The sequence below is a fragment of the Symphalangus syndactylus genome, chromosome 4 (genome assembly GCF_028878055.3).
Source record: "Symphalangus syndactylus isolate Jambi chromosome 4, NHGRI_mSymSyn1-v2.1_pri, whole genome shotgun sequence".
NCBI lineage: Eukaryota > Metazoa > Chordata > Mammalia > Primates > Hylobatidae > Symphalangus > Symphalangus syndactylus.
The window spans coordinates 78314983-78387071 of NC_072426.2; the positions used below are offsets into that span (position 1 = coordinate 78314983).

A 72089-nucleotide genomic window follows, 5' to 3' on the forward strand; every position below is an offset into this window, starting at 1 on the left:
GAAGGGCAAAGGGAGGAACAATGGCTGCAGTACTGGCCATTCAGCTGGAGCAAAGGATGGAAACCAGAGTGGGCTGATGATTGGATGCCAGGCCTGAGCCAGGTGAGTCCTGTTCTCATTATACTGTAAAGTGAGCTGCTCCAAGCCTCCCTGATTCTTAGCACTCCCAGTCCCTGCAGGGGTCCCTGAGAAGGTTAATCTTGCATTAGGCCCTCTGCTGTTTTCCCTCTGTAAGCCTCACTCCACTTTGCAGTGAGTTCTAGTATAACTTCTATTCCAGTAAGAGCAAATGGTTAAGGACTCCAGAAAAGAAATTTGGTGAACACAAAGGGTTTGTCATACTTTAACTTTTGTCCCTTTCCCAGGTGGCCCATGCTTCTAGGCCAGCCTCCCAATTCCTAGCTTGCTTCATGCTCCTGGCCTTTGCTTAAACCAATCTGTCCTCCCCACCCTGTCCTCTCTGTTCAGAGTAAATACCTCCCTCCCTCTGCTTTTGCCCTAAGTTCTTTTTTCAACTCACCTAACATCTAACTTGGCCTTGCAGCTCTGTTTCTCCAAAACCCTCTCTGCCTGTTTCCTCCCAAGCTATCTATGATCAGTGCCAGAAACCAGAAAATCTTCTTGGAAGCTGCACTCTTTGCTGCTCTTCCCTCTCCTTTATCCTTCCACGTGGAATCTCTCTCCTTCTACCTGTCTCTATCTGCTGCAATCCTATTCATCTTTCCAGGTACATTCCTCACTTTTTCATCTTTAAGAAGTCCTCTCAGAAACTGCATAGGATTTTTTCATGATATATGCCATATTCCACTGTGTAATGTAGATTACACCACAAGGTTTTTAATTTCCTGAAGGCAAGAGCTATAACCTAGTCATCTTCCTCTCCTAAGTGGGGAGTATCACCATGCCTTGACCAAGTAGCTATGATATGGGTTCTATCTCCATAAATGAATGAGCAGTGAGGAAAAGGGAGATGATTACGAATGAATGAAGAATCTTAATAAGAAAAAGTTTATTCCACAGTGAAGCAGTGTTGGTGGCTCCAAAAGCTCTCTTTAGGAAGGATTTAGGACAGCATCCTAATCAAAAGGGCCTGGAAGCACTTTGTAAGAGAGAGACAAGATCACATGTCAAACTAGAAGGATGGAGGTGAGAGGAGATAGGGCTCCAGAGTGGAGAAAGCCCCTTCTGTCCCCTTGAACTTCCTGCCAGTGCATGAGTTACCTCTCATTAAATTTAATAGTACTTGCTGCTTTGGTGTAGTGAAATGCATGCCTTGATGAAATTGCATTGCGCCATTTTTGAAAGAATACTCAAACGTGTGACTTCTGTTTCTTGCAAGCAACTGTGATCCTGAGCTGTGCACACTTCTGGTTGGGATTATTTCTGGTTTCTACTGTCTGTTTGATTGAAGATGTGGCATGGAGAGCATAAGTTGAAGAGATGAGTGCAGGGCTCATCTATCCCTGGAATTGTCTTTCTCACAACCCCTGACACAGAATATGAGCCATACAGGAATTCTGAAGAAATGGGTCTCTTGCCACTTCCCAGTAAAAGATTATTTAAAAAAAAAAAAAAGGTAAATCTAAACTTGTGCTTTATCTTGATATGAAAATATAGACAGCAATAGAAAAATTTAAAAATTAACTGGGCGTGGTGGTGCATACCTGTAGTATCAGCTACTTGGGAAACTGAAGTAAGAGGATCACTTGAAGCCGGGAGTTTGAGGCTACAGTAACCTGTCACTGCAGTCCAGCCTGGGCAAGAGAGCAAGACCCTGTATCTTAAAAAATAGAAAAAGAAAAGAAAGGATATGTTATGATAAGAAAATATATAGACAGAAAGGAGCTTTGAGAGAACCTGTGAAGTCAATAGAGATGCTACCTTATAGGCAGAGTTTCTAAGTACACACCCATTCCATCAAGTTGAGAAAGTATGACTCAAAATTTATCTCTGTTTATACCTTACACTGAGTGCTACGTGATCACAAAGATCACAAATATGGCCCAGCTTCACATCCCATGCTTAGAGAAAAACTGTGTATAGGTAAGGCATTTCAAATTAGAAGAGTGAAGTATTCTTCATTTTTGCAAACATCCCAAAATAGATATATTTACAATAAACTCTTCTAGAGAGGTAGCTCACAGGTCTGTGAGAAAATCAGTCACAAAGGTGACATTATTATGTAGGTAAAATAGAAAACACTACTCAAATTTTTCTTGTATGTTCTAAAATGTATTACTTCCAAGATATCTTGTGTACAATGTAACTGCAGGGACTGATTTCCAAGATTATGCAAATTTTAATTTTATCCATGAGAAAAAGGAGGGGCTGCTTGTGAAACATAATACTGATTGTTGTTTAGGGTGGTCCCAATTTCTTCTGCAAATAGGTGGCAACGTCCTTGAAAATTGAGACTCTGGGCTGGGTGTGGTGGCTCACGCCTATAATCCTAGCACTTTGGGATGTTGAGGTGGGTGGATCACCTGAGGTCAGGAGTTCAAGACCAGCCTGGCCAACATGGTGAAACCCCATCTCTACTAAAATACAAAAATTAGCCAGGCATGATAATGGGTACCTGTAATCCCAGCTACTTGGGAGGCTGAGATGGGAGAATCACGTGAACCTGGGAGACGGTGGTTGCAGTGAGCTGCGATCATGCCACTGCATTCCAGCCTGGGCGGCTGAGCCGGACTCCATCTTTAAAAAAAAGAAAAAAAAGCAAATTGAGATTCTGAGCTCAGCTTTACTTTAGGCAAACACAATTGCTTTGGGTTCCTGATGTTAACAATTGAGATTTTAATTCAAACCTTCTAGGAAAAGACATCAGATTTCATTTTTATCTCATCATTTCTCCCACACTCATTGAGAGATTTTCTTGCCTGACAGTCAAGGATGTCTTTTGGGACAGTCTTCTTTATGGCATTATCTTGACAACCAATGATAGCTAATGCAAAGAGGGAGGGGAGAAAGAATATTACAGCCATATTTTGTTTTTTCCCCCATTCATTAAGTTTTTTAACTTCATAAAAAAATCATTTTAATTTCTTAAATGTTTTGATTTACCACTACTTCCATTTTCTTTGGTAAAACCATGTTCTGAAAATAGCAGAGTCATAATCCTTTGTAAATAAAAAGATTATAGCCAGAAAAGCTGTTTTCTTAATCTAATGGATATACTGTATGAAAATATTAGTTCTGTTATTTGCTCTTTCAACTGATATGCCCAATTGTGACACAACATATTCCCTTACTGAATTTGTTCAGTTTTGCAAAGATAAGTTAGTTTTAGATAAATGCAGAATAGTGTTGCCCACAGGAACAAGCTGCTGCCCACCACCTGGCATCACAGCCCCAGAACTCAGCTATTTCCAGGAGGCCACAGCATCTCATCTCTGGGCTGAGCCAGAAGGACCCCTACTAAAGTCCAGAGGCACTTTTCTGAAAGGCATTTTTGTCTTGTTTTGTTGAGTGGAGAGGGAAAGATAGTATATATTGGCTGTCACCTGGAGTATTTGCCCAAAGTACATGTATGCCCAATTTGTAATATCTATTTAATATCTAAACTATACTCACCCCTCTCCTCAAAAACAAGAATTTGGTGAGTTTATTTGGGCATTTTCTCTTTGATCATGAGGCCCATGTTATGTCTCATGTTATACTCCAAACCAAAAATATTTGTTGAGGCAAGTAAATTCAGAGGCTTCTTCCAAGGAGAAAAGGCATATTGTGAGTTGCTTTCCTCTGAGAAGGCTACAGTGCTTCACTGTGATTTATCTTTCTGAATTTGCAGTTTTAGAAAACATGTTGTTTTTTTCTTCCCATACACTAAACAAAAATATTAATCCTGATTGTCCCCAACCACCCATCACTGGATATATGTTGTCAAATATTTACTGAGGCACAATATGCTACAATGCACCTTGAAGTTCCCAGAATAGGTTTACAAAAGTGAGAGGGAAATGAGGAGAAGCTGAAGGTCTTATTTTGTGATGGCAACACACAGTAATGTTAGGGAGCTTCCAAGGTGATGCTGCTATTCTTTCATATTGCCTTTGGTCAGTTTTTTTTTTTGAGACAAAGTTTCACACTTGTTTGGGCTGGAGTGCAATGGCCTGATCTCAGCTGACTGCAACCTCTGACTCCCGGGTTCATGCAGTTCTCCTGCCTCAGCCTCCTGAGTAGCTGGGATTACAGGCATACAACACCACACTTGGCTAATTTTTTGTATTTTTAGTAGAGACAGGGTTTCACTATGTTGGCCAGACTGGTCTCAAACTCCTGACCTCATGATCTGCCCACCTCAGCCTCCCAAACTACTGGGATTACAGGAGTGAGCCACTGCGACCTGCTGCCTTCAGTCAATCTTAAGGATGTTTTGTTTTGTTTTAAATTTTCATGGCCATCATTCTCTTTGGAAAGAGCTTTTAAATTCCAGTGCAAGGCAGGCCTACCTTTTCAAATATATTTCTGTGAGCACTTAAGAAACTGAGTTGCTCCATATTTCTGCACCTTCTCCTTTTTTTTTTTTTTTTTGGCCACTTTCTCACTTGAATTTCAGGACCTCGGCTGTTAAGAGTAAGTAAAGAGAATCAGAATGAGGTAATTCAGTCACTTTTTTTCTTGGAGTCTGTCAACTTTCTGGATGCAGATCCATTATTATTACACTATTTAAGTCAGATTTGGAATGCCATAAAATGCCTACACTACTGTCCTTTTAACCAAAATTTTCATGAGGAACAAAACCTATCTTTTATTAAAATAATTGATTGAGTATATGTGATACCTAGCTAATGAATATTTGTCTTAGAAGTATGAAGTTTAAATTACCCAGAACTGTTTTAGAATCCCTTAGCTTATATTCACAGAAAACGTTTGCCTATGACAGCATTCTTAAGTAAGCTGCCATGTACCAGTTCTCATTTAGGAGAAATTTGTTATTATTGCTTTATAAAAATAATATAAGCTCAAGACCACTGAATACAGAGAAACTCATTTTCATTTATCTAACTGTATGTCTTGTAATTTGCCTTTGTTCAAACAATACAGTCCCCAATTCTAGAATGACTTTATTTTCTTTTTTGTTTGTTTTTGTTTCTTTTGTTTTGTTTTTTGAGACACAGTTTCTCTCTTTCACCCAGGCTGCAGTACAGTGGCGTGATCTTGGCTCACTGCAACCTCTGCCTCCCAGATTCCAGCGATTCTCCTGCCTCAGCCTCCCAAGTAACTGAGATTACAGGCATGCACCATCATACTTGGTTGATTTTTGTATTTTTTAGTAGAGATCGGGTTTCACCATCTTGGTCAGGCTGGTCTCCAAATCCTGACTTAAAGTGATCCCCTCCCATCTCAGCCTCCCAAAGTGCTGGGATTACAGGCATGAGCCACCACACCTGGCCTTTATTTTCTTATTATAATCCCAGATAGGCAGTTAAATGGAAATAAGAGATAATGAGCTATTTCTATATACAAATAGGCCTTGATATTTTTTAACTTTCTAACTAATTTATTTTGAAGCACATTATATTTACATTTTCATCCATGTTTAGAATTAAAAATTTTGACTGGCTATACTTGCATGCAAAAAAGGTCCAGGAAAAAAATTTCCAAAACAAAAAGATGGGAAGTAAGATCCTAAATCAACCTATTTATTTTAAATGTCTCTAAGAAGCTGGAGACACCCTTAGGTAGACTGAAGAGTCACAAGTCTCATACTCATGTGTCAGTAGCCGCAACCCCGCTTTGTCCCTTCTGTGGTCATCTGTCCTCTTGATGTGGGGTTAGATGAAGCCTGGACTACTGGGGGATAAGCTATTTACAGATAATGGGGCTTACTTTGTCAAAGTTGTGATGCAGAACACACAAAATCCTGGCTGCTGATGAGACTTAAGTGACGTGCCAGTGGCTAATGCTTAACAACTCACTTTATAACCTGTAAATATTAATTTTAGGACACTCACTTGTAGATTTTAGACAGGGAATATTTCAGAATCTTTTTTTCCTAATTCAGGCCTTATGAGATAAAAAGTGCTTGAGAACACTGTTTTAAATTACCAGCACCCCTTCTATTCAAGTGCTACATGCAGAAAGAGAAGATGAATCATTCCCAGCATTGCAATGCATTGTTCTCCAATAGCAGCAAAGTTTCCAGGCTAGCTCACAGGGGCTATCCTAGTGGAAATATTAAGAAATTGCTGAGTAACTCTAGTATATGGATGCAATTTCATCCACTGAGACCATGCACAATGCCTGGGAGCATAGAGATGCTCAGACCATTGCCCTCTGAGGCCTTGTTTTGAATGAGAGGAAACAAGCAGCTTCCACAGTGGGTTGGATTCTCTTTGTTCTTGGCCTAAGCTATAGATTATAAGTGCCCAGCCTTCCAATTTCTCCTGGTACCTATGCAGGCTGATGGCTCACAGCAGGTGGGGCACACACTCAGTGGCCTTGTCAGTCTGGTCCATAAGATAAAAGGTAATGTTTGAGTTCCCAAATAATTCATAATAGGGTATATTTTAACATCCTTTTTGCATGTCTCTTTTCCAACACAAGACATTTTCTCATCTATTGTTTAAATTAAAATTCCGCAGGCTCTGCTTTGACCTGAAGTATTTTTATCTATCCTGAGTCTCAGGATACTGTTGATGGAATTAAGGTATAATGTGTCAAAGCCTGTGTGGCGTTCTCTTGTTTACTTTGGGGGAAAGGATGCCAGGAACATATACAGTGTCTCAGTGCTAATACTCCATGATGGATTAACTCAAAGCATCGGGAGATGACTCATATTATCTTAACATGCTTTCTTTTATTGAAGGTGGAGGGTGGGTGGTGGTAGAATGTGATTATACAGAAATAGCCCACATCTTCAGAATGTTCTCCTGACACTTTTTATTTTGGGGCAAATGTGCTCAGTTTTTGTTCTCATTCTATCTTTGAGTTCTGGTACCCAGCAGGATTCTCACATGTGTTTATGTTGAAATTAAACCAATGCAAAATTTTTTACCCTGAGGTGTTGCTAATTCATGAGCCTATTCTCTTTACAGTTTTTTCCTCCTATATAACCTATATCTTGTTAAATGTCTTTTCTTCTTCTAGGTTGTTTTCAATAGTAGCTCAATTTTAGCTTTGTTCAGTCTCCAAATTAGAAAAATGCTGAGATTAGTCAAATATTTGAACATTGTAAGGTATTAATCACTTTAATTGGAAAAAAAGGTATAGGAACACTTCCTACAGTTCCAGGAGAGTGAGCTGTCCTGGCTGAGGGTTATTTCATAAGAGCCTACATATGTGGACACTAATGGTGAGTCATCACCAGAGGAAGATGAAAAATCTGGACTCTGTATTTGTGTTGATGCCACATTTCAGGGCAAAGGTTTTGCATCCAGACCATGCACTCTAGTATCCTAAGTCCATGGCTGCTGTGGCAGTGGCTCTTTTTACACCAAAAATGGAGGGAGAAAACCAGCTAACTCCTGGGCTCTCTGACTGCAGTCAGGCCAAGGACCAGGGAACCTGCATCTTTTCACTAGGGTGAGGATTTAAAGCATCTTCTGGGTTTTCAGATCTTACCAAGAAAAGCTTCAGAGGCAGACCTTGAGTCTCTGTGAACCCCATCCTGTATTTAAATGACTGGGCTCCTCAGCAGATCTACAGACTTCTAGTTCTTTTTGGGGTGGTGGTGACTCTTGACATTTATTGTCCAGGTCAGGTCTGCACACTTAGGATGCCTCTAGCCTATGGAGATGGAGTACACATCATGCATGTTGACTGTACATGCTACACCACTTCTCAAGACTCAACCTCTATCAAAGGGCATTTGGGTATGGCCCAACATGGGAGTAACCTCTCTTTTCAGCTGTGTCAAATTCTTACACCATGTTCTTTTGTTTTTTCCTCATAATACAAGGCCAAGCACATCTGCAAAAAAGACATTGCTGGAGGAGGTGCAAGGAGCTGGAAACCAAGTCTCCAGTCCTGGGAAAAGCAGTGGTGTGGAAGAGCAATGGAAAGAGGTAGGGAGCTTCATTCCAATACCTACAGAACACAAATTCTCTTGGTCCCTTTCTCTGTTTTTTATTTATACATTTTTTTCTCATATTGGTTTTCTATAGAAGCACAGCATGCTCAGTTTTAAGAATTTTGGTTATTCTCAAATTTAAGTTGCACTCTTTCAGTGGCCACATGAAATCTGACTTTCTGGGTCACTGGGTCTGTCTCTAGGTAAGAATGGGGGTTTTATTGGGTTTAGAGGTGAGCAAAACTACCCATGTGCCAAAAAATCAATGCCATAGCATTATTATCTTAAGGTGAAAAGGTGTAGATTTAGTGACATTGTTGGGGAAACCAGCCCCACACCACCCGGCGGGTACCCTGAGTCCAGTGGAGACAAAGGAATTAGAAAGAGACAGAATAAGCATTTAAAAAGTGGATCCAGGGTACCAGAGCATCGGAGGCTTGCTCACGGCCCAGAGCTGTCGGGCTCCACCCAATTTATTGGTTTACACCATCTTTGTTCTTAGGGCAGATGGGAGGGGTAGGAAGGGACGAGGAAAAGGAGAGAACTCGTGAGTCATTCAATAAGATGTATAGCAGTGGCAGTTTCTGTGAATTTCCTTGAGCAAAGGTGTGTGTGTAAACTACTTAAGATCTTTAACTTATTGGGACTGAAACGGGTGGGAGCAGGTTTCAGGAAGAGCCAAGATGTTTGATTATACTCCACTGCTTCAAGGGAGTGTTATCTTCCTGAGCAACCTGTGGAATGCTGCTGAGTGTTTATGCTCTCGGGGCATAAAGACATGAAGGCAATAAGGAAACCTTTCTCCTCAGAGGCTGCCCATGGCTCCCCATGGGTGTCTTACACAGGGGAGAGCAACTCATCTGGGACCCCAGAAACTCTCTTTCCCACAAGTATTCCACAGATGAGTTAAAGCCAAGCCTTTGGATTTCAGACTCAATTATTGTATCCAAGGATGAGTATCACACATGAAGGTTTGCATGTGAAATAATTCATGTTATTATTCATTTAAATATTGTTAATCCCACTTCAGCATACCTAGGTGAGGGAGTTGTTTTTAATTAATTAATATTTCTGCTGGAGTTGAGAAGGATCATGTGAACTTTTGGAACAAATATTGCTTCTTGCATTCCTAATTGCTTATAAACATCAGCCTGCATGCCCTTCCCTGCACATAACAGCTAGGCCTGTGCATAGTTTTTGTTTCATCATGTATGTTAAGATTTTCTTAGAGTGCACTCTGTTAATATCTCTATACCACCAAGAAAAATTTTCCTGGTCATGAGAAAAATTTTCAGAGTACTGGAAAGCTATTGCTGTATTAAAGATGTGGAATGTCTAGAATATTCTGAATATCATTCTATAAATGCTTAGAAGGAAATCTGTAACTAACTTCTAATGAAACACATATGTAGAAGTCAAATATTTATAGAGATTTGCACTTTGTGTAGGGTTTTATATTTTATTTCTACCACCTTTTAACACAATAAAGATAAAGCTTTTTTTTGTTAAAGAGAATCCAAAAATTTTGAGAGGCTTTAGAAATATAATTTCAAATAAATATTTTAGGAAGGAGATTATGACATATACTTGAAGTTGTGGATTTTTGATTATGTTAAGTACATTTATTAAGCATTTATTATATAGCACCTATGCTAGTCACTAAAAAATCATCAGTCAACAACACCAAAAGCACTGTATTCAATAAAATTAAAATTGTGAATATGTGGGGATAGCAGGCTGATTTTACTGCAAGTGTATATACAACCACTACATGTGGCTGAGGCATGCACAGGACTGTTCTATCTTTCACTTGGCTTAAACACAGGGCTCAGAACCCACTAGAGTTTTAAGGACATACAACATTCTTTGGGACCTGAAAAAAAATATTTATAGGCTTCAAAAATTGGGGAGCAGGAAACCTCTGCGTAATAAAACTAAGAAACACTTAAAACATTGTAAAATGAATATCAGTTGTAATAACTGTTAAGCTTAGGAAGCACAATGAGTTTATCATATTTAGAAACAACTTACAGGCTTTCTTATATCTCAAGAGTTCTCAAGTATACACAATGATTGCTGAGCAAGCATAAGTAATTTCTAAGTAAAATGAGAATTTCAGAGCCCCGCAAGTTCTAAAACACCTTGAAAGCATTCTACAAGAAAACATTACATAAGGCTGAAATCAGGTGTTGGCCTGCTGGGCTCTTATCAGAAGACTCTGGAAATAAACTTCTTCCAAGCACATTTATGCTTTTAGCAGAATCCATTGCCTTTCTTGCATTTATAGAACTGAGGTAACCATTCCTTACTGGCTGTCAGCTGCAGGCCAGGGGACATCTTTACTTCCTAGAGGCTTTTATAAGGACTTTGCATGTGTCCCTACATCTTCAAGCCAGCAAACATGAGTTGAATCCTTCTCATACTCAGAATTTCTCTGACTTCCCCTTCTGCTGCATGTCTCTTATTTTCTGTTCTGCCACATCTTCCACTGGCTTTCTATCTTCCATTTCTGCTTTTGAAGGCTCATGTGATTACATTGGGTCTGCCCAGATAATGCAGGACAAAATCCTTATTTTAAAGTCAGCTGACCAGTAACCTTAATTCAATCTGCAAAGTCCCTTTACAGCAGAATCTGCATTAGTGTTTCATTGAATTACCTGGGGATAGGGAACTGGGGGGTTCTTGAGAATTCTGCCTACCCCTAGAAGATATTCCAGGTTTCTCTCTTTTATATAGAGTGTTGTTTCTTTCTCATATTTTTAAATTCCTCCTCTTAGGTCCTTAATCATTGAAAATACTTATCTTACAATCTTTATTTGCATTTTTATTTTGTAAGACCCTTGGAGGGCAGTCTAAATGTTTGTATCTGTTAATTTGTGATCATAGAGATTGCTTCCTTTCATGTTTCCTTATGTTTGATTATAAATTTATGTTTCAGCCTGGGTTGAGGTTTTGTGTTTACTCCACCATCTGACTCCTTATGTTAATTTAATGTTTGGGATTAATCAAACGAGGCACATAGTGTAAATTCAAACCCAAAATCTATTTGAATGCAAGCCTGTTTACATTATTATAGCACACTCTTTACCTCCTCTCCAGAGCGTACAGCAAATTGGACAAGGTTTATTATTGTCTCCCAATGCCGTGGTTTTGGGTTTTGTGATTTCTGTGCATGTGTGTTTTTTTGTTTGTTTGTTTTTGTCATTAAATGTTCTACCCTTCTGCTGAAAGTGTACTCCTTTGAAAGTCTCAGCCGTATGAACAGGGTCTCATCAGTTTCAACCTTCCATTCATTAGAAACCTGAAGTCTTTGTATTTGGAACATTCAAACCAAAGTTCATACATTATTGAGACAGTATAACTTCTCTAAGGCAGCCTCTTTGAGCTTTAAGTTTTAAGGTATCCATTTTATTTCTGACCCCTAAAGATTTTTTTAGTTTCTTAGGGACTCGGATATTCATTTTAGGTAATTTTAATTAGGATAGTTTTTAGGTTGTCTAGTTTTTCTTATTACCAGAAGCAGAAATTCTTTCAGTGATTTATTTTTTCAAACCAATTTTTAGTGACCTCTACAACTACAACTCCACTCAGGTCAGGAATGACTTTCACGTTGCCAAGTCAGTAAATATTTTGACTTCATCTTAGGCAAGATTTCATCAGAAACGTTTTCATTGAGACATTCCTATTAGAAACACTTTTTACTTTAGTATTTTAATATTTTTGCTTTTGTTACAGTGTGCTTAGCTTGGCTTTCCTATTCTTTTTTCTTTTACTTCACTTTTATATTTCAGGACTGCATGTGCAGGTCTGTTATATAGGTAAATTAGTGTCATGTTAGTTTGTTATACAGATTATTTTATCCCCCTGGTATTAAGCCTATTATTCATTCATTTTTTTTTCTGATCCTCTCTCTCATCCCACCCCACCCTCTGCCTTCTGATAGGTTCAAGTGTTTGTTGTTCCCCTCTATGGGTCTATGTATTAATGTTTAGCTCCCACTTATATGTGAGAATATGTGGTATTTGGTTTTCAGTTTCTGCATTGGTTTGTTAAGTGTAACAGTCTCCAGCTCCATCCCTGTTTCCGCAAAGGACATAATTTCATTCTTTTTATGGCTACATAGTATTCCATGGTCTTACTATTCTGACAATTTTTAGTTTTCCTGTAGCTTTGTTGTATCCTAAACTGTATAAAAATTCCTTGGGCATGTGCCTTTCTCACTCCACAATTTTTACCAGATTTTAGTACTTAAAATATTTTTTCTCCAATATGACGACAGCTACTGAAGTGACCTCCCTGACTCTACTCCTCTGTTGTCTTTCAAGGCATTGTCCACACTGCAAAGTGATTTTCTTTTTGAGGTAAAGTTTCACTCTTTTTTTTTTTTTTCTCGAGATGGAGTTTCGCTCCTGTTGCCCAGGCTGGGGTGCAATGGTGCGATCTCGGCTCACTGCAACCTCCACCTCCTGGGTTCAAGTGATATCTCATCACCAACAGTGGCTAGCAAGCAGATCTCAGTATGATTTTTATATTCCTAGGAAGAATTTGGAATTTTTAAAATCACCTTCACTATTTCTATAAATCTAGGAAAAACTTGTTCCAATAGACATTATACAGCAAAAATATGTAATCTTTATTATGGTCTTCAATGATATCACATATTTCTAATTCATATTTTATAAAAGTTGGAATAGGCTGTATTTTGCTGGTAGTTTTTCTTATTTAATGAATAATTAACAATTAATCATATGATTCTTCAATGCACACAGACAAAAAACACACCTACCCATGCATACATACACACACAAACACACAGCAACAGCCAGAATTGATAATTAACATTTTCAAAGATGAAGAAATAAAAGTTTGAGATGACTGAATTTATTTACAGTGCACCTGCTTTGTGCAAATGCAGGGGAAACTGCCTCACACATCTCATATTGACCTTACAATAGCTTGCTATTGTTTGTGGTTTAATCTACACATGACAAACATTTTGTCTTTGATACTTTCCTGGATTTTCACATGTGCTGAACTTCGACAGCTGGGCATTACTCTGTCAGATCCTATCATGCTTTGAAAAGAAACTTTCGTAGTCTGTAATGAAAGAATAAACTATTTCTCACTACATTCTATAATTTTTAATATTTTGGGAGAGACTACAACTTTGGAAAAGTCTGGAAGGGGTGATTGTTAGACCTAGAAATTGTACTTTTGCTGCTGGGAAGTAGGGGAGGCTGCATAATGTTCCTTTCAACAGGCTTCTAAGAATGCCTCTAATTGTGCTTTGGTGATGTCCTTTAGTGTTACACTGTTCCTGTCTCCACTGGCCCCAAGACTGTGTGACTCTGTTTGATAAGCATGAGATAGTAAGAATCACACCAGATTGTCCATCTGTAATTTGAGATTCCTGGAAGAAAAGTAATACACAGTAGCTTATGTTGGACTTAAATAGTTGACTTTCTCTCAGAGTGTTGGTGACAGAGGAGATGTTTCTCATGCCCTGAATGGAATGTCCAAAGAGTTAGGTTTCACAGTCAGGCAAGTATGGGTGCAAACCCCAGAACTTGTTAATAGTAAGAGTCTGGGCAAACAATTTAACCACATTGAGCCTAACCTTCCCTGTTTAAAAAATTAAAATAATGCTACATAAACCACAGGATGCATTTGAAAGTGACTGGCCCATAACAGGCTTTAAAAATAGTAGTTTGATTTTCTCAATTTATTATTCATGATACCAAATTTTCTCAATTTATTATTCATGATACCAAAACAATTATTGCAGGGAAAATGTCTTATAGAGACAAAGAAATGATTTAATTGTTAATTAAGTTGTTAATTTATATTATATAATTTAATTTAATTTTTACTCTTCAACTGTCTGCTTTAGTAAATTAGAGTCTTAGAAAAGGTTAAGAGGTTTTCAAATTAAAAACATCCTTTTATTGACTGTAATATTGTTAGTAATTAATAATAACATCTTGATCAGTTCTTGATTTTTGCCTAATAGAAAAGTAGTCAGTTATTTATTGAACAAGAAATTTAAAAAATAATGTCACCCCTTATTAATTTTTGGGCATTTTTCAGCTGTTAGTTTGGAATAAACATCACAGAATGTTTAACCCTGCCCCCTAGCAATACATCACCCAAACATAGATAATTTTGGCAACACATAGAAGCAATGTTTGTGAATTGTGTACAAGTGATAGTTTTGACTTGTTTTGGTTTCTGCTACATCTGCTTCTATGTAAGAGATAGCTCTAGTTCATTTGAGTGTCCGTGACAGTTCATCTGAAATCTGGTGGGGGTGAAAGCGCCAGCAGCTGCGACAAGCTTCAGACAGACAGTGGGACTTCTATTGACAGCATGACAACGAAGGCTTCTCACTTACCTGGAATTTAGTGGTTCCAAGTGATTGCATTTTTTCCCCCAAACTTGAGCCAATAGTATCATGAGTAGACTTAGAAAATTACAGTGTCGCATATTCATGAAAACTTTGACAAGGCTCCTCTTTCATATGTTATTCACTCCTTTGATAAGTGCCTGGTAGGTATTAGGCTTGGTTTATGCTAAAAATCAATTCCATTGTTGTAATCCAATCTATTTGATACAGATATTGACACCTGCACAATGTCATGTACCCGTTTGAGCAGATCGTTAGCTGTTTCTATATCCTACTAAATGCTCAAATAGTAAACAAATTTTGTCAAATAATCATTTTACAAGAAACTTTTATGTACAGATATAGTCCTAGTAAAACTGCAGATGCAATGTAAGGATACACATTGACTTAGTATCAGAAGTGAAAAGGGATATAAAAACCTGTGATTATTAGCTTTAGGAAGTAAAGGATCCAGTTTAAGATGTTTACCCCAGATACCATGGAAAGAAGCAAATGGTGTCAAGAAAAACCTGACTCTATCCAAGATAATCATGATTAAATAATGTGTCTGGGAATGTGCACCGTTACCCCGCAAAAATTCAAACTATTATAGACATTTCTATAACTGTATCATGAATATTTCCTTTACTTATTTTTTTCCTATTTTTGTTATTTAGATTTTGTTTCCTTTCAGGAAAAAAAGGATGAGAGAAGATTATAAATTGTATATATTTCTTTATTAATTCCATTTAAATCTTCAAAATTCAACCCATCATACATCCTAAAGCTTCAAACCCACTTATTATTTCATTCACATTTATATCATAGTTTTCACTGGTTTGCTCTCTAGCCACAAAAATGCAAATTTTCCTGAGTTACTGTGTCTTTCTAGCCTATTAGCCTGACTGAGCACAGCTTTTTTCCCCCAAATTTTCTCTCAGTAAGATTTTCAGGCCAGGCAAGATGGCACACACCTGTAATCCCCACACTTTGGGATGCCAAGGTGGGAGGATTGCTTGAGGCCAGGAGTTCAACACCAGCCAGGGCAACATAATGAGATCTTGTCTCTACAAAAAGTAATAATAATTTTAAAAATAGCCTGTAATTGAGCACTTTGAGAGGCGAGGCAGGAGGATCACTTAAGGCCAAGCATTTGAGACCAGCCTGGAAAACATAGTGAGACTCCATCTCTACAAAAATAAAAAAAGAAAAAAATCAAAGGGGCGTAGAGGTGCATGCCTGTGGTCCCAGCTATTCAGGAGGCATAGGTGGGAGGATTGCTTGAGCCCAGAAGGTTGAGGCTGCAATGAGCTGTGATCACACCACTGTACTCCACCCTGGGTGAGAGACCAAGACCCTTCTCAAAAAAAAGAATAAAAAGAGTAATATTTTCATGCACCTCATAAATTATTAGCAGATCTCCAGTGTTAATGGTAACAGACTCACCGAGGAAGGCCATGGTGTGAAACTGATACAGCTTAGAAGGAGGAGCCAGAACACGTGGGTCTGCAGCACTTGCTCCATCACATCTAGCAGTGTCTGGGTGAAAACACCCTGCCAGCAACACACTGGTCAGCAGGAGCTGCCTCTCCAAAGAGTTCATTGTCAACTACATCATTTAAAAGGAAGGCCCTATGGAGTCCCAGAGGACATGTCAGAGGTCATATACCCAGCCTACCACTTTATACAAACAGAAAGCAAGACCTGAAGAGGCATGGGACTGGACCATTGAGCAGAGCCGACCATCAAGATCCCACCCCTGACTCCTTATTCTGTTCCTAACAGGCCCCATTTTAAGCAAAATGGAAACTCTTGGAAGTGATGCTCTGACCTGAAAAGCTGAACCAGTGAACGAAATTCTCAAGACTGCCAGGATTGGAAGTGTATGCAGACAACTGTTCGTTGCCCACGAAGGAGACATTCCTCCACAGCTTCTGGCTCCCGGGCCGCAGTTCAGCTCTGTGACATGTGGCCATGTGCTTCAGGGAAGATGGGCTTTCAATTAGCCAAGGAGTGGATCTTTAAAGAGCCAAAGTTGCAGGTCTGGCTCTTGAGGTACAAGATTTCTGGTAATTCTTTGATTCATTTTCTTTTTTTTTTTTTTTGTTATCATTATTTTTTCATTTTTAGAGACAGTGTTTCATTCTGTCACCCAGGCTGGAGTGCAGTGGCATGATCGTAGCTCACTGTAGCCTCAAACTCCTGGGCTCAAGCAATCCTCCTGCCTCAGTTTCCTGAGTAGCTGGGACTAGAGGCACCTGTCACCACGCCTGGACATTTTTTTAAGATAGGGTCTTACTATGTTGCCCTGGCTGTTCTTGAATTCCTCGCCTCAAGTGATTCTCCTGCCTCAGCCTCCCAAAGTGCTAAGTTTACAGGCATGAGTCACTGCATCTGGCTCCTTTTTCTTTCTCAAAAGTGGAGCATGAATAGGGATGAGCTCCCTTTGCTCCTCTGGCCTTTGGACAATGTTGTATGAGGACAGGATGCTTTGAGCTGCCACCAGCCACATTGCAACCATGGAGGAGCAGGTCTGAGAATGAAGGGCAGTATGTTGAGGGTGGCAGAGAGAAAGGATGGGGAAAAAGCTTGAGGTAGTGCTGTCGAGCCACAGAACGAACTTCTCCAGGACCTGCTCTTCCTCCTAGCTTCCTGTGAGACACGATAACTTTTGCTTACTCTTAAGTCACTAGAGTTGAGTTTTCTGTTCTTCACATCTGAATACATGCTGGTACAAAGTATTTCAAACACTTTTCTCTTATGAGACCAATTATTGAATCGTGCCCAATTTTGACATTGAAAGAATATACATAGTCACTATACTATGACATAAAAAGAAGTACTCTGGAGTTGCTGAGATTAAAAAATGAAGGATGATTGGTGACATGGCTAAGAAAGAATTCCTCTTAGGACACTGGAACTACCATGGGATTCACAAGGTCCTACAATAATAAACCTATGTACTAAGTACCTTCACGTTCCCTCTGTGGAGAGTAAGCATATTTTCTATGATTGGGGTATCCTACCAACATGCATTCCCAAACTGAAGTATTGAGTTGTAGGTTCAGCTGGCCAACGTTAGGAAAACTTAGGAGCAGGTGCGTTTCATACATTGCCGGCTTCCCAATGACCCTGTTAGCACCCCAGTACCACCTACAGGACTCACATATCAATCGCCACTTCTCATGCTATAATTAATAGAATGCTGCCTCCTTCTCTTCTGATAAGGGCATGAGATACAATTTCAATCTATTGGGTTTTATGGAAAGATTGACAGACAAAGTCACAACACACAAACATCCTGTAAAGAGGAATTTAGGAAACTATTTGGGGCCTGGGATCCTCCCAGTGCCCCTAAGCTCCCCTCACTAGTTAAGGGCTGCATGGCATATAATGCAGCTGACCCTGGAGAGTGTGTGGGTACTGCTCCTGCCTGACCTTGGCCCAGAGGAAGAAGCCCCCAGGAACATTTGTACACCCATATAGTTCAAATGAAATCTGTACATCTGTGGTGGGCCTTCTTCTTTTGCCTAAGGTAAAGTGGAAACATGATAAAATTAACTATTGTCTTAAAAACGGATTTCTTAAAATTCTGTTATGTGAATAATCAAACCGGATCAATCCACTTTAAAATAATCAGCTCAACCATGTCATGAACTGACTCAGTTTAACGTATGCGACTAAAGAAAACAATAGAATTATAACTTATGGTTTTTATTTTTAGTAAATATGATATATTTCAACTATTGGAAAATTAAATATATTTTCCATGTAATTACCTAGATAACAGCCTCTCACATCTCTATTTCCCTCTACTCTGCCAATTTAGATAGGGCCAAAGGGGAAGATAAATATGACTTTTTTAGCAAAATAATTTTACCATGTAAAGAAAGCAAATATATAGTCAACTTTTTAAAATTCTGTACTGTAGGTATTTCTATAATATCAGCAAAATAGAACATTTCTTGGGATCTTTCATGGCTAAAGAATATTTTGCAGTCCCTGTCAAGAAGCCACATGCTGATGTGTAATAATACACTTCTGGAGTGTAGATGTGAAACATGAGATAAAATACTGGATTTAAGTTCAAGTCTTGTGGCCCCAGACAGAGCTGATAGATTTGCACTGAAGGATTCTCATCAGCCCCCAGGTTCCCCAGGGGGGATTAAGAATGTCCAGGAAAAAATTAGGTGGGAAGGATTCTTCTTTCTTTTTAAATAGGATTTCCCCAAACCTGATAACAACCCAAATATTTAATGTTAAAAACTCAAATTTTATTCAGCAACAAGGAACAAAGTAATTAAAAGGCAGCTGGTGCAATGCAGAGATCCTATCCTGAGAAGAAGGTTGTATTTCCAATTCTGTCACTCACTCACGGGGGCCCTTAGGGAAGTCATGCCCAGGCCTCTATTCCCTCAACTTGAAAGTGGGCAGGATGCCCTCTTGCTTGCCTCCTATGTCTATCACATGGTAATTCTACTCAGTGGCCTGGTGGGAATGTACAAAAATGTGTCTGTAGACCGGGCACGGTGGCTTACACCTGTAATCCCAGCACTTTCTAAGGCCAAGGTGGGCAGATCACTTGAGGTCGGGAGTTTGAGACCAGCCTCTCCAACACGGCAAAACACCGTCTCTACTAAAAAATATAAAAAAATTAACCAGGCGTGGTGGTGGGTGCTTGTAATCCCAGCTACTCAGGAGGCTGAGGCAGGAGAATCACTTGAACTCGGGAGGCAGAGGTTGCAGTGAGCCAAGATCATGTCACTGCACTCCAGCCTGGGCAACAGAGCAAGACTCTGTCTCAAAAAAAAGAAGGCCGGGCACGGTGGCTCACACCTGTAATCCCAGCACTTTGGGAGGCCGAGGCAGGTGGATCACCAGGCCAAGAGATCAAGACCAGCCTGGCCAACATGGTGAAACCCCGTCTTCTACTAAAAAAAAAAAAAAAAAAAAAACGAGCTTGGCACGATGGTGAGCACTTGTAGTCCCAGCTACTCAGGAGGCTGAGGCAGGAGAATCACTTGAACCGGGGAGGCAGAGGTTGCAGTGAGCTGAGATCATGCCACTGCATTCCAGCCTGGCTACAGAGTGAGACTCCATCTAAAAAAAAAAAAAAATATATATATATATATATATCTTTTGTTGTTTTAGTTGTATTATATTTAGGAATATAAGATATATATATATCTTTATAATATATATTATATATCATATATTATATGTATAATATATTTACATTATATTACATATAATGTAAATATATGCACAGGATTTGAAGAAAATATACCAACATGTTAAGAGTGGTGATTGGTTTCCCATGACCTATAATGGACTTTTGACATTTTCATTTTTAGTATTTTTCAAATTTAAAAGGAAATGAGAATAAATCAAAATGAAAATTGAGAACACCCTTTTTCATTTTAAGACCCTATGCAGAGGCATCCATGGGACTCCGCCCAGCTGTCCCACCAGTTTCCTCAGGGTTTGCTGTCCTGGTACCTTTTATCTTGCACTGTGCTCTTTATCCACCCCACAGAATTGCACAGGGCTGGAAATGTTCACTTTACTCTTCTCAGTATAGTTTTGCATTTTGAAAGTGGAGTTTATCAAATACATGAGTGACTAACTGGTAGAATGTGCGACAGAAGAACCTTGTTTTATTCTGGAGTCCATGCCCTTTGCTGTCCCCATATGCACAACTGAAGGAGTTCATGCCAGATACTGTCATTGATGCCCTTTGACCTTGCTCAAATTGCTTCACCCCAGGCCCGTTTCCGTATTTTGAAAAATTAAAAGGTTGAATTGTGTAAGTCTATAAAGTCATTTCCACATTGAAACATGATGTAGAAGGAAAACTTTTTGCATCATTTAAAAATTTTGTAACTATCTACAGGATAGTTTTGGGTGAATTTTTTCCCCTTTCACTTTAATATCATTCCCAAATTTTTGATGAAATGTTTTTCATGGTTAATTCTTCTCTCACTAAACAATATGTAAGTTTGTTCTTTGGTTGAAGGAAATAACACATGTTTAATTTTATTTTTCACCTTATGTACTTGTTCATTTGTCACATATTAGGGGACAAATGAGGAGGTTTGTCTTCCTTAGAAGTTTTTAGGACAGTAGTTTTTAAAGCTTTTTGGTTCAAGGGTCATACAACTGCCACTAAAGACTCAAGAGAATCAACTCATTAAGTATTTGGAAGTCAGAAAATGTCAAGCTTTTAGTGAGTTGCTAGTGAGCTGATAAGTATTTTTGCTAAGCCATTACTTTATATCAATGACACCTATAGAACCTTATCATTTAGAAAGCACTAATAACAAAATTGGTAGAAGAGAGCTTAGAGATCATCTTATCTAACTTTCTCATGTTAAAGAAGAAAGGGAAGGTGAAGAGACTGGGCAGCTGCTCCAAGATTCTAGAACTGATTAGTGGTGGAATTCCTGCAATCTCCCCTACTCGACTGGTAGAACCTCCACCACCAAATCCAAAGATCAGTTTATAACAGATGCTAGAATATAGGTAGCATGGGTCAAGGGACACATGTTATGGTCATCCCTAGATCCCTACTGCCTAGAACATTGCTTAGCATGTAGTAAGTATTTGTTGGATGATTTAACACTGACCAGTGATCCGTGGATCACTCTAAGAATGTTAAACTTTTTTCCTGGACTGAATTTTGATTAGTACAAAAGGATTAAAATGTAATATAAATACTTGTTATGAATGGTAATATTAATATTTAAATGTGAATGTTTTAATTCTTTAAGTTTAAAAATAAATATGCTGTTAAATGAGTACATTTTTAATGGAAATGCAACTTTTAACAAAATTAATAGGCTTTAAGGATAGTGTATGTCTCTGTGGATAAATGTGACTTTTTGCTAATATGAAACAAAATTAAACCTGAATTTGTCATAGTTTCAGCCTGAACAGTTTTTATAGATGGAAGTGCTGAAATATTAATTGCCCATGCAAATACATAGGTGGGAAAGGAAGTTTTGTTGTAGCAGTGTCACTCAATTATTTGACTGTCTTTGAAGTTATACATCAAAAATCAAAAACTGATCTATCATTTAAAATTATTTTATAAATATATTGTATATTTGAAAGTTGCTAAGAGATTTCAAGTGTTCTTACCACAAAAGAAAGTACATGAGGCAATGCATAGGTGAATTATAATAGCTTCATTAGTCCATTCTACAATGTGTTCATATTTCAAACATCATGTTGTATACCATAAATATATACAATTTTTATTTGTCAATTTAAAAATAAAATTATTTTAATAATATATCAGCTAACAATTGGATCTTATTTTTTCAATTTTGCCTTTTTAAGAGCAATGAACTGGAAAACATCTTACATATAAGGTGATTTATTACTAGTTATTAGAGCCATTTTTCTATTTTTGGTATATACACCAAATAGTTGTTACCAAGAAGTAGATACCTGTCAATTGTACTAGTTACCCTTTCACTTAGGGACATATTGTTTATTTTTATATATTAAGAAAAGTTTCAGAAAATAGAAATGTTTAATCTCATGAAACTTTTGGATTTTTTGTTTTCTTTAATATAATAAAATGTATCTTATTACAAAACATTACAGCTGAGTATCTGTCTTATTCAGTTTACAAAAAGTGCTTTTATGTAACCTAACTGGCAAAGCCAGATCTTTTTTTGTGGATATATACTAGGTGTATATACTTATGGGGTACATGAGATATTTTGATACATGCATGCAATTCATAATAATCACATCAGGGTAAATGGGGTATCTATCACCTCAAGCATTTATCTTTCTTTGTGTTACAAACAATCCAATGATACTCTCTTAGTTATCTTTAAATGTACAATACATTATTGCTGACTGCAGTCACCCTGTTGTGCTATCACATGCTAGATCTTATTCATTCTATCTAACTATATTTTTGTACCCATTAACCATCCTCACTCCCCCTACTACCCTTCTCAGCTTCTGGTGACTATCATTCTACTCTCTATCTCATGAGTTCAATTGTTTTAATTTTTAGCTACCACAAATAAATGAGAAGATATGAAGTTTGTCTTTCTGTGCCTGGCTTATTTCACTTAACATAATGTCCTCCAGTTCCATCCATGTTGTTGCAAATGACAGGATCTCATTCTTCTTTGTGGCTGAATAGTGTTCCACTGTGTATATGTACCACATTTTCTTTATTAAATTTGGTTTTCCATAACCTTCTTGTACTTGAATATCGATATCTTTCTCTAGGTTTATGAAGTTCTCTATTATCCCTATGAATAAATTTTCTACCCTGATCTCATCTTTCTACCTCATCTTTAAGGACAAGAACTCATAGATCTGCCCTTTTGAGACTATTTTCTGGATATTGTAGGTGTGCTTCATTCTTTGTTATTTTTTTTCTTTTGTTTTCTCTGACTGTATTTTCAAATAGCCTGTATTCAAACTCACTAATTCTTTCTTCTGCTTGATCAATTCTGCTAAGATACTCTTCATACTTCTTCAGTATGTAAATTGCATTTTTCAGCTCCATAATTTCTGCTTGATTCTTTGTAATTATTTTAATCTCTTTGTTAAATTTATCTGATAGGATTCTGAATTTCTTCTCTTATCTTTAATTTCACTGGGCTTCCTCAAAACAGCTGTTTTGAATTCTCTTCTGAAAGGTCACATATCTCCGTCTCTCTGGGATTGGCCACTGTCCTTTATTTAGTTTGTGTGGTGAGGTCATGTTTTGCTGATGGTCCTGATGCTTGTTTGTTGGTGTCTGGGCATTAAAGAGTTAGGTATTTATTGTAGTCTTCACAGTCTGGGTGTACCTGTCCTTCTTGAAGAGGATTTCCAAATATCCCAAGGGACTTAGGTATTGTGATCTAAGTCTTTAATCATTGCATCCATATCTGCATTAGGGGGCACCCAAAGCTGAGTCATGCTGTGGCTCTTACAGACTTACGGAGGTATCACCTTGGTAGTCTTGGGTAAGATCCGGGAGAATTTCCTTGATTACCAAGCAGAGACTCTTGTTCTCTTCCCTTATTTTCCCCCAAACAAATGGAGTCTCTCTTTGAGCTGAGCTTCCTGGAGCTGAGGGAGAGGTGATACAAGCACCCCTGTGGCTACCACCACTGGGACTGTGCTAGGTTAGACTCAAAGCAAGCAAAGCACTGGGTTTTGCCCAAGGCACACAGTGACCACTGCCTGGCCACCACTAATGTTCATTCAAGGCCCAAGAGCAGGGAGTGAATCCAGCCAGGCTTCTATTCTTCCCTTAAGGGTGTTGAGATTCCCCTGGCCCTAGGCAGATCCAGAGATGCTGTCTGGGTGTCAGGGCCTGCAGTTCAGAACCATAGGAACCTACCTGGTGCTCTATTCTAGTACAGCTGAGCTGGCACTCAAGCCTCAAGGCACAGTCCTTTTTAATCTTCTCTTCCCTTTCCTCAAGCAGAGGAGTCTCTCCCCATGGGCACCGCTGTCCTAGGCCCACAGCAAGTACTGTCTGGCTACCACTGATGTTCACTCAAGGCCCAAGGGCTCTTCAGTCAGCTGTGGTGCATGCTGTCAGGCCTGGGTCTCTCCCTTCAGGGCAGTGGGTGCCCCTCTGGCCCAGGGCAGGTCTAGAAATGCCATCCAGAAGCCAAGGCCTGGAATTGGCAACCCCAGGAGCTAGCTTGGTGCTCTACTTCACTGCAGCCAGGCTGAAAGACAGAGTCTCCTTTATTCTTTCCTCTACTTTCCTCAAGCAAAAGGAGGCTCTCCTGTAGCCACAGTAAGTGGAAACATCATGGGTCACACCTAAAGCAAGCACTGCTCTGAGTTTCACTCAAGGCCCATGGCGAGTACTGCCTGGCCACCACTCACGATTATTCAGGGCCCTGGGGCTCTTTATTCAGCAGGTGGTGAATCCTGCTAGGACCGAGTCCTTCCCTTCAAGGCAGAGGTTTCCCTACTGGCTATGGGTGTGTCTAGAAATGTCACCAGGAGCTAAGTCCTGGAATGGGGGCCTCAGGACTCTGCCTGGTGCCCTATTCCACTATGGCTGAGCTGGTCTCCAAGTTGCAAGAGAAAGTTCTTTTTCCTCTCCCCTTTCCTCTCCTCAACAGAAGGAAGGACTCTCCCCTGGAGCTGTGACCTGTATTGCCTGGACTTGGAAGAGGGGCCATGCAAGTACTCCTTTAGCCGCCCAGGCTAGGTCACGTGTCCCCCAGGTCCACTGGCTGTGAGTCCAGCACAACACCAGGACTTGCCCAAGAATTGTAGTCTTTGAGGCCTAGACTGACTTTCAAGTTTATTTAGGATCCCAGAGCACTTTCCTTCATGGTGGCAGGACTTGCTGGAACTTAGGTTTTGATGGCTGGGATTCTCGAATCACCTCTGGCTAGGGCTGGTCTAAATGCCCCCTCCACAGGCTCTAGCTAAATTCTGCCCTATGATGCTTTCTGCTGTGACAGGGTAGCACTGAGTTCCAATGTAAAGTCCCGCAATCACTATGCTCTCCATCCCTCCAAAGCACAGATTCTGTCTTTGTGCCATGCAGCCACTGATGGAGGATGAGGGGAGAGGTGGTGTAGACAATTCAACACTGTCTTTTCTACCCTCTTCAGTGCCTCTTTCCTTAATATTGATGTTAAAACCAGGTACTGTGATTGCTCACATGATTTTTGATTCTTATGAAGGTGATTTTTTGTGTGGATAGTCATTCAATTTGGTGTTCCTGCAGCAGAGAATGATTGCTGGAGGCTTCTATTGGGTCATCTTCCTTTACCCTCATCTCTGATACTTTGCCTCCCAAAACCAGATCTTATAGCCAAATATGTTGTAAAGTATTTACCTATATTTTTCAAGTAAATGTGTAGTATGAATTTCAATGCACTTCAAAAAAAAACTCTCCGGAATATATTGCCAAACGTGCTTTAAAAATATGTTATTGGCTGGACGCGGTGGCTCACGCTTGTAATCCCAGCACTTTGGGAGGCCAAGGCGGGCAGCTCACAAGGTCAGGTGTTCAAGACCAGCCTGGCCAACATGGTGAAACCCCATCTCTATTAAAAGTACAAAAATTAGCCGGGCGTGGTGGCGGGCGCCTGTAATCCCAGCTACTTGGGAGTCTGAGGCAGGAGAATCGCTTGAACCTGGGAGGCGGAGGTTGCAGTGAGCCGAGATTATGCCACTGCACTCCAGCCAGGGTGACAGAGTGAAACTCCATCTCAAAATAAATAAATAAATAAATAAATAAGTTATTAAAGCAGTCAAGATTAAAATGTGTATTTAACATAATTTATTGGCTGGGCATGGTGGCTCATGCTTATAATTCCAGTACTTTGGGAGGCCAAGGCAGAAGGATTGCTTGAGGCCAGGAGTTTGGAACTAGATAACATAGAAAGACCCTGTCTCTACAAAAACAAACGTAATTTATCAATCTTGTAGATTACTAAAGTAATAAATAAAAGTGTCCCTTCTCATTACTTAATAATAATATGAAATATAGATAAAATTTTTTATTAATTTATGAAGAGGAAAATAAAGTATATCTTTCCTTTAGTTAATGTGTGTGGGTATGCATGTATATAGTACATCAAACTTCAATGTTTGAATTTTTGGAATCATTAGATGACAGTTAGATATAAAAATCAAGAATAACTCCATTACTTTATCTGAATATTATAATCAAACATTTCTTATGTATTTCATGGAAGAGGAAATACATACACTGTTAAAACTTACTGGTCCAGCAGCTATCATAAGATTTTATTTTTCTGTTAATATGACAAAGGAGATAATAAACATTTTACAAGATGAGAATTGACTATAAAGAAAATAAATATTTCATAATATAATTTGTAAAGAAGATTTCATTACCCAATTGAATAACATACCATGATAAAATATTTATTTTTCTGTTTTATCTAAAGTGTCTTGACATTTTTGATAGTCACATATTTCAAGTAGTGACCACACATTAAATATGTATTTATTTTAATAATGAAGGAACCAGAATATGGGCAACCTGGTTTAAAGGAATATAGGATAGACTGGAGAATATACCGTCAATGCAAGAAAAATAACACTAGCATAAGAATGCAGAATTTCAGTGTAAAGTTGATTAAATGATCTGCAGGCAATACAACTGTAATTTGGGGGTTATCATTCTGCCTGGAACAAGTTATTTTCTTTTTTTTGAGATGGAATCTTACTCTGTTGCCCAGGCTGGAGTGCAGTGGTGCAATCACAGCTCACTACAACCTCCACCTCCCAGGTTTAAGCGATTCTCCCACCTCAGCTTCCTAAGTAGCTGGGATTACAGGTGTGCACCACCATACCTAGCTAATTTTTGTATTTTTAGTAGAGATGGGGTTTCACCATGTTGACCAGGCTGGTCTCGAACTCCTGACCTCAAGTGATCTGTTGGCCTCTACCTCTCAAAGTGTTGGGTTTGCAAGCATGAGCCACTGCGCCTGGACCAACAAGTTATTTTCATCTCTGCTAAACAAAAGTTATTTGTATCAATGTTCTACAGGTTAACATTTAACTTTACCTAATTTGAGCCATAAACATTAGTAAGTTGCAAGTCAAATGTGCATTCATGGCTGGGTATGGTGGCTCATGCCTGTAATTCCAACATTTTGGGAGGTCAATGCCAGAGGATCAGTCAAGGCCAGGAGTTCAAGACCAGGCTGGGCAACATAGTGAGACTACTGTCTCTTTTATAAAAAGATAAACATTAAAAAAAAATTATGAAGGTACATTCCCTGAGAGAATTAGGCATTCTTTAGGTTGGTCTATAAGACAAGACAATGTTTCAGAATGACTTTAAAAGGCACATAATTATCATTTTGCCTTATTTTCATAATGTGGATAAGTTTTCTTAACACAAGAAGTATTTCTGTTATATTTAAAAGAGTTATCACGAACCTACAGTTCTTCAACTGTCCAAAAGCACCTGACTTTTTAACTAATGACATTCTAACTATAATTTTCAAGTAACTATGTAATATGGATGAATGTTGATAATGGCCAAAAAGAATTATTTTTCAGTTTAAACACAGGAAACGGCAAAATCATATAACAAAACTTGGTACCACTTTAACAATCCATTCTTTCATATATTTAAATTAATAATATCCCAATATGGTCCAAAATACCCTGTTTTTAACAGGCTTCACATTTACAGAAATAAATGTGAGAATGGAAGAGGCAGGAAGCTCCAGAGATTTATGGGGCTTTCTCATTAAGAAATGGTCTCCCTTTATTTGGAGCCCAAGGAGTTTTATATATCCTTGTAAAATATCTTTTTGTAAGATTTTGGATAAGTAAAATATAGTACTTGCCTTTGCAAAATAAGAGGCTCATTTTCAAGCTGAACATTTAAAAAATGTACACATATGAAAGTTGAACATCTGGAAATTGATTCTTTTACAATTATCCCTGCCTGTATACCTCTTGGAAAACATTTACATGTGGGAACACCTGTGTGTTCTTTAACCTTTGTTTGAGAAATTCTGTATTAAAACATGTTATCATTCATAATTTGAGCTACTTAATAACTTCGGTCAATTATCAGAATCTGAATGGTTTTATGGTGTGCGGGGTATCTTCCATTTGCCCCTTGTTACCACTCATCACCCTTCACCTTGCTTCTTACTCTGTGAGGCTAAACTTTAATGGATTAAATCAATAGGAGCCTCTGCCCTCTGACTAGCAGTAGGGTTTAGTCACTGGGAATCCCTGGCAGGAAGCAAGAGAATGAGGACAGGCTTTCTCCTGAGGAGCTCCCTCGAGCTGGCCATGTCCATCTTCTAAAGGTCACTGTTCTGCTCAATCTAATTTTCTCTCCTGGGTTTTGATAATCTCTGCCTTCAGCCTTTTGGCCCTAGAGGTGGGATAGTTCTGCTGCTGTTAGCCCAAGTTATTTTGTGGCTTTCCAACACTGCCACACCTTCTCAATTAGTCCCTCTGTAAATCAACCCTCCTTGAATTTGATCCCAATTTGAGAGTGCCATCTGCTTCCTGTTTGAGACCCCCAACTGATAACTCAATTTAGAGATTACTGGCTATGCCCAAATTCCCTCAGGAGAGTAACTCCAAACATGTTTTGGAGCCAAGGAGCTCAAATTGGGTATGGATGAGAGATACAGAGGCACAGGGCCATTCTGTTGGTTTCCTATCCCATCATCCGCTGCTACACCAGAATGAACAAGCATAAGGATTGTCTAAATCTGGAAGACCGCTGGGTATTGTGGAGGCCTTGCTGGATGGGCAGACTACACAGTATCCCTCAGGATCATGGCAGACTCTGAAGTGATGGCAAAGACCACAGAAGGGCCATACAGTCTAGAAGGAGATTCCTGACAATAGGGTAGACATGTTTAATTTTAATGAAGATTAGGGAAAATAAAAGGAATAACAGCAGAGGAAGGAACAATGTAAAATGATTCCTTGTGGTACTGGGACATAAAGGTTTGAAGGAAAAAATAACCAAATAAAATAAATAGACAAAAGATTCCTTAGCTATAACTTTCCCATGCTTAAGGGACACAAAGGTTCAAACACCATTTCTCATGTTCTAACACCAAAGAAGCTGATGAGTTTACCTAGAATTAACCTGAAGATGGTCTCAGTTTCTAACTTGTGTTTTATGCCCCTGTCCCCCTCCAGGGGGTTTGTTTCCTTTAAATTCTGTGCAAAATTTTTACTTGTCTCTGGAGAATTCATAACTGCATACTTATCAGAGTTTGTTATTATCCCAGGATCCAGCCTCTTTTGTCTTATAGTTAATATCCCTAAACCTGGGTATTCAGGGTTTTTTTTTTGTTATTGTTGTTGTTGTTTGAGATGGAGTCTTGCTTTGTAGCCCAGGCTGGAGTGCAGCAGCGCAATCTCAGCTCACTGCAACCTCTGCCTCCCGGGTTCAAGCAATTCTCCTGCCTCAGCTTCCTGAGTAGCTGGGATTACAGGCGTGCATTACCATGCCCGACTAATTTTTGTATTTTTAGTAGAGATGGGGTTTCGCCATGTTGGCCAGGCTGGTCTTGAACTCCTGACCCCAAGTGATCCCACCCGCCTCAGCCTCCCAAAGTGCTGGGATTACAGGCATGAGCCACCGCGCCCAGCTGGTATTCAGTTTTAATAACTTCAGCAGACCAGTCCGGGATAGGCTTTGGCCCTCCAAATCTCATCAAAAAGCCAAAGTGGAGAAGTGCATTTGAAATACCTTTTGCCTTTATCTCATGAGGCTGAGTGCAGAGCCCGCCAAATAGTAATCTCTGTAACAAGACAGATGTTAGTTCTAAGAGTATAGACTTTTTAGACCCTTAAGGAGAAAGATAATCACTTTCCTAACTTCGTCCTTTGCCAGGCTATCTACCCCTGCCTTCCACAGGGTTAGCTTTTACATTACTATGCAAAATGTTTAAATTGCTCGTGTTCAATGGAGTTAACCTTCCAGATTATTATGCAGAATGCTTTAAGTTATTTATGTTCCTCCTTTCCCAAACTCTACCACTATCCCTTTCTACATTGTGACCTCTAGTTCTAATAGGATTAAGGACCATGATCATTATAGTTCATCTCAATGGCTACTTCCTTACCTACACTTAAAAATTAAAAAAAAAAAAAGAAAAGAAAGAAAAAGAAAAAAAAGGCCAAAGCTCTGACCTTCAAGCTTTTAAAGTCCTATGGTACTAGCCTTACAATGAAAACCAGCAGTCAGTACCTGCCCCATTCTTCCCCACTCTCCCTTCCCATTCCATTTAGCACCTTCATTTTTTTTAGTTCTTTTATTTTATATATTTCTGTAATTTTAAAAAGTATGCCTAGTCTGCAACTTCTGGATTTTAGCTTTTTTGATATACTGATTGAGGATGCTGTGATGAGCTGCACCTTTAGGAATAAAAAGACTTACCCCCCTAGCTGCTGTGAGTGCTTCTGTCAGACAACCCTAGGTTTTCAGGCATCTGCATCTGAAGAGAAATGCCTTTGCCCCACCCCCCCACAACCTCTTACCAAGGAGGCCTACTTTCAGTGAAGTTATATATACAGGAACATAAATGACTAGTCCCTTTGCCCCAACTTGGGCCAAACAACTTTGTGGAACTATTCAGCATCACAGTTCCCTGTAGAATTAGCAGAGGCCTTCTTTGAGACTCTACTACAGCCCAGCTGCTCCTTCTGCCCAATTCTGCTTTTTTTCTCCTTCCAAAGAACATTCCCCAATAAACTTCTAGCATGTCGATCTCCGTCTCAGAGTCTGCGTTTGGGAAATTCATTATGGGGCATTACCCACTGACTTTCTGCTATGGTAGATGAGGATTTTTCCATTTTGCACAGCGCTTCTCTATCCTCTGTCTCTATCACAGCTTCCCCTCATTTCACCTTCTTTATGTGGTGATAGTGACATTTTTAGATAAATCAACATGCAATATAATCACAGTATAATATTCATGGCTGAGTCATAGTTTACTCTATATTTTATTTCATATACTTTTTTTTACTTGATGCAAACAGTTGCCTCATATTTTTATTTCCTTAGTTTTTGTACCAATTATCTCATTCCAATATTAGAACTAATTCTCCTCTAAACATGTTTGTAAATATTAGCCATACTCAATCAGTTTTATATTTGTCTTAGAGACATTGCTCTTAGAGGCCTCTGTCCTGCTCTATTCTGGTCTTTTTCTATGTCCGCTGACTGCCGTTATCTTGGTATTTTTGTTCTCCATCATTCTGCAAATTCCTTTTACATTTTCCCTAAGTTGTATCCCTCGTTTCCTGAATCCCATATCTTTGTCTTTCTTGGTTTTATTGGAGCACATTCTCTAATAGCTTTCTGGAAAAGAGATCATGGGAGGTAAATTTTAAGAGCTTGTATTTCTGAAAATGTCTTTATTCTCTTCTCATACTTGACTAATAGTTTGGTTGGGTATAGAATTTTAAATTCCTTAGAATTTTAAAGGCATTTTTCCATTATCTTCCAACTTCCAGGGATGCTGGTAGAAGCAATGTATATTATTATTATTTTTAACAGAGATGAGGTCTTGCTTTGTTACCCAGGCTGGTCTTGAACTCCTGGGCTCAAGCAATCTTCCCACCTTGGCCTCCCAAAGTGCTGGCATTATGGGTGTGAGCCACCATGTCCAGACCTGGCTGCTAGTGTTTTGGGAAAAGGGAGCCAGAGATTGCAACATTTAGTATGTTAGGTTTTACTAATTATCATTTTAAGTCTGGGGTGTCTCCCTTTTACTTTACCCTCCCCCCAACCCCCCCAACCACATTAGCTCTGCCAGATGTACTTAAACCCTTGTAAACCGACTGCTCTAGAGAGTAAATGCATCTTCTATTAGGAAGTCATATTTGTCTCGTCGTATGAGGTAGGAGAGATCAGAGTTAAAATTCCACTTACTTTAAAAGACTTTCATGTCTTCTTCTTTTCAGTCTCATCCACAACCCTGTCTTCTGAAGTACCCAATTGCCTCCAATTCCTTTGTCTTTCCACAATTCTGCAATGGGAACTGGTTTTCATCTTTCAGACATAGATGCTTAAATTTCAGCTTTCTTTTGGACTTCTAAGTCAATTCCCTTTCTGTTTCAAGATTTCATCTTTTGTATGCTGGCATATATTATATTTTCTAGTTTATGTCTATGTTTGCCATTTTTCCTCTTTGCAATCCTTGTAGCAGGGTTTGAGGAGGGAGTGGAAATACGTTTTTGTTCTTTTTATTTAAATGACAGTCTCTCTTATGTCTCCCTTTTTTTCCATTTTAAATGACAGTCTGAAGGCGAGTATGTGAGTCTCATTCTTTTAGCTTCATGTTCAAGGACATTATAAAGAGTATCATTTTCATTTAAAAGACATGGTCACTGAGACTTCATGAACAGCCTGGTCATATAGTACAATTCAGTGTGAGTTAATTGTTACCCAAGAGGGCCCAGAGGTAAGAAAATACAGGATAGGAGGAGAGCATGATACTTAACATTCTTTGGATGATTCAAATAAATACATAGAACATGAGGACACAAATAGGAAGGGCAAGTTTTGGCCTTTAATCAGTCTGAGAGAAAGAAGAAACAAATTGGATAAGCATGTCATCAAGAAGATTTTTTTTCTCTTTTTCAATGTTTTTCCCTCAATGCCTATTTGAATGCTGGATGAAAAAAAAAATGAAGTTAAATAAGCAAATGCATTCATGTTGCTATTTTAGTATACATCAGTTTTGAATCTAGGATTTATGACTTGCTTACTTCAAAAGGGTAGAAGTAGTTTAATATATTAAATAATACAAAATGAACCATGGGCTGAATATCTTCTATTTGCCCCTCTAGATGACTCCTCTAGTCTTCTTTACTCTGCTTTCTGCTCTGGGAGACTGACTTGGATAAGTTTGTTGTTGTTGTTGTTGTTGTTGTTATTGTTGTTTGAGAGGAAGTTTCGCTTTTATTGCCCAGGCTATAGTGCAATGGCGCGATCTCAGCTCACTGCAACCTCCGCCTTCCGGTTCCAAGCAATTATCCAGAACAATCAACTGGAAACTACAGTGAAGATGAACAAAATGGAAAGCAGAAATGGAGAGAAGGAGGTGGAGAAGCAGGCAGAAAGAGAGAATGAGAAAAAGAAAAAAATGAAAAGGAGCTGCAAGATGAACAGGAAAAAAAAGGAAAAGGGAAAATGAGAAAGAGAAACAGTATCCTGAGAAAAGATTAGTCAGCAAATCCCTCATGGACACTCTCTGGGCAAAGTTTAAGTTAAACAGGTGCCCCACTATACAAGAGAGTTTATCACTCTCATTTGAATTTGACATGACACATAAACAGATAAGTCAATGCTTTTGTAAAACAAGGAAGAAATATAATAAAGAAATGTCCAAGAGAAAGCATAAGAGAAAACACACGAGATGGAGGTCTCTGCATTGCCAAGGCTTGTCTTGAACTCCTGCCCTCAAGTGATCTTCCCACTTTGGACTCCAGAAATGCTGTGATTACAAGCATGAGCCATCGCACTGGCTAAGACATTTTACATGACACCATTCTCACCAATAAATGGAGTTCTGAAAGGATAAACAAGAAAATATTAACAGTCATTGATTCCATGGAGTAGAACTAAATGAAGGGAATGCAAAGGAGTTTTTATATGTTTTATTTTTACCCTACGGTAGATTTAAAGTTTTTATAATGAATGTTAATTGATTTTATTTAAGAAAAAAATTGAGTCAAGGTCGGGCACAGTGGAGCATGCCTGTAATCCCAGTACTTTGGGAGGCCAAGATGGGCGGATTACCTGAGGTCAGGAGTTCGAAACCAGCCTGACTAACACGATGAAACCCCATCTCTACTAAATACAAAAAAATTAGCCAGGCGTGGTGGTGCATGCCTGTAATCTGACTTACTTGGGAGGCTGAGGCAGGAGAATCACTTGTACCTGGGAAGTAGAGGTTGCAGTGAGTCAAGGTCTCACAATTGCATTCCAGTCTGGGCAACAAGAGCGAAACTCTGTCTCAAAAAAAAGAAAAGAAAAGAAAAGAAAAAAATCAGTGAAGAGATTACCAACCTGTGGAAATGTTTTGAGACTGAAAGGGAAATCCATTATAGAAGGTTCAGTGCCTTCTGCAATTTGTCAATATATCTCTAAACATCCCCTCCAAACATGACTTTTCTCTACAAATGTGATTACACTCCTGGAAGGGCAAAAAAAAAAAAAAAAAAAAAGAAATGCCACTGATTTTTGCATGCTGGTTATATATCATGCAACTTTGCTAAATATACTTGTTAGTTCTAAATGTTTTTTGGTACATACTACCATCTGAATGTGTCCCCCAAATCATATGTTGAAACTTAATTGCCAATGTGGTAATATTAAGAGATGGGCCTTTAGGAGATGATTAGGTCATAAGAGTGAAGCCCTCATAAAGGGAATTAGTGACTTTATAAGAGTGTAAAGGGAGCATCCTAATCTTTTTTGATATTCCACCTGCTGCCATGTGAGGACACAACAGGAGCTATAATCCCAGCCACTAAGGAAGTTGAGGCAGGAGAATTGCTTAAACCTGGGAGGCAGAGGTTGCAGTGAGCCGAGATCGTGCCATTGCACTCACACTCCAGCCTGGGCAACAAGAATGAAACTCTGACTCAAAAAATAAAAAGAAATTAAAAAAAAGAAATTTCTATTATTTATCAACTACCCAGTTTGTCATATTTTGTTATAGCAGCAGGAAAAGATGGATATAGTGGAGTCTTTAGGGTTTTCCATATATAAGATTATGTCATTGGCAAACAGAGTTAATTTTACTTCTGTTCTGATTTGGGTGACTTTTATTTCTTTTACTTGCCTAATTGCTCTGCCTAGGACTTACAGCACTATATCGAATAGAAGTGACAAGAGTGGACATGCTTGTCTTGTTCCTGATCTTAGAGGAAAAGCTTTCAGCTTTCCATCATTGAATATGTTGGTAGCTATGGGCCTGTTACATATGGTATTTATTATGTTGAGGTGCAATCCTTCTATCCCTAATTTGTTGAGAGTTTTTTTTTTAATCATAAAAGGATGTTGAGTTTAGTCAAATTCTTCCCACCATCTATTTAGATAATAATATGATTTTTGTCCTTCATTGTGTTAATGTGGTATATCACACTTACTGATTTATGTATCACACTTGCATCCTGGGGATAAATCCCACTTGATCATGGTGTATGATACTTTTAATATGCTGTTGAAATTGTTTTGCTAGTGTTGTTGAGTGGCTTTTAGGATGATTTTTGCATCAATCTTCATCATGAATATTGGAGTTTTGTTTTAGTTTAGTTTAGTTTAGTTTAGTTTAGTTTAGTTTTAGACAGAGTCTCGCTCTTTCACTAGGCTGGAGTGCAGTGGCACGATCTTGGCTCACTGCAACCTCCACCTCCCAGGTTCAAGCAATTCCCCTGCTTCAGACTCCCGAGTAGCTGGGATTACAAGCCTGTGCCACCATGCCCAGCTAATTTTTGTACTTTTAGTAGAGATGGGCTTTCACCATGTTGGCCAGGATGGTCTCGATCTCTTGACCTCATGATCCACCTGCCTCAGACTCCCAAAGTGCTGGGATTACAGGCATGAGCCACCACACCTGGCTATAATTTTATTTTCTTAAAATGTCCAAAGTCTGGCTTTGGTATCAGGATAAATTCTGGTCACATAAAATGAGCTTAAAAGTGTTCCCTCGGGGTGGAGCCAAGATGGCCGAATAGGAACAGCTCCGGTCTCCAGCTCCCAGCCCGAGCGACAAAGACAGGTGATTTCGGCATTTCTGCTTGAGGTACCGGTTTCATCTCACTAGGGAGTGCCAAACAGTGGGTGCAGGACAGTCAGTGAAGCGCACTGTGCGCGAGCCAAAACAGGGCAAGGCATTGCCTCACTCGAGAATCGCGAGGGGTCAGGGAGTTCCCTTTCCTAGTCAAAGAAAGGGGTAACAGACGGCACCTGGAATATCGGGTCAGTCCCATTCCAATACTGCACTTTTCCAACGGGCCTGGAAAACGACACACTAGGAGATTGTGTCCCGCACCTGGCTCGGAGGGTCCTATGCCCACGGAGTCTCACTGATTGCTAGCACAGCAGTCTGAGATCAAGCTGCAAGGCGGCAGCGAGGCTGGGGGAGGGGCGCCCGCCATTGCCCAGGTTGGTTAGGTAAAGAAAGCAGCCAGGAAGCTCGAACTGGGTGGAGCCCACCACAGCTCAAGGAGGCCTGCCTGCCTCTGTAGGCTCCACCTCTGGGGGCGGGCACAGACAAACAAAAACTCAGCAGGAACCTCCACAGACTTAAATGTCCCTGTCTGACTGACAGCTTTGAAGAGAGTAGTGGTTCTCCCAGCACACAGCTGGAGATCTGAGAACCAACAGACTGCCTCCTAAAGTGGGTCCCTCACCCCTGAGCAGCCTAACTGGGAGGCACCCCCCCAGTAGGGACAGACTGACACCTCATTCCGCCGGGTACTCCTCTGAGACAAAACTTCCAGAGCAACTATCAGACAGCTGAATTTGTGGTCTCACAAAAATCCGCTGTTCTGCAGCCACCACTGCTGACCCCCAGCCAAACAGGGTCTGGAGTGGACCTCTAGTAAACTCCAACAGACCTGCAGCTGAGGGTCCTGTCTGGTAGAAGGAAAACCAACAAACAGAAAGGACATCCACACCAAAAACCCATCTGTACATCACCATCATCAAAGACAAAAAGTAGATAAAACCACAAAGATGGGGAAAAAACAGAGCAGAAAAACTGGAAACTCTAAAAAGCAGAGCACCTCTCCTCCGCCAAAGGAATGCAGTTCCTCACCAGCAATGGAACAAAGCTGGATGGAGGATGACTTTGACAAGTTGAGAGAAGAAGGCTTCAGACGATCAAACTACTCTGAGCTACGAGAGGAAATTCAAAACAATAGCAAAGAAGTTAAAAACATTGAAAAAAAATTGGAAGAATGGAAAACTAGAATAACCAATGGAGAGAAGGGCTTAAAGGAGCTGATGGAGCTGAAAGCCAAGTTTCGAGAACTACGCGAAGATTGCAGAAGCCTCAGTAGCAGATGCGATCAACTGGAAGAAAGGGTATCACTGATGGAAGATGAAATGAATGAAATGAAGAGAGAAGGGAAGTTCAGAGAAAAAAGAATAAAAAGAAATGAACAAAGCCTCCAAGAAATTTGGGATTATGTGAAAAGACCAAACCTACGTCTGATTGGTGTACCTGAAAATGACGGGGAGAATGGAACCAAGTTGGAAAACACTCTGCAAGATATTATCCAGGAGAACTTCCCCAATCTAGCAAGGCAAGCCAACATTCAGATTCAGGAAATACAGAGAATGCCACAAAGATACTCCTCAAGAAGAGTAACTCCAAGACACGTAATTGTCAGATTCACCAAAGTTGAAATGAAGGAAAAAATGTTAAGGGCAGCCAGAGAGAAAGGTCGGGTTACCCACAAAGGAAGCCCATCAGACTAACAGCTGATCTCTCGGCAGAAAATCTACAAGCCAGAAGAGAGTGGGGGCCGATATTCAACATTCTTAAAGAAAAGAATTTTCAACCCAGAATTTCATATCCAGCCAAACTAAGCTTCATAAGGGAAGGAGAAATAAAATACTTTACAGACAAGCAAATGCTGAGTGATTTTGTCACAACCAGGCCTGCCCTAAAAGAGCTCCTGAAGGAAGCACTAAACATGGAAAGGAACAACTGGTACCAGCCACTGCAAAAATATGCCAAATTGTAAAGACCATCGAGGCTAGGAAGAAACTACAGCAAATAAGGAGCAAAATAACCAGCTAACATCATAATGACAGGATCAGATTCACACATAACAATATTAACGTTAAATGTAAATGGGCTAAATGCTCCAATTAAAAGACACAGACTGGCAAACTGGATAAGGAGTCAGGACCCATCAGTGTGCTGTATTCAGGAAACCCATCTCACGTGCAGAGACACACATAGACTCAAAATAAAGGGATGGAGGAAGATCTATCAAGCAAATGGAAAACTAAAAAAGGTAGGGGTTGCAATCCTAGTCTCTGATAAAATAGACTTTAAACCAACAAAGATCAAAAGAGACAAAGAAGGCCATTACATAATGGTAAAGGGATCAATTCAACAAGAAGAGCTAACTATCCTAAATATATATGCACCCAACACAGGAGCACCCAGATTCATAAAGCAAGTCCTGAGTGACCTAAAAAGGGACTTAAACTCCCACACAATAATAATGGGAGATTTTAACACCCCACTGTCAACATTAGACAGATCAACAAGACAGAAAGTTAACAAGGATATCCAGGAATTGAACTCAGCTCTACAAAAAGTGGACCTAATAGACATCTACAGAACTCTCCACCCCAAATCAACAGAATATACATTTTTTTCAGCACCACACCACACCTATTCCAAAATTGACCACATAGTTGGAAGTAAAGCTCTCCTCAGCAAATGTAAAAGAACAGAAATTATAACAAACTGTCTCTCAGACCACAGTGCAATCAAACTAGAACTCAGGATCAAGAAACTCACTCAAAACCGCTCAACTACATGGAAACTGAACAACCTGCTCCTGAATGACTATTGGGTACATAATGAAATGAAGGCAGAAATAAAGATGTTCTTTGAAACCAACGAGAACAAAGACACAACATACCAGAATCTCTGGGACACATTCAAAGCAGTGTGTAGAGGGAAATTTATAGCACTACATGCCCACAAGAGAAAGCAGGAAAGATCCAAAATTGACACCCTAACATCACAATTAAAAGAACTAGAAAAGCAAGAGCAAACACATTCAAAAGCTAGCAGAAGGCTAGAAATAACTAAAATCAGAGCAGAACTGAAGGAAATAGAGACACAAAAAACCCTTCAAAAAATTAATGAATCCAGGAGCTGGTTTTTTGAAAAGATCAACAAAATTGATAGACTGCTAGCAAGACTAATAAAGAAGAAAAGAAAGAAGAATCAAATAGATGCAATAAAAAACGAAAAAGGGGATATCACCACTGATCCCACAGAAATACAATCTACCATCAGAGAATACTACAAACACCTCTATGCAAATAAACTAGAAAATCTAGAAGAAATGGATAAATTCCTCGACAAATACACCCTCCCAAGACTAAATCAGGAAGAAGTTGAATCTCTGAATAGACCAATAACAGGCTCTGAAATTGTGGCAATAATCAATAGCTTACCAACCAAAAAGAGTCCAGGACCTGATGGATTCACAGCTGAATTCTACCAGAGGTACAAGGAGGAACTGGTACCATTCCTTCTGAAACTATTCCAATCGATAGAAAAAGAGGGAATCCTCCCTAACACATTCTATGAAGCCAGCATTGTCCTGATACCAAAGCCTGGCAGAGACATAACCAAAAAAGAGAATTTCAGACCAATATCCTTGATGAACATTGATGCAAAAATCCTCAATAAAATACTGGCAAACCGAATCCAGCAGCACATCAAAAAGCTTATCCACCATAATCAAGTGGGCTTCATCCCTGGGATGCAAGGCTGGTTCAACATATGCAAATCAATAAATGTAATCCAGCATATAAACAGAACCAAAGACAAAAACCACATGATTATCTCAATAGATGCAGAAAAGGCCTTTGACAAAATTCAACAACCCTTCATGCTAAAAACTCTCAATAAATTAGGTATTGATGGGATGTATCTCAAAATAATAAGAGCTATCTACGACAAACCCACAGCCAATATCATATTGAATGGGCAAAAACTGGAAGCATTCCCTCTGAAAACTGGCACAAGACAGGAATGCCCTCTCTCACCGCTCCTATTCAACATAGTGCTGGAAGTTCTGGCCAGAGCAATCAGGCAGGAGAAGGAAATAAAGGGTATTCAATTAGGAAAAGAGGAAGTCAAATTGTCCCTGTTTGCAGATGACATGATTGTATATCTAGAAAACCCCATTGTCTCAGCCCAAAATCTCCTTAAGCTGATTAGCAACTTCAGCAAAGTCTCAGGATACAAAATCAATATACAAAAATCACAAGCATTCTTGTACACCAATCACAGACAAACAGAGAGCCAAATCATGAGTGAACTCCCATTCACAATTGCTTCAAAGAGAATAAATTACCTAGGAATCCAACTTACAAGGGATGTGAAGGACCTCTTCAAGGAGAACTACAAACCACTGCTCAATGAAATAAAAGAGGATACAAACAAATGGAAGAACATTCCATGCTCATGGGTTGGAAGAATCAATATCGTGAAAATGGCCATACTGCCCAAGGTAATTTATAGATTCAATGCCATCCCCATCAAGCTACCAATGACTTTCTTCACAGAATTGGAAAAAACTACTTTAAAGTTCATATGGAACCAAAAAAGAGCCCGCATTGCCAAGTCAATCCTAAGCCAAAAGAACAAAGCTGGAGGCATCACGCTACCTGACTTCAAACTATACTACAAGGCTACAGTAACCAAAACAGCATGGTACTGGTACCACAACAGAGACATAGATCAATGGAACAGAACAGAGCCCTCAGAAATGATGCCGCATATCTACAACTATCTGATCTTTGACAAACCTGACAAAAACAAGAAATGGGGAAAGGATTCCCTATTTAATAAATGGTGCTGGGAAAACTGGCTAGCCATATGTAGAAAGCTGCAACTGGATCCCTTCCTTACACCTTATACAAAAATTAATTCAAGATGGATTAAAGACTTAAATGTTAGACCTAAAACCATTAAAATCCTACAAGAAAACCTAGGCAATACCATTCAGGACATAGGCGTGGGCAAGGACTTCATGTCTAAAACACCAAAAGCAATGGCAACAAAAGCCAAAATTGACAAATGGGATCTAATTAAACTAAACAGCTTCTGCACAGCAAAAGAAACTACCATCAGAGTGAACAGGCAACCTACAGAATGGGAGAAAATTTTTGCAACCTACTCATCTGACAAAGGGCTAATATCCAGAATCTACAGTGAACTCAAACAAATTTACAAGAAAAAATCAAACAACTCCATCAAAAAGTGGGCAAAGGACATGAACAGACACTTCTCAAAAGAAGACATTTATGCAGCCAAAAAACACATGAAGAAATGCTCATCATCACTGGCCATCAGAGAAATGCAAATCAAAACCACAGTGAGACACCATCTCACACCAGTTAGAATGGCCATCATTAAAAAAGCAGGAAACAACAGGTGCTGGAGAGGATGTGGAGAAATAGGAACACTTTTACACTGTTGGTGGGACTGTAAACTAGTTCAACCATTGTGGAAGTCAGTGTGGCGATTCCTCAGGGATCTAGAACTAGAAATACCATTTGACCCAGCCATCCCATTACTGGGTATATACCCAAAGGACTATAAATCATGCTGCTATAAAGACACATGCACACGTATGTTTATTGCATCACTATTCACAATAGCAAAGAGTTGGAACCAACCCAAATGTCCAACAACGATAGACTGGATTAAGAAAATGTGGCACATATACACCATGGAATACTATGCAGCCATAAAAAATGATGAGTTCGTGTCCTTTGTAGGGACATGGATGAAACTGGAAACCATCATTCTCAGTAAACTATCGCAAGGACAAAAAACCAAACACCGCATGTTCTCACTCATAGGTGGGAACTGAACAATGAGAACTCATGGACACAGGAAGGGGAACATCACACTCCGGGGACTGTTGTGGGGTCGGGGGAGGGGGAGGGACAGCATTCGGAGATATACCTAATGCTAAATGACAAGTTAATGGGTGCAGGAAATCAACATGGCACATGGATACATATGTAACAAACCTGCACATTGTGCACATGTACCCTAAAACCTAACGTATAATTAAAAAAAAAAAGAAAAAAAAGTGTTCCCTCCTCCTTAATTTTTTGGAATAGTTTGAAAACGATTGACATTAATTTTTAATTGTTTGGTAAAATTCACAGGTAAAGCCATTAGGTACTGGGCTTTTCTTTGATATCAGATTTTTTTAAATTATAAATTTATTATCTTTGCTCATTGTTGATCTGTTAGACTTTTATATCTGTGATTCAGTTTTGGTAGGTTGTAAGTTTTCAGGAATTTATCCATCTCATCTAGGTTATCCAATTTGGGGAAATATAATTATTCATAGTGGTCTCTTGTTACAGGATTCTTGGGGTATCGCTTTGCCAGCCAGAAATCTCTGTGAGCAGTGGCGCCTTTGCCCAAGTTTTGCTCAGGCCCACTGGGCTCGTTCTGCACACTTGGCCTGGCAGGCTGCACTCAGCTTATGCTACTGGCCTGGATCCCATGCCTGCCAAAGGTGAGCCAGGCATGGAGCAGCAAGGGGTGTGTGAGTGAGCACGGGGTGCTGCCACTGCACACAGCCAGGCATGCCGGCTGCAGCAGCATAGGCAGCTCCAGGCAGCAGTATGGGCACTGGCTCCCTGTGAGGCTGTGGCTGGACCAGGCATACCACAAGCACCTTCCACGGCTGACACTGGAGAATGCAATGGTGCCTGTAAGCTTGGAGACACCAGGAACCACGGAAATCTCTGCAAGCAGTGGCGCCTTTGCCCAAGCTTAGCTCAGGCCCACTGGGCTCGTTCTGCCCACTTGGCCCTGTTCTGCCCACTTGGCCCTCTGTAGCTGGTTGTTCCATCGTCCCTTCAGGTCTAGCTGAGTCCAGGGCTTTTATGGGCCTCAGTGGGGAGGAAGTGTGTGCTGACTGGCCCATGGGTGGCCATAGGTGGGCCCAGAAAAAGCAACACAAGTTCCCACTCTGGTCCACAGGACTGCCAGTCCAGCCCCCAGGCTTCAGGCCCTCCCTGGGTGGGGTTTCACTGGAGACTCATCCCTCTCTGCCCAGGAGCCTGTCTACCTCCTGCCACCATTCATGTCACCCAGGCTGTTCATGCAAAGGAGTGCCTGCAGGCCAGCATTGAGCTGCTTTCAGCACCCTCTGGCCTCCCTCCCATGTTCATTGGTGCCCAAAGTCTGGAGGGAGCCAAGGCAGTAGAGGGCTGGCATGTCAGTACTGCCCTGAGTGTGCACACACCGAGCTGCGCTGTGACAGCACCCAGGCTCAGCCCCAACCTTGCTCTGAGATCAGAGTGGGCACTAGGAGTGGGGAGAAGGTAGGCAGTGGGAGCAGACACCTTCAAGCCTGCATTGGAAAGGGAAAGTCTTCCTGCGCTCCCAAAAGTGCAGAGATTCCTGGGTTCACAGTTGCAACTTGGGCAGCTGCAGCTGTGCCTGGGAGGGTGAGGCTTCTATCTGCTTGCAGCTCTGCTGGCTATATGGAGCGTGGCACTGTCCCAGGACCAGCTCCACCTCAGGGCCCCTGTATGCCTGCCCCTCCATGCCTGATCACGCTGCTCCTCCACCAGTGGGTGACTCAGCCTGGCCCCTTTGCAGTGGCTCCCTCGCTGGTGGGCAGCTTTGTCCATCCCCATCACAGTGGCTCCCAGGGGCAGGCTCCAGGGACTGCTTGCCTCCTCTCCACATTTTCCATGCAGTGGTGGCAGGCAAAGTGAAGGTGGTGTGGTGTCCCTGGCCAACCCCGCACAAATGAACCCGACACTCTCGGGGCTGGCCCCATGAGTCCTGGCTGCACCTTCAACCAGGTGCTCACAGGCTCCCAAGATGCAGCAAAGAGCAAAGTTGAGGTTGTGGCAGAGGCCTCAGGCCTAGGAGCAAGACCTGCCCAGTCCTGCAAGGGTGGGGGCGGCACAGTTGGCTGCCTTGGGGACCTGGGGCACATGGCTCCCACTGCCGCCACTGCTGCTCCTCCTACCACCTTCTGTGCCTCCCTGCTGCAGCCAACATGATGCTAGTACTCTGGACAGCCCACCACTGCCATCATTATGATCCTTTATATTTCTGTGGTATTAATTGCATATCTCCTCTTTCATTTATAATTTTATTTACTTGAGTCTCTTCTCTCTTTTTTTGTAAAATTAGTCTAGCTAAACATTTGTAAATTTTATCTTTCAAAAAAGCAACTCAGTTTTATTTATATTTTCTTTTTTTTTTAGTCTTTATTCCTTTGATTTATGCTCTGATCTTTATTATTTCCTTTCTTCTACTAGACTTTGGGAATCACTTATTCTTTTTTTATTCTCATGATAGAATGTTAGGCTGTTTATTTTAAATCTTTCTTTTTCATAATGTGGGTGTTTATTGCTATAAACTTCCATCTTAGAACTGCTTTTACTGCATCCCGTAAGTTTTAATATGTTGGGCTCATTTTCCTTTGTTTCAAGATTTTTAAAATTTCTTTTTACCCCATGCCAGGGCTCTCAGGCTGGCATCAGCTCTGGACTCCCTTGGGACAGAGTTCTCAGAGGGAGAGGCAGGCCACCATTTTTGCTGTCCTACAGCCCTTGTCACTCTTGTTTCAGGCTCTGAAGGGTGCATGGTGATTAGGGACTGGCATGGACTCCCAGCACAACACAGCCACCCCTTGGAAAAGTGGTAGACTGTTCATATAGATCCCCATCCCCACTTCTCACTGGATGGGGCTGGGACTCCAGTACAACTACCCTGCCCCCACCTGAACACTTCAGTTGGAGGTGGCTTTGCATTTCTCTGAAGAGGAAATCCTGGAGTCAACTCACAACCCATCTGCCATTGCAGCTGCAGTGGTACTGCCCTAACTACCCTCAGGCTGGGGTAGGGACAAAGGGCCTAGTTGATATGCTGGCATCTCCAGCACACCAAAGCTACCACATGGAGAGGAGTCCAGTCTCGCTTTCTTGTGAGTCCCCACCTCCAACTCTTCATCAGGCAGGGCCCACAACTTAGGACCGCAGAAGAGTCACCCCACACATAGCTAAGCACACTTATTGGAAGTGGCTCTGAGATTCCCTGGGGACGGGCTCCGAGAGGCAACCAAAAGTTCCTCCTCTACAGCCACAGCAGCAGTTCTCCTGCTGCCCTTGGTCTGGGGAATAAACAAAGAGCCTGAGGGCTTTACTTGCACAGCATGCCACAGTCACCATACTTAGAGGAATCCAGTCTCTCTTCCCTGTGAGCCCTCGACCCCCAACTCCTCAACAAGCAGAGTCCCCAGCTCAGGCCAGCAGCTCAGCTGCCACTACCCCTGGCTGAACATTCCGAGTAGCAGCAGCTCTGCATTTCTCTGAAGTGGAGCTCCCAGAAGCCTCCTGCCAGTACCACTGCAGTGGTACTGCCCTTGCTGCCCTCAGATTGGGGAAGGAACAAAGACCCTGAGTACTTTAACCACACCTCCAGCAAGCCACAGTTACTCTAAGAAGAAGAGGCCAGTCTGTCTCCCCGGAGTCCCGCCCACCCCCTTGCTTATCATCAGGCAGGGATCCCCTGATTTGGGCTAATAGCATGGCTGCCGCATCCCAGACCAGTTGCACTGATTGATTGCAGCTCTGCATCTCTCTGGGGTGGAGCCCCAAGAGACAAGTGAAAGACCATCTGCCATAACCACTAGTAAGGTCCCTTCCCCTGCTGCTTCCAAGCTGGAAGAGAACCCCAGAACTGCAGTGTGCAGCCTTGGAGGGCTAACCCAAGATCTGCAGCCAGCACTCAAGTGGGAGAGGAACAACAACTTCAGAGAATTGAGAGGGATCATGGCCACAATCATGAGGAAATACAGACTGAGTAAGAGCCTACCTACTGGCCATTATGCTTCAGTGCCACTTACTGAATCACAGCCCAAAACTTCAACACTAAAAATACTTGGCTAATATAACACCCCTGTTAAACCAAGGATAATAATTCAGCTACAAATAAAGACCTGACACAAAGCCTAGACTTTCTGAAAATATCCAGAAAAGAAATCTGCTGACTGTATTCAATTTACACCATAGTTAAAGAAACATCAGCCCACACAGATGAGAAAGAACCAGTGCAAGAATTCTGGCAATTCAGAAAGCCAGAGTGTCTTCTTTCCTCCAAATGATTGCACTAGTTCCCCAGCAGGGGTTCTTAACTGTGCTGAAATGACTGAAATGACAGAAACAGAATTCAAAATATGGATAGGAATGAAGATCACCGAGATTCAGGAGAATGTCAAAACCCAATCCAAGGAATCTAAGAATCACAGTAAAACCATAGACAAAATAACCATCATAAAAAATGAAACTGATCTGATAAAGCTGAAAAACACACTATATGAATTTCATAGTTTAATCACAAATATTAACAGCAAAATATACCAAGCAAAGGAAAGGATCTCAGAGCTTGAAGAATGACTCTCTGAAACAACCCAGTCATACAGAAATAAAAAAAAAAAGAATAAAAAGGAATGAACAAAATCTTCAAGACACATGGGATTATGGAAAGAGACCAAATATATGACTGATTGGCATCCCTGAAAAAGATGGGGATAAAGCAAGCAACTTGGAAACATATTTCAGGATATCATCCGTGAATACTTCCCCAACCTTGCTACATAGGCCAACAGTCAAATTCAGGAAATGCAGAGAACACCTGCAAAATATTATCCAAGAAGACCATCCTCAAGATCTTCCAAGGTCAAAATGAAAAAAAAAAAATGTTAAAAGGCAGCTAGAGAGAAGGGACAAGTCACCTACAAAGGGAACCCCATTAGACTGGCAGTGGATCTTTCAGCAGAAGCCCTACAACCCAGAAGAGATTGGGGACCTATATTCAGTGTTGTTAAGAAAAAAAATTTCCAACCAAGAATTTCATATCAAGCCAAACTAAGCTTCATAAGTGAAGAAAAAATAAGATCCTTTTCAGATAAGCAAATGCTGAGGGAATTCATTACCATGAGACATGTATGAAAGAAGAGCTCCTTAAAAGAACACTAAATATGGAAAGAAAAGACTGTTACTAGCAACTACAAAAACACAGGTATATAGACCAGTGACACTCTAAGGCAACCATACAAACAAAGCTGCATAATAACTAGCTAACAACATGTCAGGATCAAACCCACACATATCAACACTGATCTTCAATGTGAATAGGCTAAATGCCCCAATTAAAAGACAGAGTGACGGGCACATGTTCTTAGGTTCTCCTGAGGGCTATTTCAGGGAAAAAAGAAAAGGCATAGAGTGGCAAGCTGGATAAAGAACGAGGACCTAATGGTATGCTGTCTTCAAGAGACCCATCTGACATGCAATTACACACATAGGCTCAAATGAAAGGGATGGAGAAAAATCTATCAAGCAAATGGAAAACAGAAAAAAGTAGGGGTTGCAGTCCAAATTTCAAACCAAACAGACTTTAAACCATGAAAGATCAAAAAAGACAAAGAAGGACATTACATAATGGTAAAGGGTTCAATTCAACAAGAAGACCTAACTATTCTAAATATATGCACCCCACACAGAAGAACCTGGATTCGTAAAGCAGGCTCTTAGAGACCTATGAATAAACTTAGTTTCCTAAGCAATAATAGTGGGAGATTTCAACATCCCACTGACAGTATTAGACAGATCATTGAGTCAGAAAATTAACCAAGATATCCAGGACCTGAACTCAACACTTGACTAAATGGACCTAAAAGACATTTATAGAACTCCCCACCCCAGACGAACAGAATATACTTTTTTCTCGTTGCCAAATGGCACATACTCTAAAATCAACCACACAATCAGACATAAAACAATACTCATCAAATTCAAAAAATCCCAAGTCATACCAACCATAATCTTGGACCATGGCAAAAAACAGAAATCAATACTGAGAAAATCACTCTAAACCATACAATTACATGGAAATTAAACAACCTGCACTTGAATGACTTTTTGATAAATAATGAATTAAGGCAGAAGTCAAGAAATTTTTGGAAACTAATGAGAACAAAGATACAACATACTAGAATCTCTGGGACACAGCTAAGGCAGTGTTTGGAGGGAAGTTTATAACACTAAATTCCCACATCAAAAAGTTATAAAGATCCAAAATTAACAACTAAACATCAAAACTAGAACTACTAGAGAAGCAAGAGCAAACCAAACCCAAAGCTAGCAAAAGACAAGAAATAATCAAAAGCAAAGCTAAACTGAAGGAAATTAAGACACAAAAATATAATATAAAAGATAAATCCAGGAGTTGCTTTTTTGAAAAAATTAAATAGATGGACCATTAGCTAGACTAATAAAGAAAAAAAGAGAAGACTCAAATAAACACAATTAGAAATGACAGAGAACATTCCTACCAACCCCACAGAAATAAATATAACCGTCAGAGACCACTATGAAAACCTCTGTGCACACAAACTAGAAAATCTAGAAGAAATTGATAAATTCCTGGACACATACAACATCCGAAGACTGATCCAGGAAGAAACTGAATTCCCAAACAGACCAATAAAGAGTTCAAAAATTGAATCAGTAATAAAACACATACCAAACAAAAAAAGTCCAGGAACAGATGGATTCACAGCTGAATTCTACCAGATATATAAAGAGGAGCTGGTACCATTCCTGCTGAAACTATTCCAAAAAAATTGAGGAGGAAGGACTCCTCTCCAACCCATTCTATAAGGCCAGCATCATCCTGATGCCAAAACCAGACAGAAAAGCAACAACAAAAATAAAAACATCTGGCCAATATCCTTGATGAACATTGATGTGAAATTCCTCAACAAAATATTAACAAACTGAATCCAGCAACACATCAAAAAGGGAACCCACCATGATCAAGTAAGCTTTACCCCTGGGATGAAAGGTTGGTTCAATATACACAAAACCATAAATGTGATTCATCACATAAACAGAACTATACAGACAAAAACCACATGATTATCTCAATAGATGCAGAAAAGACTTTATAAAATACAACATCCCTTCCTATTAAAAATCCTCAATAAATTAGATGTTCAAGGAATATACTTCAAAGTAATAAGAGCCATCTATGACAAACCTGTAGCCAGCATCATACTGAATGGGCAATAGCTGGAAGCATTCCCCTTGAAAACTGGCAAAATACAAGGATGCCCACAGTCACCACTCCTGTTCAACATGGTATTGCAAGTCCTGGCCAGAGCAATCAGGCATGAGAAAGAAATGACAGGCATCCAAATGAGAAGAGAGGAATTCAAAACTATCTCTGTTTGTAGACTACATGATTCTATATCTAGAAACCCCCATAGCCTCTGCACAAAATTTCCTTGAGCAATAAACAACTTCAGCAATGTTTTGGGGTACAAAATCAATGTACAAAAATTAGTACCATTTTTATACACTTAACAACATCCAAGCTGAGAATCAAATCAGGAATGCAATTCCATTTAAAGTTGCCACAAAAAGAATAAAAAAATCTAGAAATACAGCTAACAGGGGAGGTGACAGATTTCTACTGTCATCTGAGAATGAGGTGACAAAATGAGAATGAGAATTACAAAACACTGCTAAAAAAATCAGCGATGACACAAACAAATGGAAAAACATTTTATGCTCATGGAAAAATCAATATCATTAAAATGGCCATACTGTCCAAAGCAATTTACAGATTCAGTACTATTCCTATCAATTACATTCTTCACAGAATTAGAAAAAATCAACTGTAAAATTCATATGGAATGAAAAAAGAGCTCAAATAGCCAAGGCAATCCTAAGCAAAAAGAATAAAGCTGAAGACATCATGCTACCTGACTTCAAATTTATATTACAGGGCTATAGTAATCAAAACAGCATGGTACTGCTACAAAAACAGACACATGGGCCAATGGAACAGAATAGAGGGCCCAGAAATAAGGCTGCATACCAACAAACACGTGATCTTCAACAAAGCTGACAAAAACAAGCAATGGAAAAGGACTCCCTATTAAATAATTGGTGCTGGGATAACTGGCTAGCCGTATGCAGAAGATCAAGACTTGACCCCTTCCTTATACCGTATACAAAAATCAGCTTAGTGGCTCACACATGTAATCCCAGCACTTTGGGACGCTGAAGCAGGTGGATCACAAGATCAGGAGTTTGAGACCAGCCTGGCAACATAGTGAAACCCTGTCCCTACTAAAAATACAAAAAATTAGCCAGGTGTGGTGGTGGGCATCTGTAATCCCAGCTACTCTAGAGGCTGAGGCAGGAGAATCACTTGAACCCCAGAGGCAGAGGTTGCAGTGAGCTGAGATCACACCATTGCACTCCAGCCAGGGCAATAGTGCGAGTCCCTGTCTCAAAAAAAAAAAAAAAAAGATGGATTAAATACTTAAATATAAAATGTAAAACTATAAAAACCCTGGAAGATAACCTAGGAAATACCATTCTGGACATAGGTACAGGGAAAGATTTCATGATGAAGATGCCAAAAGCAATTGCAACAAATAGAAAAATTGACAAATGGGATGTAATTAAACTAAAGAGCTTCTGCACAGCAGAAGAAACTATCAACAGAGTAAATAGACAACCTACAGAGTGGGAGAAAGTATTTACCAACTATGCATCCAGCAAAGGTCTAATATCCAGAATCTATAAGGAACTTAAACATTACAAGCAAAAAAAAACCCATTAAAAGTGAACAAAGAACATGAACAGACACTTTTCTCTGTCTCTGTCTCTTTCTCTGCCTCTGTCTCTGTCTCTCTCTCTCTCTCTTTTTTTTTTTTAAGACAAGCTCTTGCTCTGTTGCCCAGGCTGGAGTGCAGTGGTGCAATCTTGGCTCACTGAAATCTCCACCTCCTGGGCTAAAGCCATCCTCCCATCTCAGCCTCCAGAGTAGCTGGGATCACAGGCACATACAACCACACCAAGCTAATTTTTGTAATTTTGGTGGAGATGGAGTTTTGCCATGTTGCCCAGGCTCATCTCAAACTTCTGAGGTCAAACCATCCACCGGTCTCAGTCCCGCAAAATGCTGGGATTATAGGTATAAGCCACTGTGCTTGGCCAACAGACACTTTTCAGAAGAAACCATATATGTGGCCAAGAAGCATATGAAAAAATGCTCAACATTACTAATTATTAGAGAAGTACAAATCAAAACCACAATAAGATATCATCTTGCACCAGCCAGAATGGCTATTATTAAAAAGTAAAAGAAAAATTATAGATGCTGGCATGATTGCAGAGAAAAGGGAATGCTTATCAACTGCTGGTGGGAGTGTAAATTAGTTCAGCCATTGTGAACAACAGTTGCAAATCCTCAAAAAACTTAAAACAGAATTACCATTCTATCCGGCAATTCCACTACTGGGTATATACCCAAAATAATATAAATTGTTCTACTATAAAATACATGCATGCATATGTTGATTGCAGCACTATTCACAACAGTGAATACATGGAATCAACCTAAATAACCATCAACAGTAGATTGTGTAAAGAAAATGTGTTACAAATACACCGTGGAATACTACACAGTCATAAAAAAGAATGAGATAATGTCCTCTGAAGCAACATGGATGGAGCTGGAGGCCATTATCCTAGGCAAACTAACACAGGAACAGAAAACCAAATACTGCATCCTCTTACTTGTAAGTGGGAGTAATACAACAAGAACACATGGACACTAAGAGGGGAACAACAGACACTGGGGACTATTTGAGGGCAGAGGATTGGAGGACAGAGAAGATCAGTAAAAACACCTATTGGGTACTATGTTTATTACCTGGGTAGTGAAATAATTTGTATCCCACATCCCTGTAACATGCAATTTACCTATACAACAAACCTGCACATGTACCCCTAAACCTAAAATAAAAGTTAAAATAAATGAATGAATGAATAAATAAATAAATACAATTAAAATTTATTTTCATTTCCTCTGACTTTTCAGACGTGTTAATGGCCACATATTTGTAAATTTTCCAATTTTCTATGCTATTGATTTCTAGTTTTATATCATTGTGGTCAGAAAAGATATTTGATATGATTTCAATCTCAAATTTACTGAAACTTGTTTTATAATCTATCATATGATTTATGCTACATAATATTTCATGTGCACTAGAAATGAATGTGTATTCTGCTCCTTTTGAATAGAATGTTCTATATGTATCCATTAGGTCCATTTTGTATACAGTGTTGTTCACATCCACTCTTTCCTTATTGATTTTTTATTTTCATTTTTTGGTATGGATGTTCTATCCATTGTTGAAAGTGAGATATTGAAATCCTTCACTACAACTATATTGTTCTTTTTTTCTCCCTTTAGTTCTGTTAACTACTATATATATTTAGGTGCTCTGATATTGAGTACATATGTATTTACAATTGTTATGTTCTCTTAATGAATTGATTATCATTATATAATGACCCTCTTTGTGTCTCATTACAGTTTTCTGCTTAAAGTCTATTTTTTTTAGAGATGGAGTTTCGCTCTTGTTGCCTAGGCTGGAGTGCAATGGTGCAATCTCAGCTCACTGCAACCTCTGCCTCCCAAGTTCAAGTGCTTCTCCTGCCTCAGCCTCCTGAGTAGGTGGGATTACAGGCGTGAACCACTGCACCCGGCCAAAGTCTATATTGTCAGGTATAATTATAGACACTCATGCTCTCTTTTGGTTATCATTTGCTTAAAGTATTTTCTTCCATTCCATCACTTTCAGTGTATGTGTGTCCTTAAAGCTTAAGTGAGTCTTTTATAGGCAGCATATGGTCAGATATAGTTTTTAATAATCCATTCAGCAATTATATATCTTTGATTAGATAATTTAATTTACTTGTATTTAAAATAATTATTGATAGGTAAGAATTTACTGTTGGCATTTTTGTTAGGTGCTTTTGTATTGCTTTGTTGTTCTTTTCCTCCTCTTACTGTCTTCCTTTGCGATTTAATGATTTTCCCTAATGGTATGCTTTGATTCCTTTATATTTGTCTTTTGTGTATCTACTACAGCTTTTTTCTTTTTGGTTACCATGAGGATTACATAAATATCTCATAGTTTAAAAAAGTATATTTTAAGCTGATAAGAACATAATTTCTACTGCATACAAAACTACACTTTTATAAATGATCAAAAAGTGTATGAGAAAGGGCTGAACATCACTAATCAATAGGGAAATACAAATCAAAACCAATATGAGGTGTCACCTCACACCTGTTAGGATGGCTGTTATCAAAAAGACAGAAGATTACAAGTATTGGTGAAAATGTGGAGAGAAGGGAATCCTTGTACACTATTGGGGGAGGGGGGATTTTTTTTTTTTTTTTTGAGAGGGGGTCTCGCTCTTTTGCCCAGTCCGGAGTGCAGTGGCGCAATCTCAGCTCACTGCAAGCTCTGCCTCCCGGGTTCATGCCATTCTCCTGCCTCAGCCCCCGGAGTAGCTGGGACTACAGGTGCCCGCCACTGCGCCTGGCTAACTTTTTGTATTTTTAGTAGAGACGGGGTTTCACCGTGTTAACCAGGATGGTCTCAATCTCCTGACCTCGTGATCCGCCTGCCTCGGCTTCCCAAAGTGCTGGGATTACAGGCTATACGTTGGTATAGCCATTATGAAAAACAGGGTGAAGTTTCCTCAAAAAATAAAATTCAGCCAGGTGTGGTGGCTCATGCCTGTAATCCCAGCACTTTGGGAAGCCGAGGCGGGCGGATCATGAGGTCAGGAGATCGAGACCATCGTGGCTAACATGGTGAAACCCCGTCTCTACTAAAAATACAAAAAATTAGCCAGGCGTAGTGGCAGGCACCTGTAGTCCCAGCTACTCAGGAGGCTGAGGCAGGAGAATGGCATGAACCTGGGAGGTGGAGGTTGCAGTGAGCTGAGATCATGCCACTGCACTCCAGCCTGGGTGACAGAGTGAGACTGTGTCTCAAGACAAACAAACAAACAAAAAACTAAATAAAATAAATAAAAATCAGAACTACTATATGATTTGACAATTCCACCACTGGGTATATATTCAAAGAAAATGAAATCATTATGTCAAAGAGATGTCTGCACTTCTATGTTCATTCCAGCATTGTTCACAATAGCCAAGATATGAAATCAATCTATGTGTCCATCAGTGGATGAATGGACAAAAAAAAAATGCCAGCTGGGTGCGGTGGCTCATGCCTGTAATCCCAGCATTGTGGGAGGCTGAGGTGGGCAGATCACTTGAGCTCAGGAGTTCAAGACCAGCCTGGGCAACATGGTGAAACCCCGTCTCTACAAAACAAATAAACAAACAAAAATTAGCCAGGCACGTGCCTGTAGTCATAGTTACTCAGAAGATTGAAATGGGAGAATCACTTGTTCCTGGGAGGCAGAGGTTGCAGTGAGCCAAGATCATGACACTGCATTGCAGCCTGGGCAACAGAGCCAGACCCTGTCTCAAAAAAAAAAAAAAAAAAAAGTCATGTATTTATATACAATGGGATATTATTTAGCTTTAAGGAATTTCTGCCATTTGAAATAACATGAATGAACCTGGAGTATATTATGTTAAATGAAATAAACTAGACACAGAAAAACATACATTGCATCATCCCACATATATGTGGAATCTAAAAAATTTGAACTCATATAAACAGAGAGTAAAAGGATTGTTACCAAAGTTTGAAGTGTGGGAGAAATGGAGAAATGTTGCTTCAAGAGCGCAAACTTTCAATCATAAGATGAATAAATTCTAGGGATTTAATATATATCATGGTGATTATAGTTAATAATACTGTGATGTATACTTTACATTTGCTAAGAGAATAGATCTTAAGTATACATATCACAGACACACAAACAAAACCAAATGTTTGAACTGATGGATATGTTATTTAGTGTGATTTTTGTGATTATTTTACAATGTATATGTATAATAAAGCACCATGCTATACACCTTAAAAGTTGCTGAGCTTCCTTAAAGCAATTAATTTGAATTCTTTGTCAGAGAGTTCATAAATTTCCATTTCTTTAGGATTGGTTACTCGTGCTTTAATTTGTTCCTTTGGTGGTGTCCTGTTTCCTTGACTGTGCTTGATCTCTGTGGCTGTTAGTATCTGCACATTTGAAGTAGAGATTTATTCCAGTCTTTGCAAACGGACTTGGTTTGGGAAAAGCCCTTCACCAGCCAGCCTATGCAGAAATTCTTGGCAAGCTGTCTGGTATGGTTTGTGGGTAGGCTTGCTGTTCATTCTTAAGCAGGATGGCCTAGTGCCTGGGTTAGCAGGTAGGTGGGCCTGGCACCAGGTCCATGGAGTTGGGCCTAGCACTTGAATTAACTGGGGTAGAACCTGTTGATTAGTCCATGGGAGTGCACCTGGAGTCTAGGTCTGTGAATGCAGGCCTGGAGCCCATGTCTGTGTGACCTAGCCTGAAGCCTGGGTCTATAGGAGCTAACCTGGTGCTGGGGTGAGCCTTGAGCCTGAGTCCACAGGGGTCATTCAGGCACTGGGATTGGCCTGACATCTGGGTCCACTGGGATGGTCCTGCAGCCTGAGTCCACAGGAACCTATCTGGTGCTAAGGCATGCCTGGAGATTAAATTTGTGAGGGCAGGCCTGGGTCTTAGGTCCACAGGGGCTGGCTCGGAAAATAGATCCGCAGGGGTGGTCCTGGAGTCTCAGTTTACAGGGACTGGTCTAGCACCAGGGTATACTATGGTGGTGGGTCTGGATCCTGAGTCTCCTGGAGTGGGCTTGTACTGTGAGTCTACTGGAACCTAGTACCACAAGGACCAGTGTGGAGCTTGGGGCTGGCCTGCTGCTGGGGCAGGTGTGGAGCCTGGGTTTGTGGAGACTGGTTAGGAGCCTAGGACTGAGGATAGTGGCCTCATGCCTGAAGCCATCGGGGCTGACCTGGAGCCTGGGGCTATGGGGCCAGCCTGGAGTCTGGGTGTTTGGGTGCTGGCCTGGAGGTTAGGTGCAAGATCTGGCCTGGGTACTGGGGCAATGGGAGCTGGCCTGGAACTTGGATCCACTGGGGCAGTCCTGGATCCTGAGTCTGTGGGGCTAGCTCAGTACTAGGGTATATTGGGAGAGCCTGGACCATTGATATGCTGTAGTATAGGGCTGTAGGGGCCAGCTTGGAAGATGGGGCTGCAGGGACTGGCCTGGTATTGGGCAAGCCTGGATCCTGTATCAGTGGGTGCTGGCCTTGGGCCTGAGGCCAGGGGACTTGCCTAAAGCCTGGGGCTGTGTGGGCCGACCTGACTCTGGGCTGGTCTGGAACCTGCAGCAGGCGTGAAACCTGGCGCTCCACGGACTGGCCTGGCCTGCATGGACCTGGAGCCTGACAGGAGGCCAAACTAGAGGCTGGGAGATTATATCTGCAGGGAAGTTCTGAAGCTGGAGTCTGCAGAAGCTGGCCTGGAGCTGGGGTGGGTGGGCCTGGAGCCTGGGACCTGGGGCAGCAGGGCCTGCAATGTTGCAACCTAGGGCTGTCTTGGAACCTGGGACAGTGGAGGCCAGCCTGGTGCTGGAGTGGGCCTGGAGCCCAGGTCTGCAGGTGCCAGGCTGGTGGCTTGGTCTAGCCTCGTGCTGGGGTTCACTGAGGTGGGCCTGGTGCTGGGGTGTGCAGCAAAGTTGGGTTCTCACTTCATTCTCCTTCCCTCATGTGAAGGGTATCTCTCTCTGAGCTGCTCTATCTGAGCTTGGGGAAGGGTGTAATATGAAACTGTCCTTCCTACCCTCTTCAATGCATCTTATTTCCATGCTTCACCCAGGTGGCATAATCTCTCACCTTAGTTCTTGTGAAGGTATTTTCTTGCATGTATGGTTGTTCAAATTGATATTTCTGTGAGGGAATAAGCCCTGGAAAGTCCTATTCTATCATCTTGCTGATGCCACTCCCTATTATATTTTTTATTTGCAAACTTTCTGGCTACTCTGTGAAATTAGGGAGACCAGTAACTGGGGGATAAAAGGGCCAGATCTCTGTATATTTAGATTCTAGAGTGATTAAATTTTGGGGACACGATAGATGTAAACTCATTTGAGGGCCTTTGCTGTGAGGGGTTTCTAGGGGCATTGTAGCATAAGGTAGTGAGGTAACACATAGGAATAGTTTAATTATTAGAGACTTTTTGACATTTCATTATTATTTCACTTTTTTGTTGTTTTTTAGATTTCTTTGTTAAAAGGTGGGAGTAGGGACACAGTAAAGTTTCCATAGAAATATTTCTGCCTTCTGTCATGATGATTTGAGTTTCACCTACGCTGGCCTTAGTATTTGGTAGCATTTAATATCGTGTTTTTAAACTTACCACTTGAACTTGATTCTGTGCTTGCCAAGCAAACTAAATGGAGGATCTAAATGGAAGATCTCAGCTCAAGAAGCTTCTGTCCTATCATACTAATTAGCACATTCCTGAATCTGACTGGACAGCCCAGGGCAGAGTGAGTCAACAATGGCTAATCTACTCTGTGCTTCTTATAGGAACTGTTTATAACCAGAGGTGCCCATTGCAGTGTGTGTGTCTGGCTGGGGGGACTTCTGCCCTTATGTTTACAGGACTTAAGGCCTGATTTCAGGACATTTTGGGGTGCTCTTACAAGTCATTTTAGTGATTCTATAGATCCTATCCAAGCTTTATTAAGCTGCCAAGCACCCACCTGCTCCCATAACCCCCGTAGTACCCCTGAATTAGTGTCATGGAATGTGAGACAATCAGAGAGCATCTTAATGCCTCCATGGTGAGTGCAAGGACACTACTTTCCTCTTCTTTTGGTTGAATTTATGGATGCTATTATTGCTATGTGTTTTAAGCTTTTTGGTACATATTACCAAAATAATGGAGTTCTATCTTTCACTTTTGCAAACGGTCTCCTGGGGGCAGTCAATCATTAAAGAAAGCCCAGGGAAGAGGATAAAGTCTGAAAATTTCATCTGTCTTTCTGATAACCTGAGTCTGGAAAGCCTTACCAATCAATGGGCTCCTAGTGTACCAGTAAGCCAAAAGCATGCCTCAAAAACTTCAGTTGTCTTCCTACAATGCCTGAAAATTATAATGCTATTAGCTGAGGTTCATAGGATGGAATATGCAGGGTGATTTCCTTGAGTGACAACTGTCTAGGACACATCTTTACTTTGGTGTCTAATGGTATCTCAACATTTTAATGCTTAAAGACAGAGAATAAGGCTTCCCGGCAAAGGGAACAGGTTAATCCAAGTCCCTGAGGCTGTCTATGACACATCTTTACTTTGGTGTCTAATAGACATCTCAACATTTTAATGCTTAAAGTAGAACTTTTGGTTCCTTTCTCACCCGATACCCACACATCTATCCATACCTCTATTCCTTATCAAATGGCCCAAAAGCTAATAGTCACCTTCTTCTATCCACATCCAATCCATTGGTAATTCCGATGGGTAGATTGCTACATGTATTTGAAATCTGTCTACTTCTTATCATTTGCACTGCAACTATAATCCAGAACATCATTATTTCTCCTGAATTACACAGCAGCAGCCTCATAGTCTTCCTTAAACTCTGACTTTGCCCCATGATTAATTCCTTCTAGTAGCTCCCTATAACAAGTAGAATAAAAGAGAGTCTTCACCATGGCTTGCAAAAACTCTTCACAATCTAGCCTCTGCCTACCTCTCTGGCCTTATCTCCGACTACCTTTGCCGGTCGCCCTAGCTTTCCTTAAATGTACCAAGCTTGTTTCAGCCTCAGGGACTTGGATTAACCTGTTCTCTTTGCCAGGAAGGCTTATTCCCTGAATCCTTACACAACTGCTGTCTTCTCATCATTCCAGATGCAGTTCAAATATCTTCATCTTAGAGAGGCCTGCTTTGTCTATCCTAGCTAAAATAGTTTTCTGCCCATCACTCTATCTCACTATTCTGTTTTTTTTTTGTTTTAGCACTCATTACTATCAGAAATTTTATTATTTATATATTTACATGCTTATATATATATATATATATATATATATTTTTTTTTTTTTTTTTTTGAGATGGAGTCTCGCTCTGTCACCCAGGCTGGAGTGCAGTGGCACGATCTCGGCTCACTGCAAGCTCCACCTCCCTGGTTCAGGCTATTCTCCTGCCTCAGCCTCCTGAGTAGCTGGAACTACAGGTGCCTGCAACCACACCCACCTAATTTTTTGTATTTTTAGTAGAGACGGGGTTTCACCATGTTATCCAGGACGGTCTTGATCTCCTGATCTCGTGATCCGCATGCCCGGCCTATATTGGGTCTTTATTAACTAGGCTATAATCTCCATGAGGGCAGAAACTATATGGTCTCTAGTGATAAAAATAATACTAGTTTAGGCAAAGAAGCCAAACTTTACCAAAGAGTATTTATTAGTTTTATAACCGTGTAAAGAATATGTATCAACTACTCCTTGGCTTTGGGAGCCCAGACACATACGGTCATCTGGGAGAGGTGAAGGCATGCAGAAAAAAATGCAAGATAGCTGAAAAAGAAAAGGAAGCTATCTTTGAAGGCTTTGTTCCTTCAAAGGAATAGGGCAAGATCTGGATGAGTCAAGGGCAACTACGTAGCATAGCCTAGAACCAGAGAAGGCAACTTGGAGAAGAAGTAGAAAACACAATGGACAAACCAAAAAAGATGAAATTTGAACACTGATTCAGGGCAAGTGATTGAGCCCATCATAAAATAATGCCAAATCAATTCCACCCTAGCAGCTGGGTCTAGAATCCATTTCAATAATATACATCTTGACTATGTGCATAGCTTATCTTCATTGGCATTTTTTCCCTTTAGGCCCCCATGCTCCATTAAAGAACAAGCCCTATTTCATATCTACTTTTTACATAAGGGTTAAAAACTGTGTGTTAAGTGAAGTATCATACCACAAATACACAATAAAATGAATATAAAATGAAAAATAATCAATAGGTTCATTAGCAGAATCATGACAGATTTATTTTCAATTTGTATAAATGTCCATAGAGAATTATTCTTTAGTTTTAGTTTTTTATTTTCATCTTTAAGAACCATAAAATCTGGTTTTTAGACAAAGCGTTTCTCTAAAAGATGGAGTTTGTCTATAGACTAATTTCATTAAGAAAATTTCTTTCAACATTAGCTTTCATTATCTGTAAAATTAGAAAGTAACAGCAAGTAATTAAAAAAAACAAATATCTCTTTCAGTTGCTTTCATAAATGCCTTTTTTGTTGTTGTTGAGACAGAGTCTTGCTCTGCTCCCAGGCTGGAGCACAGTGGCACAATCTCTTCTTCCTGCAGCCTCCGCTTCCCAAGTTCAAGTGATTCTCCTGCCTCAGCCTCCAGAGTAGCTGGGACTACAGGCCCATGCCACCGTGCCCGGCTAAGTTTTGTATTTTTAGTAGAGGTAGGAGTTCACTATGTTGGCCAGGCTGGTCTAGAACTCCTGACCTCAAGTGATCTGCCCACCTCAGCCTCCCAAAGTTTTGGGATTACAGGCATGAGCCCCCATGCCCAGCCCATAAATTCCTTTTTTAATCCTGCAACTTGTACAAAAAACTATTAAAGAAAGGTATGATTACAGAAGTGTTTACTGTGGCTTATAATTCATATTTAAAGATATCAACAAGGTATCACCTTGACTGAGGATTTTAAAAAAATACAATATTAACAAGGGAGATGACATATGATAATAAATGTTTCTGAATTGAAATATAGACTCAATTGAGCTTTGCTCGCTTTTGATTTGAGAGAGAGAAAGCAAGAGTGAGTGAGTGAGGAGAGATGCATATGTGCTTTATGAAGAAAACGGCTTTTGTAAATGACTCAGTAGTATGCAGGCTGACTTTTATTTCCTGGTGCCTCTGGCAGACATGGGAAAGTGCATTCTTCCACACAGGTGTTCTTGGAATAAAATATCCCTGGAGAGTTAGCTTCCTGCTTCATCATTTATAGTACCTATTTTACCTACTAATCTATACCTCACAGCACTATTGAGAGGCCTAGCTAATAAAAAATGGTCATAAAGCACTTGGGAAAATCACAACTATAAAAAAGAATAAATGCAAATGTGGTAAAACTTGTCTTTCTGGTATGTCCATGAAGTCTTTGTGCATGAAATGATACACTGACTCAAATGTTAAAAGTTTTTTTTTCTTTCACAAACTGGGAGTAGTTAAGCCAGCTGGTTTGCTGGAGTGAGTTGTTTCTAGCTCAATAGTAGGCCACTTGATGTAAAACCTTCCTACTAATTCTAATGTTAAGCCTCTCCTCATGAATTCCCGCATGCATTATGTAACAATTAATGCCTGCTTATTTAAAGAGGAAGTACAACATGTTTGTGTCAAAAATCAGATAGGCATATAAATGGGTTGTGTAGTAATCAATGGCTGTACCTACATCATCACAGAATCTGAATTAGCAACACCTATTTGGTGGTTTTATTAAGTAACCATAGGGAGAACACAGTATAATTACTATGCACAGTATACATACTAATGTCATATGTTCCTGATCCACAACTCAGTCCAAGAGGGAAGTGAAGGGAAGGCCCAGGAAACAGCTGTGCAGCAGGCAGAAAGAAGTCACTACACACTGATGCAGTAATTTTATTAAGTCACATGCATACGGTCAGGCAAACGGACAGGATCATGGGTCCAAAATCCTCCTTCTCATTCCAGCCAAGCCCAGCTGTCCTGATTGGCAGTCTCAAGAAGAAGGGAAGAAACTTCTGGAATTTTGCACCGTGAATGAAGAAAGTCAGGTGAGACTGCATCCTTTTTAAAAGGAAACATATAAGTTCTCACCAAACTAAGAAGACCTTGATCAGTTTCACAGATCCTTCTTTCTGTTCCTTCTTTCCCAGAGAAGATTACAAGCAAAAATGGTCTTACCAGACCATTTTTTGGCAAGTCTTACTTGCCTAAGACTTGGGTCTGTGACATCAGAAACAACAGCAAAGGGAAAGATGATGTCCATACTTTTGAAGCCTAGAAGAACTCTCAGTCCTTGTTCATTTTTATCTTGTTATAATTTGCAATAGTAAGAGATCTGGAGAGTTTGTCATCTATTTTGGAGTTACAAGTCTCTGTTTATTATTCATAGGAACTTCTGCTGTGGAATTATACCATTTGAGCTGGTATTTGACTGAATTCTATTTGCTGGAATGTTGCACTTTTCCCCTTCTAGAATCAATCATATACAAATGCATGTAATGTTTGCCTAATTATTTTCTCATATTTTAAGAAAGCAGAACTTGGCACATAGCAATTTGTTTTGATAATCTCTCTATTCACATTAGGATTAGAGTTGCTTATAGGGGCTTCTGATTTTGTTGAACTATTATCATCATGTTAGATGATCATTTATATTTCCTTCCAGTAAATTCTAATGACATTGCTCATTGGATGTGATTACTCATTCTCCTGAGAGTATTAAATGGGTGGGAGTAGAGCTGCCATACAAGGAAGACTGTATTTATGTGGAGTATCTTGTAGGTGGGATTGGGAAATTATTTCCCATGCAATGCCACAGGGTGACACAAACACAGCACTCTTTCTTGAAGTCCAAATGAGAATCCTCAAAGAATCTCTGAAGAAAATTTGACTCCACTGATTACCATCTGTTGGTGACACTCTGCTTCAATTATTCTTTGTTCTGAACTCCAAGGACTGTTTTAAGTTCTACAATGTCTGGCAGATTGAGGAACAAAGATAAGGGAGAACAAGCAGAAACTGGTCAGAGGTAAGAAAATTTATTTACAATTTTTGGCAAATCACCTGAAAAAGGCAGAAGAAGATCTTTTGCTGTGCTGTATTATTTTTGAGAATTTTACTGTATTTTCTTACTAAAAGTTTTAACAGCAAGATATACAAATATCATCATCGACCCCTTGAATTTTAGAAATATTTGGATATGTTCAGATTTGGTAGTAAAGATGTCAAAATTTATCTGAGTTCTTTTATCCACAAACTGGAAGACAACATTTTTATTAAATTGGATTTTAAATCAACATAGAATGCTAACTCTATGAGCTATGAGGTGTGAAACAACTCAGAAAGGCATACTTTCAGGGAAGATATTGCTCCCAAATCCTCACTTCCATCTTCTCTTTATTTTAAAAGTATTTCACATGTCTTGTTGAGGGAGGTTTTACCTTCAGATTCAAATTCATGATATTGCTGCTAAGTATAAAAAGGACAAGAGGCCAGGAGGATGTTTTCCTTAACAACACTATCTCAGTCAATATTAAAAGGCAGGTCCTGATAAAATAATTTAAAGATAGTTTCCCAAGAGCTTCAGTAAATTTGGTTTGTTAAATACTTTATAACTTTTTCTTCTATAATAAATGAAGGTGGTAATACTATTAATAAATTTCACCTAAGAATAGTAATAAGAGGTTGTGCAGAGTTACAATCTAGGAAATGCCTGCCTTGGATACATGTTAGCTACAACTCATGAGATGCTTGCCTCAAAAAATTCTTTTCTAAGTTAATTGTTTGGAACTCAAAATCTTCATATATATTGGTGAGGCTTATGAGTCTAGTTAATTTATATTGAACCTGAAGCATTATTAATAGTATTATTTTTAAAAATACCATTCTAGAGTTTATAATAGTGTTTATTATTTCACATTCATAAGGGAAAGAAGCTGTCAACTTTAGTAGTCCTGGGTATCAGTAACTTTTCACTTTTGTTTAAGGCATATTACTACACAGATTCAATGAATAAGTGCTTGGGGTTAGGAAGCCAGGAGTTACCTTTCTAGTTGTCATAGTATACTGGAAATCAGGGCAGTTGGCTCACTAAAAGCCCTGAACTTGGGTTTCTCTACACCATTAATATATAAGGATATATACGTTGGGGACTTTTTGGACATGGTTTGAGGAAGGTGGACGTTATTAGGTGGATAAAAAGTTGCAATTAGTCCATTTTACATGACACTATAGTCAGAACTAAGTAATTGTTCATTATAGTCTGATCAAAACTTTCATGAAAATCAACTAAAAATTCAGAATTAAGTATTTTTAAAAGTTTACAATGCATTAAAGAGCAGGCAATCAAGTGGGAATACTTAGGGGTGGAGGATGGGGGATAAATAAAAGTAGCTACAAGAGCCACCTTTCTCTGTAATCCCAGCACTTTGGGAGGACGAGGTGGGTAGATCACGAGGTCAAGAGATGGAGACCATCCTGGCCAACATGGTGAAACCCTGTCTCTACTAAAAATACAAAAATTAGCTAGGCATGATGGCAGGTGCCTGTAGTCCCAGCTACTCAGGAGGCTGAGGCAGGAGAATCGCTTGAACCCAGGAGGTGGAGGTTGCAGTGAGCCAAGATCATGCCACTGCACTCCAGCCTGGCGACAGAGCGATACTCCATCAAAAAAAAAAAAGCCACTTTTCACCTTCATCATTAGGGTTTTTCCTAAGCTGGATGAACTGGAAGACCATGAACTGTTATCACGGTCTTGTGGAGCTTCAGACCCTTTCTAATGTGGGAAATCCAGCAGGATACTCTTCATAAAGCTGATACACCCCAAAGGTATTCAAGGACAATTGTCTCAAACAATGGAGCAGAGTTAAGGGGTAAAAAGCTTCCCAGAGCATTCATAGCTACAAACCAGGTCTCACATGAATGGTCTGAAGAATTTCAAGCTGAGAATTTAGTATTTATGTTTCTGAATTGCTAGTGATCCCAAGCATCTACCAGCAGTAAATTAATATCTTCTCCAGAGAACTCATTTTCATTTCAGCTGTCACTCAATTTCTATATATAAAGTTCTAAGGATCACATAACATAAAAAGAAATCATATATATATAGAAGAAATCAAGAGACCATAAGTAAGAACAAGTAGTAAAAAGATCAGTTAGTAGAAGCAGACCCACAAATGCTTCAGATATTGGAATTTTTAGAAATAGAATTTAAAGTATGCATATTAAATATTTTTAATAAATTAAAGAGAGGCTGAAAATATGAGTTAAGAGAATACAGATTTGGAAAATAACCAAACAGAACTTTAGAAATAAAAATAATATAAATTAAAAACTAAATGGATGACTTTGACAGAAAATGAGACAAAGCTGAAGAAAGAATTAGTGAACAGGAGAATATTTTTGAAATTTTCCAGAATACAGTATAGACAGATAAAGAGAGACATACTATAAAACAGATGTTTGACAAACATGGAGGGTAGAATAACACATGTGTTATCAGAGTCCCAGAAGGAATGGAAAGAAAGGAGTCCAGAATTTTCCAGAGCTGATGAAAGTCACCAATCCAGAGTCAAGAATATTAAAGAAACCAAGAAAGATGGATGAATAAAAATCTACACCTAGATACTTCACAGTAGAAACTGTAGAAAACTAAAGACAAAAAAGAAAAATCATAAATGCAGTCAGAGAGAAAAACAGATGACATTTTAAGATTACTTTCAAAGTTCCAATTGTTACTAGGGAACTTAGAAGGCAGTGTAATGATATTGACAATGTGTGGAAAGAAATAATAGTAAACTTTGAATTCTTCATCAGTGAAAATATTTTTCAAGAATAAGGGATAAATAAATACATTCCAACTCAAACAAAAAGGGAAAGAATTTTAGGCAGAAGGAAAGTGATCCTACATGGAAGATCTAAGATGAAAATACAAAAGAATGGTGAAGTTCTGAGTAAACCTAAACAAACGTGGACTGTATAAAACAACATTCATAATGCATTTTTGGAGAGGATTTTAGTTTTGAAGGGAGTTTTAGAGGTCCTTGTATTGTTTGAGAGAGGGTGGATACACTTGTGAACTCTGGCTTTAATCAGTTAAAATGTACCTATTAAAATTTCTAGGATAACTCCTAAATGAATAGAAACAGAGTAAATAACTTCCAAACTAGAAGAGTTGGGGGCAGAAATGAAAGCATAAATAGTAATCCTAAAGAATACAAAAGTGAAAGAAAAAAACAGATCAGAAGAATCAAACAGGAAGTACAAAATTAGATGGCAGAAATAGATTTAAATTTATCAGCATTTTTCTCTCTCTTTCTCTCTTTTTTTTTTTTTAGACAATGTCTCACTCTGTCAACCAGGCTGCAATGCAGTGGCATGATCTTGGCTCACTGCAACCTCTGCCTCCCAGGTTCAAGTGATTCTGAAGCCTCAGCCTCCTTATTATCTGGGACTACAAGCTTGCACCACCCACCATACCCAGCTAATTTTTGTATTTTTAGCAGACAGGGTTTCACCAAGTTGGCCAGGCTTGAACTCTGGCCTCAACTAATGTACCTGCCTTAGCCTCCCAAAGTGATGGGATTACAGGCGTGAGCCACTGCACCCAGCCTAAATTTATCAACAGTTTTAATACATGCAAATTGTCTAGGGGTTTGATGTAAGAGCCAAAGATGATCAGACTAGATTAAAAATCAAGACTAAAAATTTTAGATAAATTTGAAACATGATGGTTTAGAAAGTTTGAATGTAAATGGATGAAAAGAGATATCATAACATCAGACAAATACTATTCAGAAGAAAACTGTTTAGAATCTAAGGCAAAAGTACGATTGGAGGTAAAGAAAAGTAACAACATAATGACGAATGGTTGTATTTATTAGATAGATATAGAAATTATAAACTGATGTGTATATTATTACACAGCCCCAAACTGTAAGGTAGAACCTGAAAGAACTATAGGCTGAAATAGAAAAATCTACCATCATATTAGGATATTTAAACTTATTTCTCCCATTAATTGAATTATGTCAAGCAGATGCAAATTCAGTAATAGAAGATGTCAACAACACAATCATTGTATTTGATCATGGACATATATTTAGAACACTGTACCCCAAAGCTGCAGAATATATATTCTTTACAAACCACATACAACATTTAAGTCTCAAAACATTTAAAAAATATTAACTAAATTAATTAATTAATAACAAATTAATTAATTAATAACTAATTAATTAATTAATTAATAAAGACCATGTTCTTTGACAACAATACAGACTATGTTCTTTGACTGGTATGGTCCTGAAAACTGTTAATATTAATTGTCAAGTAGGAAATATCATTGCTGAAATATGATCTTGGGAAGATTTAAGACTAATTTGAAGCTTTGCCCTTTGTACACTTCTCTATCAGTCATATGGGAAGTTCTATATGAAATGAGTATTACTAAAGTTATACCATCAATTTCATTAAAGCTATTACCAAGGTAAGTGTATACTATTTGTTTTCTAATTTTTTAACACCTCATGCATGTAAATCATGTACACCTATGTTTCTATCCCTTTTACTTCAGTAATATCAGAACAGATAAATCTCTTCATTACGGTCAGCCTAAAAGCTCACTCAAAAAGATTTGCTTTGGGATACGAATGTGTAGTATTTCCCTCGATATACTTAACATAAATGGAATGAAGAACAATTTTATACTGTGCAAGGGTATGACTGTCATTTAAAAAAAAATCCCAACAATGAATGAGGAAAACAATTGTATTATTATCTCCTCACACCAAATTAAAAAGTCCTCAATATGGTCACCCCAAGTAGGGTTCCTTTCTTTGGAAATAATTAATTATAACGAAAGGAGAAGTTTGAAAAATTCAGTAACAGTTGGGGCAGAAGTGGCTTTTAGTTTACGAATTTTTTTTTCAAGGCTTTGGAGTATAGTCACATATGCGAAAAATCTTTATTTGGGAAAAGAATGTAGTATAGTTTGCCTAATTGTGAAACTGAAATTCACAGAATAATTTCTCAAAAGGTAATACAAATTTGTAGCAACTTTTTTACTTGAACATCACACTGCTCATGTGATATACAAGTAATAATTCCCATTTTACAAATGTAGGAACCGAGAAACTGAAGTGTCTCACCCCGAGTCGAGCTATGACAATACTTTATGATATACACTTTTTTTTTTTTTTGTTTCCCAGTTATGGCCCGTCCTCATTTTTGACTAACAGGCCCATGGCTATACAATATTTCTCATCTTTTTGACCAAGTAGTACCCAATTTGGGCAAGAAAGTTTCAAGTTGTATAACTGAGTGCAACTTCAGTTCTCTGACTCTAAGTTTTTTAATTCTTGAGACTCCTTTTCTGACTTTTATGTCTTATGACTCACACTACATTCATACCACATTTGGTTTCCTCTCATCATCTTAACTTCTGCATGAATAAAGTCTGAAGTAACCACCTTTTTGATGAAACACTGTGGCTATGTGTCAAGGGTGGCAGTGTTAGCTGGGAGAAGGCCTTCCCCAGATCTCTGTGTAAGAGCCTGGCCTTCCACAGTAATTTGAATGTCCATTATAAGACTTTTCTACCTGTCTTCTCAGTAGATCCTAAATATGAGACAGCAGAGGAGGGAGACAGGCAATATGAGGTAGAAGCAAATAATCAGCATCAGCTAGACCTGGTGTGAACTCCAGCTTTGCCATTACTCCCTGGTTTCTTCATCTGTAAAATGCTGATGAAAGTATCTATCACACACCTATGACAAGTACTGGGTGAGAGTGCACATAGCCTGCTTCACATGTGCTTTAGGGCTGTGTAAATCAGTCCCTCCCATGCTTATTCAGTGGTGCCCTCCCTGAACTCTCCTAAACTGCCAGACTATGAGGCCTGCGACTATGTACATGTGTTCAAAAGTTAGTCCTTGGTTATTACTGCAGTCTGTGGTATAGGAATGTCTGCCTCCCACATGCGCAGACAAGTGGGGCACTTGGAAAATATGGATTCTCTAATTTTAAATGTGTATTAAAGTGATCTTGTTAAAAGATCAATTTGCCTTATATAACACCCAGTCTATGCATGTGTCAGAGAGATTGTGACCTTTTTATAAAGACTTTTGAGTGGTTTTCTCCCTTCTTCCTCTTTTTGCTCTTTTCCACTTTTCATGAGCTAGTTATTCCAGTTTGTATCTTCTACTTCTGCCCTGCTTTAATATTATACCTTGTCTTTTTGCTGTTGTTATTTAAATCACTACTTTTTAGAAACATCTTCATTTGTATTTTAACAGTTTATATCTAGCCTGGTAAAGTTGTAAATATGATAAATGGTTAAAGTAAATAATGTTGGCTTCTCTGTAGGTTGCAAATAATCCATTCTATATGGCTAATTGGCAGAAAATTCTAAAGACATTTTAAAAAACTAAACTCAGCCATGTAAGCAGCAGTAACCTTTCTTCTTTTATTATGACTTAAATGGTATGAATATGGCTAATATTTTAGGTTCTAACAAATAATAACTATAATCAGTAACTATTATAAATAACAAGTGATAAAATAGTAACTATATAATAAAATCAATAACTATAAGAGGGCTATAAAAGTAAATTTTTTTGCCAAATTGAGAGATTTATGTTTCTGTAATATTTTATCAATGTTCTACTTTATAGCTAAATCTTAAATAGAAAAATATATGAAAAATATTTTAAAAGTTATCGGAATCCTCCTATTTAACTGCTAGTACCTATTTGTTTTAATGAGGCTCTGATATGTGCATTATCAGCTTGTTTAAGGTACGATAATTTTTTTTTTGCTAACATTAAATGTGCATGGGTGAAATTCTTAAATAGTAATAGACTTGGAAAACAAAATGTATAAATTAGGATGCTTTGGAGTACAAACATAAGATTGGTTTAAATAATGGAGAAACTAGAGAAACTTGATATAGTTCATACAAGAAGTCGTCAAACATCCAGGTGCTTTCTGCTTCTCATTTCTGCCACTCACAGTAATGGTGTCATTGGAGGGCTTAGATTTCTTGCAGTTATAAGACTGTCAGTGGAAGTTGGAACTCTGCTTTTTCATTTGTGACTCTGGGGGTGACAGACACTGGCTTTACATGTCTCTATTTAGAGCCAGAAAGTTTCTTTTTCAAATCCCCTAGAAAGCCTTTCCTTAGATCCTGGTAGCCTAAGTTGGCATGCACCTGACCATTCCTGAAATTGTCATTGGTGGGGTAGAGGTAAAGGGGTGGGTGGCAAGACTATCGTGATTGATTTATTTAAATTGGCAATGAATAGATGTTGAGAAATCAATTAAAATGCCTTTGTTAAAGAACTCTCAGAATATTAATTTTTTGATGACTGATCAAATAGAAAATATATTTAGAGTAAATTTGGTTTATACTAAGATTGGTGATATTATGTTAAGGTATTTGGCATGCTTCTCTTGTTCATTTTTAATAGATAAGTCTAAATGTTTTCATTTATCGTGAATAACTTAGATAAGTATCTTCAGAGACAGGTTGTTAATTAAATTTTAGTTAACAGTGTGAAATGACATTAGCTTTTAAAATATAACTTGATAAAGCTCCTCTGGTAAGATTGTGATCTTTATCTGATCTACTGCTATTTGGACTTGTTTCAGAGGCATTATATTGATTTTTTTTTTTTTTTTTAGAACAATACGTTTCAGAACATTCTGGAAAATAGCTCGTTAGTTTCATGGAGTGCTCTACAAATCTAAGAAAATGCCATAAGAGGGGTTGGTAGTATTTCCCTATAGTGTCCCCTATGTGTTAGTAGAATTTGTTCTGGTGGTGTCTGACAGATTAGTTGTGGCATTTTTTTAATGGAGGTTTCCCTGGCAGAACAACCTCCCAGTAACTTCTGCTCCAGCTGTCCAAGAGTGAAGTGCCAAAATTTAGATCTTAATGCTCTTCCTGGTAGATCTCCAAGATAATTGCTAGTGTTCTTATTCTTTTTGTTGTCTGTCTTCCTTTTAGCAGGCAGGGAAGTACAGCCAGCAGTGATGGCCTCTCCTCAATTCTGTTAACAGAAGTTATTGTTACCATACTGTCCCCACCTTCCCCAAAGTGACTTAAGACTTCAGGGAAATGAAAAGTAACTTTTTGTCAATAAAAGATTGGGTATGCCTCTAAGTATTTCTCTTCTGGGAAGTAGCCTTGGTACTCTAGCTTTCTCTTTTTTTATTTTGTAGATAGTTTATTCCAAGTGGTAATAGTAGCAGTAGTAGGGGGAGGAGGAGGAGGAGGAGGAGGAGGAGGAAAAGGAGGAGGAGGAGGAAGAGGAGGAGGAAAAGGAGGAGGAGGAGGAGGAAGAGGAGGAGGAGGAGGAAAAGGAGGAGGAGGAGGAGGAAGAGGAGGAGGAAAAGGAGGAGGAGGAGGAGGAGCAGCAGCTGCAGCAGCTAATACGTTGTACTTATTCTGTGCTGGGCACAATTCTGGGTATTTTTCATGTACTATTTAAGCCTCACAAAAATCTTATGATATAGGAAATGCTTGTTTCCATTTGGCACATGAAGAAACTGAAGAACAGAGAAATGATGAAACTTGCTCAGGGTAGTCTGTCCAGAGTCTGTATTTTAACTACTGCTCTGTTGCCTCCCATTGCATAGTGACTTCACGTGTATAGGTGTTTTATCATGCGAGGAAATATTTGAGTATAAACTGTATGTGGTACAAATACTTTTTTCCAAATGGGAATACAATGTGTTCCCTAAAATTAATGAATCCAATATAATTCCACCTAAAACAATTACTGAGTTTTTTCTTTGTAGTTGCAGACCCTAACTCATCCCATTTCCCTCCCTATCACTTTCCATTTTTAGGATTTGCATCTTCATATTTAGTGAATCTTTGATCTAATAGTTCTGGCTATTTAATAGTAGTTTTAAAACATCTTTAGCACGTCTTGTTTTCTTTATTCCTTTCTTTTTACCTAGAACAGTTTCTCTTAGGAACAAATTCTTCTTTGCTACCAGCTTTCTACTTTGATCTGCCTATCCAACCCAGTATCAAATTATCAATTTTCCTTATCTGCAACTTACATTAACAGTTTAACTGCCTTTCACTTTTTTGTTAAATTAGAACCTTAAGCCAAAGAATTCTTAGTGTCCTCCATGCCCTGCACAAGAAAGGTATTTCTAAACTTACTTTTTGCATTCGATAACTTTTTGTCTATAATGATACTATCTACACTAGACTCTACAACATTTTGCTTCTGCTTGGTATTTTAGCACTTATTGTATTATTATAGATATGTTTAATATGGTCATTTAGAGAAATACTGATGTGTCTAAATGTATGTTTGCCCTGCTTGAGGTAAGTTCTTCATGAACCAGAACTTATTAATTTGTATTCTTAAGAAAAAACTTAACACATATAACATGTTTAATGAATATTTACAGAATGAATAAAAGAAATTGGGGCTGGGTGCAGTGGTTCACACCTGTAATTCCAGCAATTTGGGAGGGTGAGGCAGGTAGATCATTTGAGGTCAGGAGTTTGAGACTAGCCTGGCCAACATGGTGAATCCCTGTCTCTACTAAAAATACAAAAATTAGCAGGGTGTGCTGTCAAGAGCCTGTAGTCCCAACTACTTGAGAGGCTGAGGCAGGAGAATCACTTGAACCCAGGAGGCGGAGAGAGATTGCAGTGAGCTGAGATTGTGTCACTGCATTCTAGTCTAGGTGATAGAGGGAGACTCTATCTCTAAAAATAAAAAATAAAAATAAATTGGACCTAGCTTAATGCTTGG

The 72089-nt window shown here is 39.5% G+C and overlaps 1 pseudogene; it reads left to right on the forward strand.

Moving 5' to 3' along the window:
- The first annotated feature begins 25322 nt into the window (after positions 1 to 25322).
- On the forward strand, positions 25323 to 33338 carry LOC129480107 (NANOG neighbor homeobox-like; annotated as a pseudogene).
- The last annotated feature ends 38751 nt before the right edge of the window (positions 33339 to 72089 follow it).